Below are 72,089 nucleotides of genomic sequence, written 5' to 3'. Positions count from 1 at the left end.
AGCCGAGAACACCTCTGCACTTCCACGAGAAATCACTGGGATGTTGGAGAAAAGGGTAAGGTTTGCAGCAGGTTTCGTTTTGGTAAACGATGCGCTGAGTTCCAGTACCGGGTTCATGATAACAAATATCGCGCGTACGAGTTCATTATATCTTCTACGGAGATCATAACGCGATCCGAACTCATTCCGGTTGATGATGTAACACCGCAAATAAAGCGCACGCGAGGATACCGGACCTATGACTAAATCAAGACAGACTCAAAGATTCGAAAATCTGTTTATGAACTCATTATGCAACTACCGAAGCGTATCTCTCATTGATTTATCTCAGATGACTACACAATGTTACGAAAGCTACGAGAGTTGAGTCTACGTTAACGCCTCGCCACTCCTATCTCTGCTTCGTGAAGTGACCCTCTTTATACCAAAAATTATAACACGGTTATAACCAATCTGTAGAAAATACGACCTCATGAAAGGTATCGACGCGAAGTCTCTAGATATTCGGTGACCCGGACATCTGGCTTTGAGCAGGTCGACTAACGACGCTTCTTGTAAATTGTTCGTCTGTTCTTGAAAAGCGATTTCCTGATTTGAGACCGATTTAAAGCAGAAATAAACAATATAGTGTTATTAGGGCCACGCACAGGTGTGTGTGGTATTTTCTAGTGAAACGCAAAATGTTATACTACACTATGTGGACGATTTTAACTTACATATTAAAGCGTTGGGTCACTACATTTCGAAAACATATATATGAGCAGAACTCTCCCGAGCCGGAGACGCGTTTACACCGAAGCATTAAGCACGACCGCTCAATCCACGCCTACCGACGGAGACGCTCGGGAGCACGATATTTCACGCCGATTCTCTATTTGCTGCTAATGCGAGTGTTGCCTATCAAATAGAAAAATTGGCAAAGTTTCATGCATCCAAAGCCCCAATAGTTCAAAAAATGCAGATATGCAAATTGACCAAAATATATATCTTAAGTTTGTTGACAAAATGCCAAACTAGTCATAATTGGGACATAGTATACAAAAACCTCTGCTCAAAAGCTAGAAAAATACTCCAAATTCCATAAACCACACCAGTACTCTCTGGGTGAAAACATCACTTTCATTTTACCGTTTCGGATCTGCGTCTATGAAAATTAAGCATATTTAACAAAAGTTTGCTATGGAGTAAAATTAATTATTCAAAAGCTAGTGAAGTCATAAATAGAAAAGGAATGACAATAGATATCAAAACAGAGTCATCAGATATATTTCAGTTTGGAATTTCAAGACATTTTTAACATTGGGAAATATCGCAAAATAGATAAACAGCAATCGTGTGGTACACCTTTTCAAGCGGTGCAAAAATGAAGTTCCAGAACAGTGCGTAAGTGCTACGTCGTAGTAGCTACACATCGAAGATGAATTCGCCATTCAATTGCGCACAAATTCATCGCTAATAAAATCATACTATACTACACACACTACAATACGACATATAAAAATTTAACAATTTGATTATTGTCGTTGAAAGTTACTACCTTCGAGTTATTTATAAATAAACATGTATGTAAATTAGAGATGGTCGGGTACGGGTATTTTTACCCGAAACCCGTACCCGACCCGTACCCGACGGGTTTAGGTCGGGTTTCGGGTAACGCCAAAAAATATTCTACGGGTTCGGGTCGGGTACGGGTAATTAAAAAACCAAGGCTTCGGGTTCGGGTCGGGTACGGGTTTGAAAAATTCTCAATTGGTCGGGTACGGGTCGGGTACGGGTAATTCAATTTTCGTGCATTGTGAGAATTTAATTTTTATCATTTCAAGCCTGGGTGTTTTCTTAATGTCGATAATCGGTAAGATCGGAGAGAAAATCGCCCATCATCACTCAACGAGATATCGTCCAATACCTATTCTGACAGTTGTCGGCAGTCTATGCACCAAGGGAATGACATCATGCTATCGCTTTCTAATATTAGATTGAATAGTTCTTCCTGCAACGGTTTTGATTTAAATAGAATTTTCGTCGGGCTTTTTTCATAACTGTCAGGAAAACCGCGGAGTATTGCACAGTGGGGCGACTTAATACAAATGCTTGCCAAGTAAAAAAAAATGTTGATAAATACGACAAAAATATGGTATATACTTAATTTTGGGGTGCTGAACACGAATTTCCATTCCACTTTTTATTTGGAGACGTTCATTAAGCACGTGACTTAATTTTTCATGATTTTTTAGCACTTCTCCCCTCACTTTTTTATTAAACAGAATTATATGATCTTTAACCACAAGCAACACCACAGGGCGTCCTCTTTACAAAAACAGCTTACGTAGTTTTTGCACAACTCCTCAAATCAACCAAATTTCGCAAAAAAAAATGTTTTTATAAAAATTAAAACAATATTATATATTATAATAGGTAATAAAAACTAACTATAAATCAACTTTTTCTTCGAGGCCAAAAAAAAATCAAGCTATCATTGAAGCTGCAGAGCGTTTCAAAGTAATGATATATTTTTTTTAAATATGTCAAAAAACGACAGTATGCCGAGTTTTGAAAAGTTATAAAAAAATCAAATTTTATGATATTGCACCCAAATTTTGGACTTGAGCACTTAAATGTTTATTGATTTATTTATTTAATATCTGTTTTTTACAGATTTTTAGAATTTATCAATGACACCGAATCTATACTCAAAATTACAGGTTTTTGGCAAATGCAGTGAATTATCAAATTTTTCTCAAGTTATAAACTATATTAATTTTGACCTTTTAAAATTCGTTTGACCCTTTAATGTGTTTATAAAACTCGTCGTTTATTTTAAACTTTACCAGACATGCACTTTTCATAGTGGACCGATTCCTTATAGTGGACCACCCGCCTGAAACTCTGGGTTCATTATCATTCGTTCACACGCACACTCGGTTCTAGCCTGGCTCCGGCCATCATCTCGAGAAACCACTTATGACAATCAGTGCATAAAATGTACGAGGTACACAGGCATGTTGAAATAAAAAATTAAAAAAAAAAAAACCAGGACGGGTCGGGTACGGGTCGGGTACCGGCAATTTCGGCGTTTTTTTCTATCGGGTACGGGTCGGGTACGGGTAGTTAGAATAGATATTTTTCGGGTTCGGGTCGGGTACGGGTATTTTAAACAAACCAGACTTTGGGTTCGGGTCGGGTACGGGTTTGAAAATTTTCGATGAGTCAAGTACGGGTCGGGTACGGGTAACAAATTTCCCATACCCGACCATCTCTAATGTAAATGTATACACTTATTTTAGCCATTGAAGCAGCTTTTAGTGAATCAAACATGCCTCCGCTCGTACACGTTACAATTGTCGCTCGCTCGGTTTCTACCTCTCCAGTGGCGTCTCGTCCTATTGCGCACTACGTGCACTACACCAGGTGTGGTTGGTGGGGGCTTCATACCAATTTCAAGAATAACTAATAAAAATCAAAAGCTAAAAAAATCCTTCAAACAGTATCAATGATCAACTAGTATTGCTCGCTGTGTACCATTTCTAGTGCACAAAATAAAAAAATACATGTGATCCACTCTACCATAAGTTACCTTTGGAAATCAATGAGTGATGCGAACGAGTGGCATAAACAGACCAAAAACCTCTCTGCGCAGTGCACTTATCAATGTAGGGGAGGATTGTACAAAACGCACCAGTTAAGCATTTGCGCGATTTACAGCGCTTCAAATCATTTCAAAGCGACATTGAACGTGTAGGATGATTGTAGGATCTTTTTATTGTATGTTTATAACGAAGTTTATTATGAAATACTCGATTTCAATGTCTTTTTTGGCAAAAATTACCATTGTCGCCAAACAAGCCCGCACGCACCACAACTAAGGTCAGTATCAGAGCTGCGATTAATCCAAGCAACATGCTGACTATGACGAGAGAGAAAATATCATCGCACTCGTTTCTTTCTCTCATGAATAGCCAGCAACCATCACAGTAAGCGTGGAGATCCGACAAGTGATTCAATATCTTGTCTCTTTTGTTGCCATTTTCGGGTTCTCATTGTCGATCGTCGTGAATATACAGAGTTCACTCGGAAATGTCACTGCAATGCAAATCAAGGTGATTTTTGGAATATCAAAAATCGTTTCAGTAGCGTGATTATGTCAGTGCCAGCTTGAAGTTTGTTGGTATCAGGATTTTTTAAATTTGATCTGCTTTGCGGTCCGTGACGATCCCAACTCAAGATATGGCCACCAATGAACTAGGTTTATAATTTCAAACAGGTCCGCATTTTTACATTTTTCAATGAGAGGCATGGTAGGATTTTAAGCACTTCTAAGCACTGCTTTGATCATCGTTACCATGTTACTGAAACATATTCCGGCCATATATCCGAAACCAGTCGATTAACTCCGGCCATCCTCTTCGTTGAAAGAAAATATGAATGAAAACTAGGAGAAAAGCAAAACCGTTCCGAACCGAAATTGAACAGTTTCAAAGTTGAACCGTGCCAAAATTTAACAGGATCTGTATATAAATATACATACCCATACATATTTTAAAGTTTTCTGTTTTGCCACCCGCGATTCATTTTTTGCCGCGAACTAACACTGTCTTTAGTTTAACCTACAACAAGCACAATATTCAAGAATCAAATTAATAAACTCATGCTGTCAAAAAACAAATAAAAATGCAATATTATTTTTCAGATATGAGATCATTTGAAAAATATTAGTAGATTTCTTTCTATAACAATTGGTGTTATGAAAAAGCACCAAACTAAAATACGCTCAGTTACAAAACGAAGTAATAGTTGTTTATTGACAATGCTTTTAGTCGGCGTGCAGTCAAACCGAACCAAGCTTCTAAAAACATTTACCGCCGCAATTGCTGTGTACAAGCTGTTACAGAGAATTTTTGTTATAATATCGTTATCAAATGCTCAAACGATTTCGTTACTTCATAATAGATAGATTATTACTTCTCATATCCACTGGGTGTCAATAACTCAATCTGAGAAAACGGCGCTTAATTCGGTCTGATCGCACGCCGACCATATATCAATATCATACATATCAATTGAAGAAAAATCATTGATTTTATGTTTGCTATCCTCATAACATCATGCTGTCAAAATGAACTTGATATTTCTGCTGGTTCAATCTCAGTACAGCCATACCCGAATGATCGAGAAAGATATCAAGAAAAAAATGAGAGTGAGAGTTGACGCTAAGAGAATCATTATAACATCGCAAACTCTTTTGTAATGAACCATGCATCGTAGTTGGCTGATTCTGGTGTTGCATCATTTTGGCGTAATGTCAGTAGTATGATATTGACTTTTCGCAGCTCTGGTCAGTATGCTCCAAAGCAGTAGGCTAATATACCACTAGCAGAAATCAGCACGCGAAATGAGAAGCGCTTGAAGTCTCGAAAGTAAAATAAAAAATAATGGAACATGCTCTAAGTTGTCAAGTAATCTCCTGCAAACTCTTCATAGTTCATTCTGCCCCAATTGTAATTTTGATTGTTTTTAGATGATTTGATTGTTTTTTTAAATTTACTATGCCATTTTTGACATCGACATTAGATTTTCTACCATTATGCGATTATAATAACAATATTCCCAGTTAATTCTACCATTATTTTGCATAGTACAAATGAACGCCGAAATCACATTCAGTTTACTACACCTGTTTTTTCAGTGTGTCTTCCTTCTTACTCGCTATATTTTATGTTTAGGTGTAGTTGTATCTAAAATTCTAGTGATTGTAAGTGCCTAAGTCTAATTGAAAAATAAAATATCATTAGAATAATGTCTATACCAGTATAAATGATATTAGTATAATGACTTATATTATGAACTCAGGGTGGTTGTAAAAGTACATATATAATGTGCACGACCAGAAACAAGGTTATTCTTATTTTACTGTGGTTATTTGGACCTTAATTTAGTAATTGCTAATTTTAGGCCTTAATAAAATTAAATGATGATGGTAGTAGAAATATTGATACTACTAATTTTGGCCGGTCACGGTGCTCCCACAGACCGTTATTATAAAAAAAAAATGCACCAAAGAATCTGAGTACACCATTCGATTCGTAATGACGTCCAGAATGTCTGGTCAAAATTTCAAAATCATCGTACGGTACATTTTTGAGTAATGCCCTTTTGAAGGTTGTAAAGTACAAAAAAGTGATATAAAAACGACGAAATACTTATTTTAAAGCACGTTTTTCAACCACCATTTTATGAAACAACTTCCAAAATAGTTTCTACTCATTCCAAGGGTTATATTTCAAGACAATAACAATTGGTGGAAAGATTTATTTGAAAATCCCACAGTGCACAGTGGTCTAAACTCGAAAAATCGTGATCGTCCTAGATTTGACTGTGAAAAATTGATTTTATGTACTCAATGTCTTCAGCGAAATTGTCTCATAAAACATGGCCTTACTTTTGGCGTTTTGGGTTTTTCGATCAATCCACCTAACAGTTAGATAAAAAAAGTATTTTTTCAAATTTTCAATATACCAGATTGCTTCCTTCAGCAAAGTTGTGGAAAATTTAAAAAAAAAACAATTGCTGAATACTGCGATGTCCTATCTGTACGTTGGACACGACAAAATAGAGTTTTTTGTGGAACACCCCTCCTTAAAATCAGTTTTTTGTCTATAACTTTTTCTATGATTGTCAAAACAATAAATTTTATAAAGTCTTGAGAGAATATTAGTTGAATGAATAAAATCTTAGAACATTTTGCATTGTTTTGACCATTACAGACAAAATTATAGAAAAAAAAAACTGATTTTAAGGAGGGATGTTCCACAAAAAACTCTATTTTGTCGTGTCCAACGTACAGATAGGACATCACAGTATTCAGCAATTGTTTTTCTTTTAAAATTTTCCACAACTTTGCTGAAGGAAGCAATCTGATATATTGAAAATTTGAAAAAATACTTTTTTTATCTCACTGTTAGGTGGATTGATCGAAAAACTAAAAACGCCAAAAGTTAGGCCTTGTTCTATAAAACAATTTTGTTGAAGACATAGAGTACGTAAAATCAATTTTTCACAGTCAAATATAGGACGATCGCGATTTTTCGAGTTTAGACCACTGTGCACTGTGGGATTTTCAAATAAATCTTTCCACCAATTGTTATTGTTTTGAAATATAACCCTTGGAATGTGTAGAAACTATTTTGGAAGTTGTTTCATAAAATGGTGGTTGAAAAACGTGCTTTACAATAAGTATTTCGTCGTTTTTATATCACTTTTTTGTACTTTACAACCTTCAAAAGGGCATTACTCAAAAATGTACCGTACGATGGTTTTGAAATTTTGACCAGACATTCTGCATCTCATAACGAATCGAACGGTGTACTCAGATTCTTTGGTGCATTTTTTTTCTAATAACGGTTTGTGGGAGCACCGTGCGGTACATGCCTTCGAATCATCTGGATTTCAGATGATATGTGGTTTACCAAGTTTAATTGTTTGATTGTTTACCTTCGTTCTGTCTCGAATACATACCAGCTCTTCCTTATTTACGACAGTGATATCGTCTTTTTGGAGGCTCCCGTGGTCTCTCAATCGTTACGGTTCAGTTCATGTGTATGTAATCATTGTTCTATTTATTCTAAATTGCCTAAAGCTAGTTGGAGTATACAAGCACTTATTAAAATAAGATCGGCGCAAGCATGGATAGTATTATTGTCTACAATTTACCTAAACTCTTGTGTTGAATGTTGGTTACGAATCACGACTAGGTCGCATCGCATCGACTTCCTGTGTCGCTAAAACCCTCGAACTCCGAATCACTTATTGAGCTTTCGTAGCTGTCCCAGTCCGAATCACTTGATGCTTCGTACTCCGATTCAACAATTGTGTTGAACAGCGCTTTGGACTTCACTTCCATTTGGACCTTGTCCATCCCCACTTCCTGCCACGTTTGCATTGGGATGCCACTCCTTACTATGTCCTGCCTAATGCATGTGCGCCAAGTATATGCGGGTCTTCCTTTCTTTTTTCTCCCAGCAACCTTGAATTTCATAGCTTGCTTTAATATACCGGTGTTTTCACGTCTCATTATGTGGCCATAGTAATTTAATCTTGCCACTCTAATTTTGTTATTTATTGTTTTGCCTTCTAGCAGCTTTGGGGCAATGGTGGGGTTAATTCCAAAATCCTCTTCGTGATTGCCTAAAAGTATGTCTTCTGTTTCCGGAGTATTTGGAGAGTGACTCGGACTGAACTGGTCATCTGGGGCCGCTACATCGCTAATTCTATTGTCTACATTTCGATGATTTCTTCGCTCATCGTAAGCTTTCTGCCTACTCAGCTTCCTGAGTGTTAAGAGCACGCGTTCTCCATACGCCTCAGCGAATTTCTATTGCTCTTGAGTATTGTAGCTACTTCCATTGAGTAAGTAGCTACCGGCGTAATAGTGCAGTGATATAACCTTCTGACTGTTGCCCAGTCTAATGGGTGTTCCTTCAGAAAAGCGCAGAGCATAAAAGGCCTTGTAGGCTTTTTTGATCCTCTCGGCTGTTGTGGCTCTTCTGGTCAGACTGCTCGTGACATAGGCGCCTAGGTACCTCATAATAGTCACCAGTGGTAGTGTATACTTTCCCACGCTTATGGTTGTGTCTGGTCCAGTTTTATATGTCATGAAATGATCGCGAATCAGTACCTTCGTCTTTTTCGTATTTAATTCCAGACCAATTGACATCAGTAGTGGTTCCATCACTTCTAACAACTGTTCTATCTCCTTCTCGTTTTCGCATAGCAGTAGCATGTCATCTGCGAATCCTAAGATGCAGGGAATTTGGATCGCACTTACATTTCAATTTTAGTTCCGGAATGAATTGCTGTACTGACTGTAGCACGTGATGTAGCATGAGAACGAATAGCTGTGGGCTCAGAGGGCATCCCTGCTTGATTCCTCTGGTTTTTTGTATAGTGGTCGTTCTTTGGGCAAACCATTGAATCGATGTTTTTTCTTTTAGACAGCCTGTTACGATTCGTCTGGCAAGGGCTTTTGATACTCCCATAACCATCAATATGGCTTCGGATTTAGTGGTGTCTATCTTGTCAAATGCTTGTTTGATGTCCAGTGAAACCATGATTGTCCTCTTCCCTTTCCTCCACCTCTCGTCAATGATACGCCTTAGGATGAAGATCTGGTCTGTAGCACTTCTTTTGTGCTGGAACGCCATTTGATACTCGGGTAGGGGTGGGACTTGGCTTTTGAGCCTGCTTAGCAACAGCCTAGCATAGATCTTGTACGCGGTCGAGCACAGTGTTATGCATCGGTAATCATCGACATTCTTAGGGTAAGGAATTTTCGGAATCGGGACTTGGATTGTTTTTGACCATTCTTTGGGTATTATGTTAGTTCTATACACTTTCCTTATTAGGTCTGTTATTTCACTTATCAGCGTTTCCGATCCATACTTCAATAGTTCGTTTTTTATGTTGTCGAGGCCTGGGGCGCTGTTGTTCCTCGACGAACTGATTATGTCAGTTATTTCTTGCCCTGTTGGCTCGGGACCTGCTTCCAAATAGTCAGGGTTATCCTCGTCTGGTTGCCCAGGCTCTTCCTGCTCAACGTTCGCGAGCGATTGCAGTTTTTGTTGCCATTTTTGTATGGATATATATTTTGATTTTTTCCTCTGTTTGTTTCGTTTATGCTGTTTGGTAAATCTGAAGGTGTGTGTCATTTGCTCCAATTCGTTTCCCTTTCCTATGCTTTCGAGAAACTTCTGCACTTTTTCCTTAAAATGGTTTTCGTATGATGCTCTTTTTTCCAATCTTGCTTCAATGACTCACTTTTTCAAGGTTGAATTGTTTCTATCCGCTAGGTGTTTTTGTTGGGCTATCTTGTACAGGTTTGACGCTTTTTTTCTTCGTGGGGTGGGTGGCGACGATGGACAGCTTATTGTTTTGTTCCCGGCGTCGCACAGTGGAACACTTAGAACATCAAACCTGATCATAATTATTTTAAAAAATTTTTTGCACTGAAAACGTATCATTTTGTGATAATAAAAACAAATAATTGGATTTGGATAATATTTACATGGAGTAACCCACCTTAAAGTGATGGATGAAATTTCTTATAATGAAATTTAAATTCAGTCATAGTCGGGTCAGAATTCATCCAAATACTTGAATTTATCATGAAATGACTTTTTAATACACATTTCAGTTAGGGATACCATCTGGTCAAAGTTAGAAATCAGGACACCTTTTCTCGGCACAAATTTGACTAAGCCATTCTATTCTTCGAAGTATGAGCAACTATAACACATAATATGTGATTTACCCTTTAAAATACAATATAACACTCTTTTATTTACTTAAAATACACTCAGTTTTTATTTACGCGGAGATATATACCTCGTGGAAAAACGCGTAATTCAAAAATCCTTCCATTTGAAAATTTGCGTAAAAAAACCGTTAATTCGAAAATCCGTGTGGAAAAATACCTATTAAAAAATGAGTATATCTCCACTTTTATTAAACCACTTCGAATTGTTACGCATTAGTAGATGCTTTTAAAATTCAACACACGTAAACTGTTTCAACTTAAACTTAACAAATGCCAGATGACTAATGATAACAGTCAACGCGTTAACGGATCTTCTTATTACTATACTGAGTTTTAACCAATGGAAAAAAATCGATTGCAGTGAGTGTTGCGACATAGAATCGAAAACACTTATTGAGCATTTTTCAAAAATTCTGCTCATTAGCTTACAACAAAATTAGATATCTTAAGAAAATCAGGACAAATGCTATAATATAAAAAATAAATCAGGACGCCCAAATAGGACTCCAAAATCAGGACATGTCCTGCTAAATCAGAACGGATGGTATCCCTAATTTCAGTCGTTTGACAAAGTTTCATTTGGGTAACCAAGGCTCCAATTATCCAAGAAGCGAAGAAATGAGAATTTCTTGATTATTTTCACATAGCGATAAAACACGAGACCGGAAGCATCCGGAAGGTTTTTCTTCACCATTATAACCAAAAATATTAGCACTTTCACGTAATATAAGCCGTCCAACCGGATTTTGCCGGAAACATAACTTATTCCATTTCGAGTTAACTTATAAAAACAAATATTTTGGGTTTTATTATATTGATTTTGACAAACACCAGGGTATTTGGAGAGACTGGCATACATGCTAAGTACACATTTCTGTTCGATTAACATTCTTTAACAATCTCCATCGTTGTTTAATTTAAAAATCACTTGTTTATCTTCGGAACGTTATATTTTAGCTCACGGTATCAAAGCGTGACCACGTCACTCTTACTGACTGAGAATAGCTAAATGTCAAATAGTTCTTTAGCCTGAACCCTTGCATGAAACATTTAAGTTGCATCCCATTCGAGTTGCAGACTTCGTGGAGCAGATTTTGTCCAACATATAGCTTGTCTCCATTACCCAGGTCTTGTTTGCCAATCCATGCATTCATGTCCCCTGCCACGATTATCTTATTCGCCATGCGTTTCGGAAGATCGAGCATAAATCTTGCTGTGTCCAAATTCCTCGCTTTCAGACTTAGTGTCACTTCTAATGTATGTGGAAATGATGAGAATTTCTTCTCCAGACAATTGTCCAAGATAAGAGCAAGTATAATCACTTATCCGCTTGAATTTTCCCTCCCTATATAAATGTTTATGCACCAGAATCGCAGTACCACCACCCATTCTGTCTCTGATTTCTGTTGTCGAGTTCGTGTTATACCACACGTAGTGTTTTGATTCTAGCGAGCATGCTGCTAGACCCGTTTCCTGAAGTGCCACTAGTGCATATCCTTGCATCGCGAAATAGTTATCCATTGCGCTTCGTTTGATCTCTTCTGAGCAACCTCTAACGTTCCAGCTAGCGAATGCAAATTTGTTCTCATCACATAGAGGCTTGGCTAAGTTATCTGATTTGTTAGTAAGTGAACTGTCTGTTAGCTGCGATGTATTTGTTGTTATGTTTGCCCTCATTCTTGATATGCGGCTGATTGGCATCTGTACTTGTGAACTATCATTTATGTCTTGGCAAATCGCCTGATGTGCATTGCTCAGTCTTTGTACCACGCAATCGTAGTGGTTCCGTATCATTCCTAAAGCATTTCTTCCAGCTGATCTGTATGCGATTCTTAATACTCCTGCTGCGGCCGCACACCGGTCAAATTGTATAATTGGACCTTGTTCGTAGTAGACATCGATTCTTCTGTTGAATATAGATGCTGCTGCTGCTATCGTTTCTTGTCCACCCCATAGGTTGGTACCTTCTAGTCTTCTCAAAAATGAATCTATTTTCTCTTCCGTGTTGTTTCCTAAGTTATGCATCTCGCTTGTTGTGTCTTCTAATGATATTCTAAACTCCTCCAGATTATCTCTGATGTGTCTGACAACCTGTTTCCTAAGTTGCCAAACTTTGGCGGTGTGCTCTCGCGAACCAAACTCTAACCCATAGTACTGGGCAGTTAGTGCTGCAAACAAACAGTGTCCATCTCCCGGTATTCTTCTAACCAACACCGCTCCATCGTCGTAGCGCATTTGTTCCATTTTACCACACTTAACTCTAATATTTATCGTCCAAACTATGAATTAAAGTTGCTATGGGACAAGAAAAGAAAATGTCATATGTACCCAGCTACGATTTTTCATGGGGGTCCCAGAGATGCACCGTATGTGCTTCGCAGTGTTTTACCCGTCAACGTTGCCGTTTGACGGCTATGGCGGTTTACCTTCGAATTCGCGTTAGTAATAAAGTATGTTTGGGGAGCACCCCTATAAAAATCATTTTCAAATCATAATACATACACACATACATGCACACTTACACACATACACGCACACGTATACACATATGTATACATATATGTGTACATCCATATATACACATATACATGTACATACACACATACATATACATACATATATACATATGAAAACAATATCGCACGCTTAGCCTTGGGGCTAATAGCGGTCTCGATCAACTAGATTATAGTTGAGAGAAATCGTTATCGATATTGTTTTTGGTACATTTTGCATGTGTAGTATAAGAACAACGATACACCGTGCCCCAGTGCTTAGTCGAGAAAATTTCCAGCTCGAAATGTTCCTTGACTCGATCGAGAATCGAACCCGACATCACAACCGTGTGGGAGAGATAGCCGACCCACATCGCTAACCACAGGGCCACTGGGACCACACATACATACATAGGTTTAAATTAGTTTATTTGACACGGCACGATACATTTTCTGTTTTACTGAGCCAAGTACAATTCGTATTAATTATACGTTAGCAGGGAAAAGAGGGAGGCCTTTCCTTTATTCTCGCGGCCGACTACGAGCTAGTGGGGATTTAAGGTGAGAGGAGTGGAGATACAATTTTGACTAAAAACTATTTTGGAACTTTGTTTTTCAACTGGTAGAGCAATTGTATTCTTGTTTGTTGTGGGTTCAAAATATTTGTGTAAGCATAGATGCGGGCTCTTCGTTTCCGTGTCTTCAGCATAGCATATTTGTATCCTTAATCTGACAAATAGACAAAGAAAATTTTAAATTTTAATGTCAGCGTTTTTCAGAAAGCAGTATAGCTGTGTCATGTACTGGAGATCACCGCTTCCCAGAATGTCTCTAACGGGTACGTTCGGTTGTTTTCCTCGGGCCCGAAGGGAATCTATAAGCTCGGACCTAACACCACAGTATTCGGTACACGACCAAACAACATGCTCGATGTCATGGTAGCCATCGCCACAAACGCAGTGATTACTGTCTACAAGCCCTATACGAAAGAGATGCGTGTTTAACGTGTAGTGATTGGACATAAGTCTGGACATCACGCGAATGAAGTCCCGACCGACATCCAACCCCTTGAACCATGCTTTCGTCGATACCTTAGGAAAAATGGAATGTAGCCACCGTCCCAGTTCATCTGAGTTCCATGATGATTGCCAACTGTTGAGTGTTCTCTGACGCAAAATGCTATAAAATTCATCATAAGCAATTGGTCTTTCATAAATATCGCCATCAATAGCACCCACCTTAGCAAAAGAGTCAGCCTTTTCATTACCCGGAATCAAGCAATGAGAAGGGACCCACGCTAAGGTAACCCGGTAATTTTTATCTGTTAAAGCACTTAAAAACCGCCGTATTTTCCCCAGGAAATACGGGGTGTGCTTCACAGGCTTCATCGATCGCAGAGCCTCAATGGCACTGAGACTATCTGTGAAGATGAAGTAGTGGTCTGTGGGTAGGGTTTCGATGATTCCAAGAGAGTACTGAATAGCAGCAAGTTCTGCGACGTACACGGAAGCAGGAGCATCGAGTTTGTAGGAGGCGGTAAAATTTTCGTGGAAAACACCGAAGCCAGTGGACTCATCTAGATTAGATCCGTCAGTGTAGAACCTTTTATCATAACTAACATGTTTAAACTTATTCGAAAAAATCTTAGGGATCTCTTGGGGTCGCAATTGATCCGGGATACCAGAAATGTCTTGTTTCATGGTGATGTCGAAGAATATAGCATTATTAGAAGTATCTAAAAGTGCGACATTGGAGGAATCGTATGAAGAAGGATTAATATTTTGAGCCATATAGTCAAAATATAAAGTCATAAATCTGGATTGAGATTGAAGGTCGACCAACCTCTCGAAATTTTCAATTACTAATGGGTTCATAACTGTGCATCGAATTAGCAACCGGTAAGAGAGATTCCAAAAACGATGTTTCAACGGAAGAATACCCGCTAGCACTTCAAGACTCATCGTATGGGTCGACTGCATGCAACCCAAGGCAATACGCAAACAACGATATTGTATTCTCTCTAATTTTATAATGTGCGTGTTCGCGGCGGAGCGAAAGCAGAAACAGCCGTACTCAAGAACTGACAATATCGTTGTTTGGTAAAGCCTTAGAAGGTCTCCTGGGTGGGCTCCCCACCAGGTTCCGGTAATCGTACGAAGAAAATTAATCCTCTGTTGGCATTTTCGTGTCAGATACCTAATATGACAAGCCCAGGTGCATTTAGAGTCGAACCAGACCCCGAGATATTTAGCGACTAAAACCTGAGAGATCGTTTTACCCGTTAGTAGGAGCTGCAGCTGAGCTGGGTTATGCTTCCTAGAAAAAACGACCAACTCAGTTTTCTCCGGAGAGAATTCGATACCCAGCTTAAGAGCCCATTCAGACAAATTGTCTAAGGTATCTTGCAATGGTCCTTGCAGATCGCTAGCCTCGCTACCAGTAATGGATACAACGCTATCGTCTGCAAGTTGCCTTAGCGTGCATGAATTTGCAAGACATTCATCGATGTCATTGACGTAAAAATTATATAAGAGAGGACTTAAACATGAGCCCTGGGGAAGGCCCATGTAACTAATTCGGGAAGTTGTCGAATCGCCATGTAAGAAATACATATGCTTTTCTGACAACAAATTGAGCAAAAAGTTATTCAGATTTAGTGAAAGTCCCTGCGAATGAAGTTTCGCGCTTAAAACTTCTACAGAGACAGAGTCAAAAGCCCCCTTAATATCCAAGAACGCAGAAGCCATTTGCTCTTTTCGAGCAAATGCGAGTTGAATTTCAGTAGAAAGCAACGCTAGGCAATCGTTCGTCCCTTTGCCCCGGCGAAAGCCAAATTGAGTATCTGAAAGTAAACCGTTTGTTTCGACCCATTTGTCTAACCGTAAGAGGATCATTTTCTCCATTAATTTCCGGAGGCAAGAGAGCATCGCAATCGGCCTATATGAATTGTGATCAGAGGCAGGTTTCCCGGGTTTCCGAATAGCAATGACTTTTACCTCCCTCCAGTCATGCGGAACAATATTTAGCTCAAGAAACTTGTTGAACAAGTCCAACAAGCGTCTTTTTGCAGAGTCGGGTAGATTCTTCAACAGGTTGAATTTTATTCTATCTAACCCTGGAGCCTTATTGTTGCACGACAGGAGAGCCATTGAAAATTCCAACATCGAAAATGGAGGCTCTTCCGTAGTTACTATAAACGCGTCGCGAAAGGTTTTCTGTTCCGGTACAGAATCCGGACAGACCTTTTTGGCAAAATCGAGTATCCAGCGATCTGAATACTCCTCACTCTCATTCGAAACGTCACGGTTCCGCATGCGCCTGGCGGTATCCCAAAGAGTGCTCATCGCTGTTTCCCTCGACAACGCGTTTACGAACCGCCGCCAGTACCCGCGTTTTTTCGCCTTTACTAAGCTCTTCATCTGCCTGCCCAGTGCCTCGTACTTTCGTAGTAGGTTGACAGTGCCGTACTCCCGGTAGTCCTTATACGCCGCGGACCTTCGCGCGTACAGCTCAGAGCACTCTTTGTCCCACCATTTGTTGGGAGGGCGTTGTCTAATCGTTACCCCGGGTATCGGTTTCGTCTGAGCTTGCGTCGCGGCGTCGATTATCAAGCCAGCTAAGAACGCGTATTCTTCCTCCGGAGGAAGTTCCTCGTGAGTCTCGATAGATTCCGCTGTAATAGACTCATAACGCTTCCAATCAATATTACGTGTAAGGTCGTAGGAAATATTGATTGGGTTCGGGGGAGTTGAACCATTAGCAATTGATATAACGATTGGAAGATGATCACTACCGTGGGGATCGTTGATTACTTTCCACTGGCAATCTAACGCAAGTGATGTCGAGCAGAGGGATAGGTCAAGCACGCTTTCACGTGCTGGAGGATTAGGTACACGTGTCGCTTCCCCAGTATTCAAAAGTGTCATATTGAAGTCGTCGATCAAGTTACAAATTAAAGAAGATCGGTTGTCGTCGTACAGCGACCCCCATAGCGAACAGTGAGAGTTAAAATCTCCCAAAATCAAAAAAGGTGCGGGAAGCAATTCTGCTATATCAAGGAGTTGCTTCTGTTCAATCCGCGCGGATGGGGGAATATATAACGAAACAAGGCAAAGGTCTTTTCCATTCATATTCGTTTGAATGGCAACAACTTCAATATTCGAGATCGAGGGGAGGTCGATTCTGAAAAAAGAATAGCACTTTTTGATCCCTAAAAGTACCCCTCCACCGTGTGAGTCTCGATCTCGACGAATGATGTTAAAATCGTGGAAATTAAGTTGGTCATTTGAATTGAGAAAAGTTTCACAAAGCGCGAACGCATCACAATTGTATGTGTTTATCAAATGTGAAAATAAATCAAATTTGGGGATGATACTTCTGCAGTTCCGCTGTAACACAGTGACAAAATTCCTAACCTCTTTCAACGTATTAGTCATCGAAAGATACGATAGCTGAAATGAGGGGCCAAGTTGCTGTGAGTTGCTTCAAAAAGGTTTTCACTGTTGGGAGAAGGGCAAGAAGAATGTTTTGAAGGGGATCTGGTATGTTGAATGTTTTAAATATCCAGTCCACAATATCAGAGAATTTTATGAACCCTGTTTCTTTTATGTCTTCTGATCGAGAAATGGGTGCACGAGGGGTTTTTGGTGCCCCAGGAAGCGGTGGGTACTCCTGGTTTGATTTGAAATTAAAACCGGGGGGTACTTGCTTCGGTTTTTCTTCACCGCTTCCTTTTTGTGTTGTCTTATTGGTCATTCCGCTAGGGGTTATCTTACGACCTTTACGAGAAAGATTAGGAGAGTTGAGCATTCTCCTCTTCCTAGATCCCTCTGGCAAGGCATAGGAACACCCTTCGACGGGATCGTCAGATGTACCCTCATCGGTTGGCGAAAAGGAAAAGATGTTTCCTGTCGAGGGTGGCTCAGCCCTCTTAAGCATTTCTGCAAAAGAGCGCTTTGATCGTTCCTTAAGGGAACGCTTAATTTTTTCCTCGCGCTGTTTGTACGCGGGACATGCCGGAAGGTCATGCCGAGTTCCCTCGCAATAAAGACACTTTTCAGTATCCCCACTGCAAGCGTTCTCAGCATGATTGCCTCCGCACTTGCTACAGCGTGCCTTGTTGCAGCAGTAGGTGGCTGTGTGACCTAACTGCTTACAGTTTTGGCAATGCATGACCCGCGGTACGAACAGTCGTACAGGTAGACGAACCCTGTCCAAGCGGACGTAGTTCGGCAGCGCGGATCCGGTGAATGTTACTCGGAAGGAATCCGAAGGGAGGAATTTCTTCTTCCCTTCTTCGATGGATACTGAATGCAATTGCTTGCAATCCAGTATCTTTACACTTTGCATCAAGGGGTTTTTAAAACAGCCAACTCCATGACGCAAAATGTCATCTACAGTGAGATTCCCCTCGGTAACCACACCGTCGATTTCTACATCCTTGGCAGGGATGTACACGCGATACTCTCTCGTGAAGAGCTCGTAGCCAGCAATTTCGTTTGCTTGCTTCAAGCTACTCACGACAACTCGCAGTTTGTTCGGCCTCACCTTCGTAATCTCGGTTACGGCCGAAAAATGTTTTGCCAGGTCTTTGCCAATTTGAATAATATTCAATGGCTTCTTTATGGGCCGGAAAAAAACAACGTAGGGACCGCCAGCGGCATCTGGGTAAGCTTTTACCCGTACTTCCGGTACTCTTGGTACAGGACTTGGCAAAGGGGAGGGCACAGGGGAAGGTAGGGGTGAGCTGATGGGAGAAATTTCAATTTCTTCCCCGTTTGTTTCCACCTCCAGGAAAAGTTGCACCTGCATGTCGTCCATTTTGCGGGAGCGTTACGCTCTACCGCACACAAACGATAAATATTCGAATATGGGGGGGGGGGTTCAAGTAGTTGATGTTAAATTTTAAAAACAATTTTTCAATCTACAATGGATCAAAAAAAAAAAGACAGTAATACTAATTCTAATAACAATAGTAATAATAATAATAATAATAACTATAGTAATAATATTAATAATAACAATAATAATATCAATAATAATATTAATAATAATATTATAACATAGTAATAATATTGATAATAATAGTAAAAATTCTAAAGGTAATACTTCACCGAACGTCTAAGTCACGACCTCACGGCTGATAGTAGAATTAATCGAGCGTCTCCGCAGAACAAACAATGACGATCCAGCTTCGTGTTGAGACGCAGTGGCCGTGTCCTACACGCGACCTTGTAGATGCCACTTGTAGTTGACTTCCACTCGCTCGATCGTATGATGGTCCGTGCTGCTAGCGGGGTAACAGCGGTGCGGGAGAATTATTCTTGCTGATATATCAGCTGCGTATCGAATCACTGGCGGGGTAGCCTGCCCCTACCAGTGTGCAGATGTTTCTGCCGATATATAACAGGCTATTGTTATCGCGCAGCACAAGAACTAATCGACAAAAAAAACACCCGTACGATAACTCGTGTATTGTTATTTTGCGAACTCAAACGGAGATAAACAATTTGCGTCTAATCGAGACGAAAGCAAAACAACGAATGTGACACATACATACATATACATACACATAAATACATACACACATACATACCTGTTATATCTACCAGAAAGGCTTAGTAAAAGTCAACACCTCGTTCGAACTCCCTCTCAAATAATATTATCATTTTTGTATTACACACTTTCGGAACACGCACACATATTGAAAACATGACTAATAAATAGGACTGAGCAGGACTCAGTCCGAGAAGCTGAATTTCTGATCCTGGAACCTTCGCTTGTTTTTTAATTAGTTTACAACGGTATCACAGTTCCCTGCCCGGCGCGGTACTTAATAACTGGCGACAAGTGATAAAATCGGTTTCGCGGCAAAATTGTAAGTGCGTTAATTTAAAATAGTTATATATAGATTCGCGAGTGTTAAAAGTCCGTAAGTGAGTTTTGCGGTGATAATTTGTTACCGTCGGTACAGTGAAAAATAGTTTCGCGGCAACGGCAACGGTCGGCGCCGAACGTTAGATTGCACTAGTTTTTTTTGGTGAAGTTGAAGAGCGTACGGCAGGTTTAGGTTTTTTTTGTGAAAATTTGATAAAAGGTAATTTGTTTCTTAATTTTCTCTCGAGGGCTAAGGTGCTGGGAGATTAATTAAGTTATAAATTTTGCCTAAGTAGTGATATCAAGCAGGCGACGGTCTGGAAGTGTTGCAAGTGTTACGGGAAAAAAGAGTAAAAAAAATTAGTTAGGCAAAGGTCTAAATTAGCGCAATTTGGGAATAAAAAAGTGTTTGGTGTAAATTAATGTAAAGAAGAAAGTAATTAAAAAGGGTTATGGTGAATAATTAAAAAAAAAAGAATAAAGGAATAGAAAATAGTATTTGTGTTTGGTACAAAGGAAATTTTGAAAAGCTATTGTCTTGAAGGACAAAAAGGTATTGAAAAGCTTTTGTGTGAGAAGAAAAAAAAAAGAAGGCAAAAGGCTATTGTGTAAATTTCAAAAGAAGACAATGTGTATTGTGTGATATTCCAAAGGGGATAAAAGGCTATTGTATTTAATTGAACAAAAATTTTAAAGCTATTGTATTTCTTTTTATCTATTTTTTTTTTAATTTCATTTTAAAAAGGCACTGATTTCTATTTAAAATTTAAAGAAATTAAAAAGTTTTTAAAGTTTTAAACTAATAAAATTGCAAGTGAAACAAAAAATTATCTGGGAACCAAAAGGAGATAAAGTTGCAGTTGGGGCGTTACGCTATAAAGCTCTGTGCGTACGGCGCAAGAGATTTGAAGCTTTGCGCAAAAAGCTTACTCATCAGCTGTTGGATCTCAGGTCTCTGGACAGTCTCTCCTGGCTGAGAGTTTGTTACAGCTCTCGCGTGAGGTAATATTCATCGGGTTTGGTGAGTGACTTTTTTTTTTCTCATTTTACTTTCAGCTGTTCTCATTCCATGCAGCGTTTTATTTGCACTGAATATACTGATGGCTTCAAATATAGTAGGTTCAATTGAACCGTACGTTCCTGGCGCGTCTTTCGCTAACTATGTTGAGCGTTTGGGATTTGTATTTCAATACAATAATGTCCCAGAAAATAATCAGAAAGCTTTGTTTATTACTCTTAGCGGGCCGGCGGTCTTCGAGGAATTGAAGCTGCTTTACCCCGCTAGGGATTTATCTTCTTTGCAATATGCAGAGTTGATAAAAAAATTAAAAGAAAGATTCGATAAGAAGGAATCTGATTTGATTCAACGTTTCAAATTTTACAACAGAATACAGGCTATAGATGAATCGGCGGAAAATTTCGTCTTAGCAGTAAAGCTGCAGGCGGAATATTGTGAATTCGGCGAATTCAAGGAGACTGCCATTAGAGATAAACTTCTGATGGGAGTCTATGATAAGGATTTGCAGCAGAAGATGCTAGGTGAGGAAAATCTCACTCTGGCATCAGCTGAGCGAATGATTATCAATTGGGAACTAGCCGGTTCAAGAGCTAAAATGATTAGTAACAGATCGGATCAGATTTCTTCAATTAAAACAAGGTTGGGTAGACGGGACAAGTTCATTCGCGGCGGTTTCAATAATGAACGAAGCAGAAGTAGAAGCAGGAGCAAATCGTTTGGCGGACATATTAGGAATACTGGCGGCTACCGGGGCAGATCGAGAAGCGGTTCGAGGCCAAGGAAAGCAGATTATGCTAAGCGTAGCATAATATGCTACTACTGCGGCAAATCTGGACATGTTATCAAAAAATGTTTTAAATATATAAATAACCAGAGGAAACCTACAGTTCGTTTTGCCGATGAGCTTCAACCGGGTACGAGTACGCAATTGGAGCAACTTTTCAATCGACTGCAACCTGCGCTGGATGATTCGTCTGACGATTCAGGTGAATTTAAATGCATGATGGTTTCTAACAAATCAAACATTAATGAACCATGTTTGATTGATGTTTTGATTCAGGGTCGCTTGGTTAAAATGTAGGTTGATTGTGGTTCATCAATAACGCTTATGGGGAAGCGATTATTTGACAAACTTCTTGTTGTACCTATTCAAAAATGTGTAAAGAAACTGGTGGTCGTTAATGGGGCTGAGCTTTCTATCGCGGGAAAAGCTTTAGTAGATGTTGTGGTGAATGGGAATTATCAACGTTTGGAACTTATTATTTTAGATAGCAAAAACGACTTTCTTCCATTATTGGGAAGAAATGGGTTGGATACTTTTTCTCCTCATTGGAGGAAAGTTTTTATCAATTTGAATTCTGTTACTGTTAACAACATTGGGGTTGTTGATGAAAAGGAAAAAGTAATAGTAGATATTAAAAAGCGGTTTTCAAACGTTTTTGATAAAGATTTTTCTTCGCCAATAATAGGTTATGAAGCTGATCTTGTGCTTAAAGATCATTCGCCCATTTTTAAACGTGTTTATGACGTTGCGTATAGATTGAAAGATAAAGTTATAAATCATTTGGAAATGCTAGAAAGGGAAAAAATAATAACACCAATCAAGACAAGTGAATGGGCATTTCCGGTTATTGCGGTTGTTAAAAAGAATCAGGAAATACGGCTGGTTATAGATTGCAAGGTTTCTATTAACTAAATGATCATCCCAAACACATATCCCCTTCCAGTTTCACAAGATTTGTTCGCGCGATTATCAGGTTGTAAATTTTTTTGTTCTTTAGAACTTATACTCAGCTAGCTTTATCAGAAAAATCGAAGAAGTTTATGGTTATCAACACCATCAAAGGGCTTTTCACTTATAATCGTTTTCCTCAGGGGGCGTCCTCCAGCGCAGCAATTTTTCAACAAGTGATGAACAAGTTTTGGCCGGACTTGAGAATGTGTCAGTTTATTTAGATGATGTTTTGATTGCAGGAAAAAATTTGATTGATTGTCGTGAGAAACTTTATGCAGTTTTAGAATGACTCAAAAATGCAAACATCAAGGTGAACTTGAATAAATGTAAATTTTTTGTTTCAAGTTTACCATATCTGGGGCACATCATAACTGAAAACGGTTTACTTCCAAATCCAGACAAAATTAAAACGATTAGTGAAGCTATTGCCCCGAAAAATGTGACTGAATTAAAAGCATTTTTAGGTCTCGTAAATTATTACGGAAAATTTGTTCCTCAAACTTTTTTGCCTTTACCAATTGTTGAAAAAAGATGTAAAATTTATTTGGGACAATAATTGTGAAACAGCTTTTGCAGCTAGCAAACACGCTTTATTAAAGGCAAATATGCTACAGTTTTATGACCCAAGAAAACAAATTGTTGTTGTTTCATATGCATCAGGCTATGGACTCGGTGGAGTCATAGCACATATTGTTGATGGCATAGAAAAACCAATCTGTTTTACATCTTTTTCACTCAACAAAGCTCAACGTTCTTATCCCATTTTACATTTGGAAGCTTTAGCCTTAGTAAACACAATAAAAAAGTTCCATAAATTCCTTTATGGCCAAAGTTTCACCGTTTATACTGACCATAAGCCACTGGTAGGCATTTTTGGGAAATCGGGTAAAAATGCAATTTATGTGACAAGGTTACAACAGTATATTCTGGAGTTGTCTATATCTGATTTCGACATTCGTTATAGACCGTCAGCCCAAATGGGCAACGCTGATTTCTACTCACGTTTTCCGCTTAATCAACAAGTACCTGTTGATTTTGACAAAGAATTCGTTAAGAGTGTCAATTTGACACAGGAAGTTCCTGTAGACATTTCCAGAGTTGCTAAAGAAACTTCTCAGGATTCATTTTTACAAAGATTATTGTCATATCACCAGAATGGTTGGCCTGAAAGATTTGACAAAGATTTGATAAATATCTATTCTAATCGGCACGACTTGGAAGTTATGGACGGGTGCTTAATTTTTCAGGATAGAGTTGTCATTCCAAGGTCGATGCAAAGAGATATTCTAAAACTATTACATTTGAACCATTCTGGAATCGTAAAAATGAAACAGTTGGCTCGTAGATCAGTATGTTGGTTCGGTATAAACGCAGCAATAGAGTCTTTTGTCCACTCATGTGATATTTGTAATAGAATGGCAATAGTACCAAAAAAAATAAAAATAAAACACATTGGATTCCGTCAATTCGTCCTTTCAGCAGAATACATGCGGATTTTTTTTATCATGGTCAAAAAGTGTTTCTGCTAATAGTTGATAGTTTCTCCAATGGATCGAGCTAGAATGGATGAAGTTTGGTACTAATGCTAATAAGGTAATCAAAAAATTTATGTCCCTTTTTGCTAGATTTGGTCTGCCGGACGTGGTGGTTATAGATGGTGGCCCACCCTTTAATTCTTCTGAATTTTCATCATTTTTGAAAAGGCAAGGTATCATTGTGATGAAAAGTCCTTTTTACAATCCTTCAAGTAATGGACAAGCTGAGAGATCAGTCAGAATTGTTAAGGATGTATTGAAGAAATTTCTTTTTGATGAAGGGGTTAGGAAACTGGACACGGAGGACCAAATCAACTTGTTTCTTATCAACTACAGAAATTCTTGTTTACCAAAAGATGGTAGTTTTCCATCAGAAAAAAATTTAACTTACGCCCCAAAAATTTTATTAGATTTGATTAACCCTAAGAAAAAATTCATACCAAAGAAAATTGACGATTCTTTTGATGATTTAATAGATAATAAGGACCGTAGTATTACAGGTAATACTGAAAAGGTCTTCAAAGATCCAATCACTAATCTGAAGTTGGGAGATACCATCTGGTATAAAAATCATTATCCGAAAGATATTTCAAGATGGATACCAGCAAAATTTTTAAAACGTTGTTCTCTTGCAACTTTTCAGATCAGTGTTGGAAACGTGGTGGTGCGAGCACACCGAGAGCAATTAAGGCTACCCAAGACGACTGAAGTTCGCCAAAACATGACGATGCCAAGCAGGATGTTTACTAAACGAGGTCGAGCGGACAGTTCCGAGGATGATTTCCTTGGGTACGATGACGAGTTGGTGGAGTCAGCCACGAAAAGGAAACGCTCGGACGACCTACCGGATGACAAAGAACAATCCTCGCTGACATTACGGCGATCTGAGAGGCTAAAAGGAAACAGAAAAAGCTACAAACAGTACAAGTAAAAACATGAAGAAGTAGTGAGCAAAATACGACGTCAATTGGACGTTTTCAGTTTGATATTTTATCATTGGCTAGAGCATCTATGGATGCATTCTTGTTTTGTAAATAATTTAAATGAGCATTGAGCGTCAAAGAACGCATTCGGTCTCATTTATATTTTGAGCGTCAAAGAACGCATTTGGGTTAATTATAAATGTAGTCTTTAAGACGTCAACGGACGATTTCTAACTATAAAAATAATACAAGTGTTTAAACACATTCAAATATTTTGTAAACTATGAATATTATATTTGAAACTTTAAAGGAGGAAGAATTGTTATATCTACCAGAAAGGCTTAGTAAAAGTCAACACCTCGTTCGAACTCCCTCTCGAATAATATTATCATTTTTGTATTACACACTTTCGGAACACGCACACATATTGAAAACATGACTAATAAATAGGACTGAACAGGACTCAGTCCGAGAAGTTGAATTTCTGATCCTGGAACCTTTGCTTGTTTTTTAATTAGTTTACAACGGTATCACAGTTCCCTGCCCGGCGCGGTACTTTATAATACCCATACACACACACACACACACACACACACATGAATACATATATATTTAGATTTTCCCACGTATACACATATTTTTTCCTTGTGCGCTCCGGAGCTTTACTCCATTCGTATTACTCAGATCGGATCCATTGTCTGCTAAACTGTTGCCGCTTTGTTATTACTCTCTCGGTGAAGAGACTGTGCTGTGTTGGATTTGATTTTCTGATAATTTACTACATTTATCACACTACCATGCTAAGTAGTCAAAAACATGCATAGATATATAGATAGAATTTAAAAGGAATGAGAAGAAATAAGACAAAAGTGCATAGATGGTTGAAAAAGTTAATGACATTTCAATAGCTGAGAGCAGGATGTTATTGTAAAGAGGTATAGATGGATTTATACGTTCTGCTTATATGTTATTAGGCCCAGCTTATTTGTATTTTTTTAGTGGTCTGGTCCGTATGTGAGAGGCGCTCTCAGGGTGGTCACTCAAAACGCGAAATGAAATTCCCGGTTTTTTCCCGGTTCATTCAAATATTTGGCCCGATTAATTGTACTTCTAAATTCTGCAGTTTTCCACAAGTTAAGGATTGAAAAAAAAACCTGACTTTCGATTTACATCATAATATGCTCAAAGTCACTACTTAAACGTGTTCAGCCTTATTGGATTCAAAAATCAAACAGCAAAAATTCGAGGAATGTGACGGACTCTTTTTCGAGAGAAGATCTTGTCTACGAGTATTTTTTAAACAACGCATATAATACTCATTACCGGGGACTCCAAGGCCAAATTAAGTATTAAGTATATAAAAGAATTATGTTCCACATTTCTTGCAAAACAAACTTCAATTTAATCAGGCCAATCAGATTTTCAAAACACTTCAAACACATTATTTGTATATTTGTATATTTGTCCTTAATCTTCGATAATATCGTACAGACTGGTTTTCTTACGCTACATTTTTAATTCTATTTTTAAAACTATATTTGGTCATGTTAAAATCAAAAAAATCACAAACGTCGTTGAATCCTCGTAGGCAGGAACTGAGCGGATTGTTATAGCCATAGCATGTCCTGTGTATGGAAATCATTGTGTTGCCTTGTATGGAAATCATTGTTCTGTATCGCAACTGGCGCTGGGGAACGTTTATTTGAATTTGCAGGAGAAGCTCTGAGCAGTCAATGTTATTTGTTAAGATGTCGAATACGACCAATCTTTGAAGTTTTAGACGCCTTGTTGAGAGTAATTCCAGATCAATTAAGCGACATCGTTGCGGGTAGTCTGGCAGATGTACAGGATCATTCCACGGTAGACGACGAAGAGCAAAGCGTAAAAAGCATTTTTGAATTCGCTCAATCCGAATAACCTGAGAGGTATGGTACGGGGCCCATACTGGAGCAGCGTATTCTAGAACACTGCGTACTAAAGCACAGTACAGTGCCTTGAGCGCGTACACATCAGTGAATTGTGAAGCATTGCGGCGAATGAATCCGAGGATCGAGAAAGCTTTGGCGCTAAGGGCGGAGATGTGTTGGTTGAAACGGAGCTTAGAGTCGATAATGACACCCAAGTCGCGAATAGACTGCACACGGTCCAGTGGAGTACAGATATTGTACAGATGATTGATCGAATTATGACAGCGACTGAAACTGATCACTTTGCATTTGTTGATGTTCACGTGCATCCCGTTCTGCTTGCACCACCGTGAAAGAATATCGATATCCATTTGTAAACATATGCAATCCAACATGGACTTAATAACTCGGAAGATTTTGAGGTCGTCGGCGAACAGCAGCTTACCAGAAGAAATTTGTTGGCACAAATCGTTGATGAAGAGGACAAAAATCAGTGGTCCCAATACGCTTCCCTGTGGAACTCCAGACGGGATGTCGAATTTTCTGGAGCGTGCAGAGTTCACTTGGACGAATGCACTTCTTCCGGTCAAGTACGACATTAACCAGTCGGATATCCAATTGAGGAAGCCCATATGCCTCAGTTTCTCATTTGCCGTTTTCCATAAGGTCGGAAAAGTTCTTTCATTCAGTGATCGATTAAACAACAACGTTACCGAACCAACCAGCGACTCGGCGCACTTTTTTAGTACAATAGGAGCTAATCCATCTGTTCCAGCACTTTTCGATTCGTCAAGTTTAGTAAGCGCTATGAACACATCCTCATTAGAAAAGTTGAAAAACGGTAGACTGATGTCATGAGAAAGTACGTGCTGAAAACAACCAGGGTGGGGTTGGGGCGGCACTGTGTTGAACACGCTTTCAAAGAAGCACGAAAAAAGGTTAGCGGAATCTTCGGGTGTGCTGGCAGAAGCTGCTCCGTAAATCACATCGTTTGGCACGGGATTACTAGCCCTTTGCTCTTTAACAAATTTCCAAAAAGCAGTAGGATTACGCTTCAGGCTCGACTGCAGTTTATTTAGGTGATCTGTGTAGCATATCGTTACTAGATCCTTATAGGCAGTTTCTGCAAGGCGGAGAGATTCACGGTGCTCATTGGATTTATTAAGAAAGAAACGTTTTCGCGCCTTGCGTAGTTTATTGCGCAATTTCCTGAGCTCGGCATTCCACCATGGTTTTCTACTGATTACACATACAGCGCGGCGACGGCGTGGCACTTTCGAATGAAGTACTTCGAACAGCTTGTCGTAAAATGCAAGAATAGCGTCGTCGACAGTTTGACCTTGAATCTGCTGTTCCCAGTTAACAGTTGAAAATTCAGCATTAAGAGAGCTAAAGTCACAGCTTTTGAAGTCAAGATCAAGCGAATCTGATTGAACGGTTTCTGTTTGAGCGTGCATAAAACTACGCACATCGACTTGCAACTCAAACGGTGGATGGTGAAGATCGGTTGGTAGGAGCGGAAGCACGGGAGGCGAAATTTCAAAATCGTCCGGGGAACTCGTGAATGCCAGATCAAGTATTCTACCATTCGCATTCGTAAAGGAGTTCAATTGCACTAGCCCACATGTGGATATGGATTCAGAAACAGCGAGTTCTTGCTCGCTAGAGGCGTTAACCGTTATATATCCGTTGATATCATCATCAAAGTTCCATTGAAGTTGGGGAAGATTGTAATCACCAAGAATTAAAACGATATCGCTTGCTGACGATCCATCGCATACAGACTGAATGGCAGTTGTGTGGGCAGAATATAGTGCCGTGTCAGAATGCGGTCGCAAGTAGATGCCGAAGATGTGCAAAGAACGGTCTGGTAACTTTATGCACACAGCCACTTGCTCGAGCTGGCTACAGTCGGTTAGCAAAATCTCGGTGCAGTGTAATGTAGATTTAACTGCAATAAGCACACCACCGCCTCTCGTAAGGGTGCTTGTGGATTCATTGCGATCACATCGGAAGAGCGAGTAATTTGACGTTAGTTCCGAGTCGCTTATATCGGACCGAAGCCATGTCTCGGTGAGTATTACCACATCGTATTCACAGTTTGACAATCCTAGCTTCAACTCAGACGTTTTTGTGCGCAGGCCCCTAACGTTCTGGTAGTAGATGGATAAAAAGCGACGCCTGGACGATGCGACATGGTCATTTGCACAATTGCTGGAAGAGTGCGCGGTACGCTGAATGTCGGATCCAGCAGTAGTTATGCTATTTGATGTTTCGATAGAAATCGCAGCGGCATGATCCACATTGCAGTTAGTAAACGTAGCACTGTAAGGCGAACATACATCAGGCAGAGTATTTGCTGTTATAAGAGAGTACTTGCCTGATAATTGCGGTTGGAAGACCCCCTCCCCTGCCCTATCAGGACCGGGACGACTCGGAAGAATGGGCTCAGCAAAAGGCACGACTGATTCGGGTGGCTTGGGGGCTTCCATAATGCGGTTGGAATTGCGTCCCGGGAACGTCGTGTTAAAGATGGAATGGCTCACATTGATGTGGTGGGTGTCACAGTTGGGTTTGATGTTGACTGTGTGGTGATCGACGGAATAACTGTTCCTGGAGTGATACCCGTTGGTAACGGTCTGCGAAATTTTTGGCTGCCATATTCTAAAAACTCGCGAAACATAATACCTTCCGGCCATGTTGAACGGTTGATTGCTACAGCTTTGAATGCGGGATCCAATCCAATTTTGAAAGAAACAAATGTTAAGCCTGATTCGTCTCTTCCTTTCGGCACTAGTTTGTAAATGTCTGGGTCTTCAGTGAGATTAAGGTTCGCCTTTACCATTTCCAGCACAGACTCTTTTGTCACATCGGGTCGGATTCTGGATATGTAAAGCCAGAATTTGATTGGTTCTACGTAGATTGGAACCGATACGACAGCTTGATCTGGTTCTTTACATCCATAAAAACATTGCCCGACATCGGGAGGCGCGGCCGCTTGTACTCGTCGTCTTTTAGGCGGGCGCACAGATTCAAGCGAGGGTCATATTTTTGGTACCGGTGGCGTTGCAAGATTGATGGTGTTGGATGCTAACTGCTTGATTTCAGCTCGCAGTTCGCAGATAGCTTTGGTGACCGTATCAAGTGGAACAGTATCGTTGGGTTTTGTTGCATTTGAACGAAAGTGCGAGTTTTCGAACAATTCAACGCATTATCGCATAACCAATACAGGTTGTTTCGATGAGAGGTGAAGTATCCCAATAGCGCGCGAGACACTCCAGTGCAGTCCATATGGAAAACACCGCCACAGAATTCACGACAGACTACATGTTCAATGCCGTTGATTACGGTGTCACATTTCGAGCAATTATTCTCCATTTTTATAATAAGCACGGCACGCAAATCGACCAAGATATCACTTCGGCAAACTTAAACAAATAGACGGCAAAAATGTGTGCGATGGACGCGGCGAGATCAGAGATGTAAACAAACACAATGGTCCGATAGCGGGAAAAAAACACAACACGAATTCACGTACTTTGGTCTATTGTTTGTGGCAAACTTCACTAAATCCACGATCTTGTGGTAGAGATGAAGGCGTGACATAATAACACGATGAACAAAACATCAATTATCACGAGAAAATCGAAAGAATAAAATTGAGTCAAAACAACTTGTTCGCAAACGGTAGCAGTGCTGCCAGCGCGTATTGATTACTTCAGCAGCGCACGCATCTCCTCATCCATCAGTGCTGCCTTTTTATGGATGTCCGCGAGAAATTTTGCCTTTTTGGCTTCTATCACTTTAATGGCACTGGCATTTTTTTTCGGGCTTCTTCATCTTGATTTGACTGCTCCTTCTTCTTTGTCTTCATCAATTTAACATCAACGACTTGGTGATATCAATTTCGTACACTTCACCGGCATCCTGTACTGCATCGTACACCAAGCGCTGTTCTACAAGGCATTCCTAATCCTTGTGGCATTGCCATGGGATATAATCAAGTCCTCTTAATAGATATGGTCAAGTCAGTAAGGTTCATGCCTGAACCGGCCATCAGATCTCTCCAAAAACTATTAAAGCGCTTCTCGCTACGGTGGTAGGAAATTAGTAATGTCTTCATCGATTGCATAGCGCCTGCACTCGAAACAAATGCACCATTTTGCACGCCGTAAGGAGTCCCAGGCGACCGAGCGGCGGGCTGGAAGTGGAATAAAATCGAAGACAGCTGACCCTGTGAAGGTCCGAAACATGTTGAATTATTTCAAGTGTGTTCCGAACCTTTCGATTCGCGGCGTGGCTCTGAAGGCAAAGTGTTCCGCCTAGTTCGTTTAGCAAACAATGAAACAAGCTGGGCTTCGTATATTAAGGTTCGGAAGGCACCGAACCGGCGTGATCAACAAAACAGAGTGGTTAACGATAACGAAACCAACATCGAGACAGACGCAAAGCAGATACTGGGGCTGGAGTTCTACGTTGCCAAATCACAGTCAGCGATGGAAACGAAACGATTATGATCCGATTGTCGTTTTGTCTCAAAGTGTACAGATTGCGATGTGTTCAAGTAATGAATAAACTTTAATCCTCTCAGTACGTAACAAAATGTTGATGCATTGCTCACTCGGAAATAATAAATACATAACTAGACTATATACAGCTCTTAGAAGAGAATGATCCGCGCAACTCGTTGTGTTTTTTTCTCCGTACGTGGCTCGTCGCACGAGGAAAAACGATAGCAAAAGAGAATAATAAACTTGACTTGTCCCCTTCGCATCACAGTGACGCAGTAGCAATGATGTGGTATGGTGACGGCGGGAGGGAGAGTTATTTTAGGCTATCGGACTACTTGGGCAATGATTGTTTTCAGCAGGTTTGCTACACCAATTAATGAAAAACTGCTGGAGTAGTGTGAAACATATTATATAATATTTTTTTGTTTTATTCATTTAAAAAAAAGGCTGCTTAAGCAGGTAATACAGAAATTAATAGGTACCAAACTTTGCTATTATTCAATTAACCGAATTATCCTACGTTAAGCTTGCGGTTATGCCGAAGAATTTTTTTTTTCTTCACAAATAACCGAAAAATTTATCTACCTCTTGTTTTGGTTATGATTTGGTGAATGGAACATTTTCCTCATATTAATTTCAGAGGTAGTGCTAAGAGGAGAGAGAGAGGAGGTGGCTACCTGATATAAATAAATTTGAAAAAACGCAAGCTTGGCATAATTTGCGTGATTGATAGTAGACATTCAAATGCTTGAACCTATCTCCTAAAACTAAATTCTTTTTAGTCGTATTGAACTAAGATTTTTAGTAAACATAACAATAGTTCTTTTCAAGCAACAATAAGTTTCAGGGTACCTACGTGTAATATTTTATTTTTTTATCGTTTCCTTTCGGATTGACTTTTTACAAAGAATCACTGCGTTACTTATTGTTACGTAGGAGGGAGGGAGGGGGGGGGGTAGTAGAGACAGTTACGTAACTATCATGTTTGCTCGAAATTGAAAATTTCGGAGGGGGGTCAGACTGATTAGTGGTAAGTAATTTTAGGGGGGGAGAGTCATGTCGAACGCTACCTATCGTTACATAGGAAGGAGGGGGGTCTGAAATCTAGATTTTCAACGTTACGTAATTTGTAATATAACACGTCGATGTTGCACCATCATGTTTCATATCAGAGCAATTCCATCACAAAACCGGGCAATCAATTTAGTCGATCATTGCAAATACAGTGATCACCCGATTATATCACCCCCTTGATGATTTTTTTTTCTCGCTTGTTTTCCGTCGGTCTAGTTCCGCCACTGTTGTGGCCAATCACCGACGCCCAGGGAGGCGACTCCACACCCAGGACCCTAACTCACGACCCGTTTATTAACGGACCGGCGCCAACGGCTTTAATTCCTCATGCGATGGAAGGCGTGATCCCAGAGATTTTTCGCCTCAGAAAATCTCCCGGTGTCGGCTAGGATTGAATCTAGACCAGTTGGGTTGGATGTGAGTGGATCACGCCACCTCACAACCATCGACACCTATGTCGGCGGTGGGATTCGAACCCAGGCGTCGAGCGTGGTTGGCGGAGACGTTACCAACCACACTAGGCCCCCGCCTGACCCCCTTGATGATGTTTGGAGTGATAAAATAGGGAAAGTGATAAAATCGGGTTTTTTTTATTATTATTTTGTTATAAAAGATGGTGAACCAATAATTTAACCCGTAAAATCAGCGATTTTAATTACTACAAGAAATCGAATCATATGAAAAAGCAGTTCTATCCGTCTGTCTGCTTCTCTGATCCTTATAGACGTGGGAACTGCTGTACTAATCGGCGTGAAAATTTTTATGTAGGGGTTTTTGAGGCCGGAAAAGATTATTAGAGTAGCTCGAGACCCCTTCCTTTTCTTGAAGGGAGGGCTTCCATACAAATATAACACAAACTTCTACGTAACTTGAAAACTAATCAAGCAAATGGAACCAAATTTGACATGGTAAGGTTATTAGGAGTAAGATATATGTCAATGGTCACTTGACACCCCTCCCTCCTCTGGAAGAGGGAGGGCTCTCATATAAGTAAAACATAAATTTCACTACTAGTTCGTAGGTTAGGTACTAGTGTTTGCATAAAGCTGTGAAGTTGTTCTGTTAGTGTCATACATATCTCAAGCAGCTCAAAAAATTAGTTTCAGCTATTTTCTAAGGTTACGGAAGAGGGATCAGAAATGACCCAAAATGTGTTTACGTGGTTTACTGATAGCCCTTTTACAAAATATCCCTTCAATACATTTCAAAACACATGAAAATTGAGACTTTTTGTACTTTTTCTTCATTCACCCAGAAGCAGAAACAAATCGATGACGTACGTAATGTATCTAACAGTCACAATCCCTGGCTTTTTGGACCGATAGGCCTGAGCAAAACTAGAGAGGGAAAAAAATCGATGAAGTAGTTGAAACAACACCAATGATTTAAAAATAAAAAATTAATCGAGGATACTGTCTACAGACATTAAAAGACGAAAGTTTGTATCTTGATAGACAGTGGAACTGGCACTTGTAATAGTTGCGAGATTCGGAGATGGTGGACATACAATATTATATGATGATAAAATTGGGTGAAAAAGGTGATAAAATCGGGGGCAGATAAAATCGGGTACTGATATAATCGGGTGATTACTGTATTTTTATAGCAAAAAAAAATCGGTTTTCGATGGTTTTTGATGCCAAATGACTTAGAAATGCATGAAACGTCGAGAATTGGTGTCATCTGAAAAAAAAAAAATTTACAAAAATCGACTCTCTGGGACTTAATCGTTTTTTCAATTGTGGAAGGCGGAGTTTAAAACATTTAGAATTTATTTAATGAAATTGATTGCTAGTCTCTCGAAATAGCCTGTTTAATGATATACACTATAAGTAGCATCGAATACATCATAATTCATAATATAGTGAAAAATGAGTATAAAATAAAAAAGCACTTCGGTTCGTTTGATTGGTGTGACGTCTTCGACAAAGTTGTAGATAATAATTTTTTTTTCCAAAAAATACATTTAAAAAAAATCATTTATTGAAAAATAAAGTAAGAAGAAAAATTAAAAAATAATTATTCAAATGAGCTAATTTTTTAAAAATCTGATTTTTTAATAAAACCTACAAAAGATTGCCAAAACAATGAAACCAGTCCGACCATTTAGAAGTGAAGAAAAAAAAGTTATCGTTTCTGGAAAAAAAAATTTTTTTTTGAAAAAACAAATTGTTCGAATTGTTTTTTCAAAAGGAATATTTTTCTTTTGAAAGGACAAAATATTATCTACAACTTTGCCGAAGACACTATGTCAATCAAACAAACCGTTTCGACTGTAGACATATTTTTAATTTCCAATAGAGCACTGCATGAGGAATTATGAATATTTTTACAGTCAAAAAGGTTTATTTGATTGTCATAGTGTACCTGGCAAAGTTAAGAATAATAACTTTGTACTTCCAAAAAAGATGTACCCCGTGAAAAATAATAGCTTTTTTTCTGATTCCTCCATGACCGGTTTCGTTGTTCAGGTAATCTTTCGAAGTTTTTATAAAAATAAATCGATTTTTTTTCAAATGGGCTGTTTTGTATAATTAATTTTTAATTTTCTTTTATTTTTGTTTTCAAAAAATCAATAATATGTTTTTACAGTCTATATTTTTTTGGAAGACAAAACTATAAGTTACAACTTTGCCGAAGACGTCACACCGCTCAAACGAACCGTGTTGGCTCTAAAAGTATTTGTAATCATCAATACCATCATAATAGCATTTTTCAATAGCTTTTCAATATGAGTTGTGTTTCAAAAAATTGAACCTATAGCACAAAAGGGCAATTTTTGCCTATAAAACGACTATGCAAAGTTTCAGCCAATGGGCACCTTCACGTTCTGATGATGTAAACTTGACAGAAAATGTATGGTTGAACTGTCAAAACGACGCAAACTCAGAAACAACGAGTCAATTGTGTTGCCTATTGATTGAGATCCCTATACTCTCATTATCACTGAATAACATCGATACAGTCTTTTGTCCGATTATATAAGCCAGAGCACTGTGTGTTCGATCAAGTGTTGGCAAAGGACATTATTGTGGTAAGGGGCTGTCCACATACCACGTGGGCAGCTTGAGGGGGGGCGGGGGGTTGTGTGATGTCCACGGTCCTTACAAAAATTTTATAATTCATATGGGCATTTGTCCACGGGGGGAGGGGGAGGGGGTCAAAATCGTTAAAAATCTGTCCACGTGGTATGTGGACGGCCCCTAAATAAAATGAATAAATTGTCTGGAACAGCATTCGCATAAACAAGTACAAGTGTCCTAGAGAGTAGATTTTTCAAACAAAATCAAAAAAACATATTCCATCAGTATCCACCGTTTCATGTACTTTCAAGACACTTGGAATAGAAAACATTATTCAAATTCCATGCACTTCCCGTGTGTGAAATGACATGAAAGCATTCAACATTTTCCGCGAGACACAATCTTAATTTCGGTTGAGTTATTTTTTTTTTGCACAGAGTAGTTTTTTGAAACATTTTGTAAATTTGTTTTGAAATATCTTGCCATTTTACATGGTATTTTTTCCAATTCAACATTGCCACCCTAACGACAATGATGTAGCAAATATTATATTTTCAGGAATTTTTCTATTGGTATTGAGTGAAAACTGATTTTTTTCTTTTTATACTCATTTTTACACAATATTATAAAACACTCTATGTCAAATAAATGAACCACCCTAATGAAAAATAATGTATTCGATGCTAGTTATAGTGTATATCATTATACAGGCTATTTCGAAAGACTAGCGATCAATTTCATTAAATAAATTCTTAATATTTTGAACTCCGCCTTCCGCATCTGAAACCGCCGTTCTCTACTGCGAAAACTTGCCGAACTTTTTGCGGATACGTTAACCTTTTCTACCTTTTTGTCCATCCTGATACACGTTTTATACAAGCAAGATCTCTAAACCAACTGGGAACTTGAACCTGCCACCAAAACAATCTCATTATGGGAGTAGGAGACAACACACTTTTTTTTCACTCTCTTTTTGACAAAAATCTCAATCATTGGCTGAATGATCATGAATGATCTTTGTTCATCATATGTACATGTTGCGACTAACCCCATATACTCAGCTGTGCACATTTAGATACAGATGTTGTTGTTAGCAGTCACGACAAGAGGCGAATGGTGCGAAGGAAGAGAAAGAGAGTACGCCAGCAGGGATACTATATACATGGTGCTCCTTTGCAATCCTCGTAACTCGTCTTACACATAGATCTGCTTGCAAATGTGAGAAGAGTAAATGTATATCGCACACTGACAGCGATGTTAATGCATCACAAAGGAGATTTATATGTATTCAAAAATCGCTAGAAACGATTTTCTTCCATCGCTGATCACAGTTTGTTGTTCCAGAAGACCTAAGGAAAAAGAAAGTGGACAAATTCGTCAAAAAATACATGCTCTGGTGGTAAACTGAGTAAACCGTACATCACAACGGGTACCATCAACAGCGAAATGTATCGCACCGAGTGCCTCCAGAAGCGTCTATTACCCTATCTGCGGTCCCACGGAGGCGAGGCATTATTTTGGCCGGTCCTCCTGGCATCACGCAATTACGCGCGATCAATGTTGGTTCGCTATAGAGACAATAACGTATTTTTTGTACCAAAAACCACCCCCCAATTTCATAATAAAAGCCAGAGTTCAAAAATCCTCCAAGCTATTAAAGACCGAGTTTGAGTTAAGATAATTACAAATATTTTAGGACAGGAAGGGATTGTTTGATTGGCATAATGTTTTTGGCAAAATTGTAGATTACAATTTTGTCCATCCAAGAAAAAATATGCCTCTCGGAAAAAATATGTTCTTTTAAAAAATCATAACTTTTTTTTCTTGATTTCTACATGATCGGACCGTTTCATTGTTCAAGTAATCTTTTAGAGTTTTTATAAAAACAATATTAGATTTAAAAAAAGCTTTTTTAGATAGGGTATTAGCTGTAATATCGTTAGGTTTTACCTATAAATCGTCAGGGGGTGAATAATGTCCAGATCGGTAATTTCTTGCATGATGGTTCTTCATAATGCAGAATACCTCTCTGCAAAATATTAGTTCTCTATTACTTCATTAACCCCCCGGACAATAATGGGTAAAAACCTGACGATAATAGAGCCCTGATTAATTTTTAATTTACCTTTTTTTTTTTCAAAATAAGTAATTTTTTAGTGTATATTTTTTTCGGAAAGACAAAATTGTTATCTAGGTACAACTTTCCTGAAGACATCATACCGATCGAACAAACTATAAAATGTTGACAAAAACGGAAACCTACTATATATAAAAAAAAACTTAAGTATATTTCTAAGCACTTTGGCAATAACCAGAATTCACAAACGGGAGGTTCCGTTGCAATTTATCCAACTGACAAGCTTCGTTGGTCACTTGAAAAAAAATCAAGAAATCAATAGAAACCCTACATGAACTTATTGCAAACGAACATAGCTTTCTCTATTTGGCCCACAAAAGAAGAACTTCTATTGATTTATTCGTATGTTTGCATTATTCTATTTTGAAAACTTATTAGTAAGAAATAAAGCAACTGCTTACGAAACACGAATCGTAAAATACATCAGCAATTCCACTTTATGGTTACTAGCCAAGTGAAGGGAAATCATGTTCGTCGTCTACCTTAGGAGCTGTATTCTTATTAAACCGAGTACTTTGTTTTGTCATTTTATAATTTCCAAAATTTGTATCGGTTGAAGTTGTGAGACGACTACGTCGTTCGCGTTTTTCTGTGTCTCCTTCACGTATATCGATAACATCCTTTTTATCATTTTCACGTTTACCAGCATTTCTTGTTCCTCTACCACCTCGTCCTCTGGGCCGTCCCATAAGTCCACCTCGCCGCCCATCATTAAAATGGAACTCGATATCCAGAACTTGTTTAGATCTCCCAACTTTTTGGATTTCGTTCTCCTCGTCAGCCTCGACATCTGCCTTTTTTTTATCTAATGCGACCATTTTATCCCATTGTTTAGCATCTTCGCCTTCACCAGCTTTACGAAGATTATATTGCGGCTTTGATCTGTTTGCAGCTATTTGAGCCTTCCACTCATCCAAAGTCATTTCTTTAAGTTCTTCTTCAATAGGGAGTTTCACCTCTTGACCATCATTGATGTTTTCATCTTTTCCTTGCTCAAACATGGTTCCTTTATCTTCCTCAATTTCTTGTGAAAAAACGTCTTGAAAATTATTAAACTCTTTAGCATCGGCTTTTGCACTACCCCAGTTATGCGACCCAGTGCCTTCACGCTTTTCTATAGATTTAACTCCTGTTTTGTTGGAACCCGATTGACGATCAAATTCACGTTTTCCTCGAAGCTCGTAACGTTTTCCAGTTTGAAACTTACGTTGATTATTTTCATCGGAATCACGATTTTTTTTATTTTTTTCATCGCGGCTCTCGGATCCAGGCAAGTTGGGCTTATTGATTTGTCTCCTCTCAAGACTTTTACCAGTGTGATATTTGTTACCATCATCGCGTGCTAAACGAATATTGTCTTTTTGCGTTTCTTTAATAGCATGTTTTTCACCACGCGGATTAATTGTGGAATTATTTCCACCTGCAACTTGTTTCTCCGGGTGCTTATTTTCATTGTTAATTTTGATTTGTGCGGTTTTATTTTCTTTTTCCGCAATTCTAGACACAGTTTTCAAAAGTTGATCACCACCACTCAGGTGCTTTTTCGGAGTTTTTTTTATTTGGGTGACTGTTGTAAATGGATCATCTCCTTCGTCGTCAATGGAGAATAGATCATATCGATTAGCCACATTTATACCGTAGGAAGTGTTCTCCATTTTATAATACTTTTTATAACGCTACTAGAAAAAACAAACATACAAAATCAAAGAAAGACATCTGAATTTCAAAAAAGTTACTTCGCAGTGGTATTATTTAACAATTGCTCTTTTATTAAATGACAATCATGATTAAATACACTCCAGTTAACACAATTTTAAAAAGAAAATGATAGATTTCCGTACTATTTGACAGCACTGCTTTTTATTCGACCTTTCGATACATGGTAGAAACAATCCTTCCAATAAACATTGGGTGTGGCACAAATTAATGCAATAAACTGCGTTAAAGACAGTGAAAACTAGAGATCAGGGTATTGGTGTGGCTGTCAAACTGCTTACATTTTCCATCAGATCAATGCATGATGACGTCATAAAAACCTGATATAATCCACCTAGCGGTCAGACTAAGCCTTTCTCATTCAAACTTATTATTTGTAAAAAAAAATTTACATGACTGCTTAAATCCAATAAAGGTATATTCACTCTTTGGGTTCCAAAATATTGATGTTGTAATTGAAGTATAGAATATGAAATTTGACATATTGTTAGTGCTTAAGAAATAGCGAAATATAAGAAATGACTCTTAATTTCGAACAATTTAATCACGAGCGATACCGGGAACATTCAAATAGTACGATACCACATTTAAGTCATGTCGAGGCCATATATATTGATCAAAGCAGGTATTGTTTTGAGTAGTCTTTGAATTCCTTTTCTTTCCAAAACTTTTGAACCACATATAAAATTGTTATGAAGTTTGTTATTTGTAAGTTTGAGAGATGTCTCGTTTGTATGACACTAGTTATGTTCAAATAAGTCGTGTAATACTTGAGATAATAGACTTTTATTGTTTTGACAATTTAATACATAACGGTTGCTTAAGTTCGATTATAATCAAATGAAAAGGGAACGTATAGGGCAGCCAAACTTTGAAACCACGTGTTCAATCATAATTCATCAGTTAACCCTAAACTAGCTTGTTCATCTGATATCAATATTGTTCAAATCGGTTGTGTAGTTTCTAAGATAATGAAGTATCGTGATTTTCACATTTCGCTACATTACAGACGAAGTTACAGTCCGATTACAGTAAAATTCAATAAAGTGTTATGAGGCAGCTGGACCTTTCATTAGACACTAATTTTGTGGAAATCGGTTCAACCATCTCTGAGAAAAGTGAGTGAGTTTATGTAGTCTTCGAAATATCCCAAGGAACAATTTGGAAGCTGTTATGAGAGCATATGTCGAACAAAAGCAGTGTAGAAGCAACCGGTGCTGAATAAACAACACGTTGAATTATTTCAAAGATAACTAGAACAAGATACCTAACCTCCATATTTTTCATACATTTTGAACACGACCGATTTCCGACGGTTAGTGTGACTTAAATTCTCATAAAATTGTCACTATGCGCAAAACCAATTTATCGTGCATAGTCCGTCGTTGAGCTGATCAAGATTGTATATGAAAAAGGTGTAGCAGTTTGGTCAGCTCGACGCTTAAGATAACATCAAAAACATCATATCAAGAAGACTGGCATCTCTGGATCGATCCCATATAAATGACAAGTGTCAAATCAAACAGCGGACTCCATCTATTAAAGGTGGAAGTTTGCATCGCTGCGAAGACAGAGTGGGCGTATGTGGTGGTCCAACCTGTGCGATCGGCTTGCATTCGCATCGCCAGCACACACACTAGCATGCCTCAGTTCCACTTTTACTTGTAAGACTGCGCTGCCAAAACTGTCGCTCAGTCTCAGGCAGAGTTCCCAGTCTTCTTGATATGATGTTTTTGATAACATGCAGATTAATGATATTGTCATTTTTTGCACTTAATGCTATTTATTGCCATATTTTTTGCACTTCAAAGTACGAAAGAAAAGTGTGAAGACTGTCAGAGTGGGAGTTTATATTGAGGGGTTATATTTATTTTCAGGTCCCATTCTACCAAAACTTAAAGTTTGATATGTTACGAGCCAGGTTTCAAAACCATAGATCATTGCACACGAAAAATAACCTCACTTTTCTGACACTTCCCACGGGTTTGTTTACAATGCGTTCCATTCACTTTTTATGCGATAGGAGTGAAAATGGATGATACGAGTACGAAAAAGATGAGAAAACTCTCCGCCTATGCGAATTCGTTATTGTGATCTTTTGGTTTATTCTTGGAAACGCAATTTTTAAAAAGACAATTCCGCATTTTTATTCGAGCCGAAGATTTTACTATGTAAACAAACCCGCGACAACTGACAAATCCCTTTCTTCTTCTTGTTTTGTGAAGTCATCGTGCAATGATCTATTGTGCATAAGGTCAGGTTCACCGGGGCCAATGGAATATAAAAAGGTACGGAGATGGTTTGAGTTTCGGGTTTAAAGGGTTTTGCCTTTCTCCTAGAAAGGTATAGCAATCACTGAAAATACAAAGGTATAAAAGTGCTCCAAAGGGTCGAATCTCGTATATCAATCGACTTAGTTCGACGAGCTGAGCATTTTCTGTATGTGTGTGTATGTATGTAACGGTCTCCCAATCTCATTCGATTTTCTCAGAGATGGCTGAACCGGTTTTCATGAAACTAATTGCAAATGAAAGGTCTAGTTGCCCCATAAGACCCTATTGAATTTTATTGTAATCGGATTTTTAGTTTCGAGGTTATGTATCAAAATGTGAAAATCACAAAACTTCATTATCTCAGAAACTACAGAACCGATTTGAACAAAATTTATATCAAAAGAACGGGCTTGTTTTTTGAACTATTTGTGAAATAATTTTATAATGATTGGATATGTAGTTCAAAAGTTATGCAAAGAAACGTGTTTCAAACACTATTTAAACTCACTCACTTTTCTCAGAGATGGCTGAACCGATTTTCACAAAATTAGTGTCATATGGAAGGTCTTGTTGCCCCATAAGACCCTATTGAATTTTTTTGTTATTGGACTTTAACTTTGTCCGTTATGTATAATAATGTGAAATCAGGCTATGACAAGAAACATGTTTCTAAGACTGTTTGAACTCACCCACTTTACTCAGAGATGGATGGACCGATTATCACAAAATAAGTTGCAATAGAAAGGTCTAGTTGCCTGATAAGACCCTATTGAATTTTTTTTGTAATCGGACTGTAACTTTGTCTGTTATGTATCAAAATGTAAAATTAATGAAACTCCTTTATCTCAGAAACTACACAACTGATTTGAACAAAATAGGTACCAAATGAACGGGCTGTCTTTAAAACCCCTAAATAACGAATTTTATGATGATTGAACATGTAGTTCGAAGGTTATGAAAAGAAACGTTTTCAGAAAACTTTTTTAAATTCACTCTTTGACAAAATCGAAAAGAATGCTGCTCTTAGGCTCATAATAGTTGCCCTAGAAGGAAAAAAATTCACAGGAAAAGCTATAATTTTTCATTTTTTCTTAGTTTGACCTTCGGGGCAACACTTGTGTTGATCAGTGTAATCGGACTTCTATTTTATCCATTATGTGTTAAATTGTAAAAATATTGAAAATCTCTTCTTTCAAAGATTACACGACTTATTTAAAGAAAACAGGTGTCACAAATTCGGATTTCAAAATGAAGTATGAAGTTGATTGCTGGGCTCTGAGCATCATCCCGGGTACTGAAAAACTCACATTGGGTAATGTTTGTCCCTTTTAGACTGGTAGAAACCGGAAGCTACTGTCTAGAAATTTAAAATGGCACCTGAAGATGATTTCTGATCTCATGGTATCATGCCGCTTCCCCAAATCGTATTGGATGATATTTGTCACTTTAGGCTGTTGATCGGAAACTGTCGCCATCTTCGCCATAGAAATACCCAGATTAGGCAGTTCGGCAATTTTATGATGGATTTTATGATTATCAGGCAACCAGAAGTGGTCATCTGGATTGAAAATGCTATTTTATTCACGACACGTCAAAACGGTACAACAAACTGTAATGGCCGGACAACATTCTACATTTATGCGCATTTACAGCATCGCACATGACAGCTATGCTGCCGTGGCGAGCCCTGCGACTTTGCGCTGCGTCGGTTGAACGAGAAAATATGCGCAGCGCAACAGGGTTGTCCACAACATCTCCCCTCTTAATAGAGGTGGTACGGGTCGAACCTTAGCGGCGATCTTCGAAACCTTGAAGAGCACCTAGGGAGATCTGCCACCGGCTCCACTTCGATAGCAGACTCAAACTCACTTGATGTTGTTGATGACGATGAGCCAGATGGGACAACGGCCGAGAACTCGTGGCGTGGCGTAGACGTAGCACGAATCGGACCAGAACTTCGCACGGTTCCTTCTGAACTATACAATGGTACTGATGTAGGCGAAGGCGATCGGTGCGACGGCATGGGGTTAACCGGCGTCAGGGTCGGCGTACCTGGCGATAGTCTTGGAAGATCCCAAGCATCCAACAGTATGTCGAGCGGTAGTGAATGCTGATTCGAGGCAGCTTGCTCAGCGGATTGCTTTGATGTGGTGGTAGCAGCAGAGCGACTCCGAAGTTGGTTGACATGAGAGCGTAGCATTCGTCGATCTTAGACCCACACGTTGTACATCACGTTTCCTATCTTCTCGATGACGACACCGGGGGCCCATTTCCAACCATTCTGACCATAGAGTTTAGCGTATAAGGGGTCCTTTTTGCCGAAGGTCCTTGGTTCCTTGCGGTCGTCGTTCGTACCGGCGGGGGACGCAGAAGCTCGAGGCACGTCCGGATGAGAAGGCGCGCGAGAAGGCGCGTGCGATTCTCGACGTCGTTCTCCGATTTCAAACCACAGACGTAGACCAAGCTCTTGAATTGCTCTTCGGAGAGCTTGCCAAGCTCAAACTCCACGAAAGCTTTATTTACTCGGCAAGCGAAAGCCACATGGTCTTCTACAGGATTCTTCGCAATCTGCAGGCATCGGTAACGACGGCTAATTACCGATTCTTCAGCTCCGAACAGGCTCTTGAGCTTAGCCACCGTTTCGGCAAACGTGAAATTTTTCGGCAACTTTGGTAAAATGTAACTCACATACCTCTCATGTTCAGATGCACCCAATTTCCGCAGTAAAAGGCGGACTTTTGCTTCGTCGTCCAGCTTAGCAGCATCCTTCTCGAAGAGATCATCGTATCTCGAGTACCACGCAGCAAACGTCACGTTGGAGTCGGCTTCGAAACGGAATTCCTTGATATTGCTGGCCAGAGAGTCAAGGATGAGTTCCGTGTTGGGTGGTACTTGCACTTTGATGGACGAAGCGAAGGATTGAAAAAGACGTTCTTGCCTTTCATCGTTCCTCTGCTGTTGCTGAGTAAATTGCTGCTGCTGCCGGGCAAATTGGACCAACATGTCATAATGCTGCTGCTGCATCATGGTCAACATTTGCACGAACATGTCGTTATTGAGCTGGGCTTGCGGTTGGTGGGGCGGGATGGACGCAAATTGCTGCTGCTGGGCCGTAGAAACTGGAACGAATGGCGGCTGCTGCTGCTGGTGCACGTGATTTGCCGAGGCGCCGGCACCATTTTGTCCATTGTTACTCGCCATCGCGCTTTCACTCCACTTTCTTTTCTTCCGCGCGGGAGGAGAAATATTGGCTGTTTTCTAACGACGAAAAACAACCCTCACTCGCGATTACTCGTCGCCACTTTTGAACCGTGGTACCCCGGGAATGATACTCGAAAGGCTCCTTACATCTGAGTAAATAAACGGTTCCGATTACAACTAATTAAAAGCTATTTTATTCACGACACGTTAAAACGGTACAACAAACTGTAATGGCCGGACAACATTCTACATTTATGCGCATTTACAGCATCGCACATGACAGCTATGCTGCCGTGGCGAGCCCTGCGACTTTGCGCTGCGTCGGTTGAACGAGAAAATATGCGCAGCGCAACAGGGTTGTTCACAACATCCAGGTTTCAAGAACCCATATTGATTGGTATTAGGCCATTCATTGGATGCCTCTCAGAAACGATCAGTAATATCAACTGCGTTAAAGAATTCCAATTTCACTGATAAGATCATTCAAATTAATGTATAGAAACAACATTTAATTATACATTATTTAAAATCTACTGACTAACGTTGACTTAAAGAATCTGAATATTTATAGGCAGTATATGAGTACAAATCGATTATACCACAGTCAAAAACAAATTTGCATCATATAGTTGAAAGAATTTAATGTTATTTGCATGTATATGTGTTAATTCATATTCATATCGTCGGTTTCGTGCAACACTGGCACAACTCAAAAAACATAGTTTCGAGAAAAACGTGTTTGAAAATTTGCGTCAAAAATTTATTTTTGGGTTTTCAAGAAAACTTTGAAGTGTAAGATTACCAATCCTTATTTAACACCTTTGGGTCTATTATGCACATATTACGTGCTCACGTTTTCCAAGTCAAAACCTTATTTTCACTAACTTTATGGAGAAATTTCGATTTGTGCAGCAAGCACTTTTACTCATAACTCTGGAATTTTTGTGATTTTCGAAATGGGATTTCGTGTGATGAAACTTTACAGTATTTGGCATCGTTTGCCATCAAAAACTCAAAAATGCAAAATTTTGAGTTGTGCCAGTGTTGCACGAAGACGACGATATGTTACATTTCAAATGTTCGGTATAGATGTGCTGTTGGCTACCAAAATTTTTGACGTAGAATACGTCTTACGGCAACAATTAGGGATCATTCAAATAATGCATAACGCGCTCAGTGGTGGGGGGTATTCAGCGAAGCGTTATATTGCATGTGGCAAACATGTAAAATTGCGTTACATGGGGGTGGGTGGGTATTGAAAATTGCCGAATTCCGCGTTATGTAATATTTGAATGGTTCCTTACAGGGAGCCAATTTCAATACAGGGATCCAATTTCAAAACCGGAAACATCGAGAGCGTTACAAAAATTGTCCAATTTCAAACGTTTTAAACCCAGTCAGTTTCCAACCGATTTCTGTCATTTTTGCAGCAATCGATTGGAAAATCATTGAGGCACTCGTCCAAATGCAGAATATTGTAATCTGATTGTTCAAACTATTGTAATATTGAAAATTGTTGAACATTGTCGAAACGCAAATGTCGACTTTTGATTGGTCGCTTGCTGCCTTTCCTTAAAAAGGACGACAGAATGGAGTACCTAGTTAGCCGGGAATGCACTCTTCGGGCTATATAAGAGACTGTTTCTCATCAAGCAAATCAGTTTACTAGCAGCAGGCAGCAGCAGCGGACATGAACACCGATGGCAGTAGGCGAAGTGGATCAGCAGCGGGCAACAGCGGCGGTGGTAGTGGTTAGCTGCAGTTCTTACCTCTTTCAGTTCGGCTTCCCTTCGATCTGAGTTGGACCCCACCAGCGGTAATCCGATTCAGATATCGTTGGGTGAATTCAACCCGAAACTGAAAGAGACTCGCACCGCCAGGTGATTTGAGAAGCCACCATCATCCAGCGTATGTAGGGTGTATGCACATAACGTGTGTGAATATTTGTAGCGTATATCCCTAACATATAAAGTATGTGGCTTGCTATATAGCGTGTGTGTATGTTTATGGCGTGTATGCATGTCTGTAGCGCGTGTGTGCATGTTTATAGCGCGTGTGGCACCACCACGGCCATTTTCATATATACATAATTGGTAATAAATCACCTCATGTAGAATTTAATTATCACTGTAAATCTTCCAAAACTAAATAAAAATTTGCCATGTTGAAAAAATATTCACTTGTCATGGCATTGACAAACACAATTAACCTCAAAGTTTATCTGAAGAATTTCTGAGCTAGTGAGCCTGAACTACATAATTTTTCGCGCGAGTCTTACTAATTGCAGCAATCAGTTGTAAAATTATCTACGCTATCGTAAAATGCAGAAAATTGTTATTTGAACTGTTATATTATAGATGGAGAATGCACTACTTGCCCTTGTCTATAGCCTCTTCGTAGCCACTGCCTAAATTAAGATATCTTAGTGCAACTTAATACAAAAGACAGCCATAAATATGCTGACCAGACGTACCGTTTTAAACGGGACAGTACCGTTTTTTCGACTATTTTTGACCGTCCCGTCTTTTTGCCATTTTGTACCGTTTTCGGATACTCCTTGAAAAAATCTTAAATAGAGCTTTGAATTGAAATTTTCCTAAATGGAAAATAAGTTTCCAAGCAGCCAGGATTTTTCTAATATTACTGAGTTTAGTGCATTCCTGACAGTAACGCACCACTGGAAGGACATCCGGAGCTCTTCTATCGTGAACTGATGAAAAAGTCACGCTTGAAAGCTGAGACCATGATAATTGTTAGTCAAAATCTCGATCATCGTGGTGTAGTGGTTATCACATCCGCCTAACACGCGGAAGGCCCCCGGTTCGATCCCGGGCGGAAACATAAAAAAAATCTCGATCATCATGTGACAAGTTTCAGGAACTCATTGCTTAAAATCACACTCTTCAGGATCGGGCAAGTTCATCAAAGCAATGAATATAGGTTTGTATGCTTTGGTAGGTAAAAAATTCCAAAAATTATTTAAACATGTGTCCCGTTTTTTGAACCCATTTGTCCCGTTTTTATCCCGAGAAAATCTGGTCAGCCTAGCCATAAAATAATTCAATTTCATTCTTGTTTTGGATACGGCAGCAAGTGAAACCGCGGTGCCGGCTACAGAGGTAAACGTCATCTGGAGCAAAGAGACTATTAAATTATTTACCCCCAATTGAGTGTATTCCCAAACCTATTCCAAGAAATACATTGACATAAGACAGGCTGTCGTATTATACGTTATCTCTGCCGTCGTGTCTTATCAACAACCTCTTCAACTTTTTGTTTAGAATGAATAACAAATCCAGTAGAAATAATCAAAGTGTATTTTTTATATGTTGGAGTAAATCTATTTTAACAAATTATAAGTTCGAAGGAGAAAGGCTGGGTCTCACCGCTAGGTGGATTAATTTAGGTTTTTCTCTTAATAGTGATAACGTAGAAGTCAAAAAACAATGTCCAAAAATCAATGTTCGGTATATTTTTTGCCTTTCTCCTAGAAAGGTATAGCAATCACTGGAACAACCAAAAGTATAAAAGTGCTCCAAAGTGTCGAATCTCGTATATCAATCGACTTAGTTTGACGAGCTGAGCATTTTCTGTATGTGTGTGTGTATGTGTGTGTGTAACGCTCTCCCAATCTCACTCGATTTTCACAGAGATGGCTGGACCGATCTTCATGAAATTAATTGCAAATGAGAGGTCTAGTTGCCCCATAAGACTCTATTGAATTTCATTGCAATCGGATTTTTAGTTTAGAGGTTATGTTCAAAAATGTGAAAATCACGAAACATCATTATCTCATAAACTACTCAACCGATTTTAACAATATTGGTATCAAATGAACGAGCTACTTATTAAAAATACCTTAACTTTTGAGTTTCATGGAGATTGAACATGCGGTTCAGAAGTTATTTAAAGAAACGTGTTTTGGAGTGTGTTTAATCTCACTCATGTTTCTCAGAGATGGCTGAACCGATTTTCATAAAATCAGTGTCAAATGGAAGGTCTAGTTGCCCCATAAGACCCTATTGATTTGTTTTGCAATCGGATTATTACTTTGCCTGTTATGTTTAAAAATGTGAAATCCAGCTACGAAAAGGATCATATTCCGAAGACTACTCAAACTCACTCACTTTTCTCAGAGATGGCTGAACCGATTTCCACGAAATTAGTGTCAAATGAAAGGTCTAGCTGCCTCATAACACCTTATTGAATTTCAATGTAATCGGACTGTAACTTCGTCTGTAAAGTACCAGAATGTGAAAATCACGAAACTTCATTATCTCAGAAAGTACACAACCGATTTGAACAATATTGGTATCAAATGAACGGGCTAGTTGAAGGTTAATTGATGAATTTTATAGTGATTAAACACGTGGTTCAAAAATTGTGAAAAGAAACATGTTCCGGTGACTTTTCAAATTCACTCGTTTTCCCGAAAATGGCTGGACTAAATTCAACAATCTGAGTGTCAAATGAAAAGTTTGGCTTTCCTATAGGTTCCCATTTTATTTTACTATAATCGTATTTTCATTCCAACCGTTATGTATTAAATTATAAAAACAACGGAAGTCTATTATCTCAAAGATCACACGACTTATTTGAACATATCTAGTGTCATTTGAACAGGTTGTCTCTCAAACTCACAAGTAAGAAATTTCATAGCAATTAGATATGTGGTTCAAAAGTTATGAAAATAAACTAAATTCAAAGACTATTTAAAACTGTAACTGCTTTGATCAAAACATATGGCCTCAACACAATTTAAATTTGGTATTGTGCTATTCGTACGTTCCCGGTACTGCTCGTGATTGAAGTGTTTTCTGTGTGTGTGTGTGTGTGTGTGTGTGTGTGTGTGTGTGTGTGTGTGTGTGCAGATTTTTATTTTCACTCACTTTTCTCAGAGATGGCTGGACCGATTTTAATGAAATTATATGCAAATGAAAGTTCTAGTTGCCCCATAAGACACTACTAAATTTCATTGTAATTGGATTTTTATTTTAGAGGTTATGTTTAAAAATGTAAAAATCACGAAATATCAATATCTCAGAAACCAAACAACCGATTTCAATAAAATTGGTATCAAATGAACGGGCTATTTTAAAAACCCCTAACTTTTGAATTTTATATAGACTGAACATGTGGTTCAAAAGTTATAAAAAGAAACGTCTTCTGAAGACTGTTTAATCTCACTAATGTTTCTCAGAGATGGCTGGACCGATTTCCACAAAAACAGTGTCATATGGAAGGTCTAGTTACTCCATAGGACCTTATTGATTTTTTTGCAATCGGATTGTTACTTTGCCTGTTATGTTTAAAACTGTGAAATCTAGCTATGAAAAGAAACATATTCCGAAGAATACATAAACTCACTCACTTTTCTCAGAGATGGCTGAACCGATTTTCACGAAATAAGTGTCAAATGAACGGTCTAGCTGACTCATAACACCCCATTGAATTTTACTGTAATCGAACTGTAACTCCGTCTGTAATGAACCGAATTGTGAAAATCACGAAACTTCATTATCTCAGCAGGTACACAACCGATTTGGTCAATTGTATTATCAGATGAACAGGCTAGTTAAGGGTTAACTGATGAATTATGATTTAACACGTGGTTTCAAAGTTTGGTTGCCCTATACGTTTCATTTGATTATAATCGAACTAAGCAACCGTTATGTATTGAATTGTTAATAAAACAACGAAATTCTAACATCTCAAAGATTACACGACTTAATTGAACATTACTAGTGTCATACGAACGAGTCATATCTCAAACTTACAAATAACAAACTTCATAACAATTTGATATGTGGTTCAAAAGTTATGGAACGAAAAGAAATTCAAAGGCTATTTAAAACTATACCTGCTTTGATCAATATATGTGGCCACAATATAATTTAAATGTGCTATCGTACTATTTGAATATTCCCGGTATCGCTCGTGATTGACTTGTTCGAAATTAAGAATCATTACTTTCATTTCGCTATTTATTGAGCATTTACTTTACGTCAAATTTCATATTTTATACTTATATTACAACATCATTATTTTAGAACCCAAAAAGTGAATACACATTTATTGGATTGAAGCGTTCATGTAAATCTATTTTTACAAATAATAAGTTTGAATGAGAAAGGCTTAGACTGACCGCTAGGTGGATTAGTTTAGGTTTTTCAAGAAATTTTCACAAGTTATGACAGTTTACGACTGAAAATGCCTACCTGCATCGTTAAACAATGCAAAATACCGTTAAAATGGCGTTTGCTCGTTGACCGAGATCTACGTCAAAACCCCAACACGTGCTTCTGTTTGCCTTTTTTTCGTTACTAATACAGAAAAATGTCTTCTTCCATTCCGAGTTGTGCTCTCGTCGTGTTCGGTCGCAATTTTATTTCGATCTCGATAGTGCCGACCAGTAATTCGCCTTCAAGGTCACCGTGCATTGTATTGCGTGTGCACTGCTGCTCGTTGCCGTCGTCTATTGAAGACAAAAGAACGCATCATCGCCTTTTGCCACCGTACGCCACAGACTGTGCGTTGTGTCGCTACTGCGAGAGATCCAGTACCCGGCGCACTGCTGTTTGGCTGTATTGGTGCTGCTGTGTGGCTGGAACAGCTGCAGCTTTTGCTACCGGACTCTTGTGTGAAGGACTGGAGATTGGCATCGCCCGTGCGCTGATTGTGGTGGAGAGCGGCTGCAGAAGCTAAGTGGTTTTTTTTCTACAATATTATTTGCTGATTGGCATTTTGCGTGTGTGGCTCACGCGTCCAACATGGACGACGAACGCGGGGATGAAAACCCGCTCGTTCCACCGCCTAGCCCTCCCGGATACAAAGTTCCAAGGGTTAAAAATGGGGCCCCGCAGGAAGCTACCCATCGGCTTAAGCAGTATCCGGAGGGCAAAGCTGGTATTGGGGCTGTATTTTTCCGGCCGAAAGTAAAAGCATTGAACACAATGCAAATCTGTAGAGATCTGGCACGGTTTACAGCCGTGACTGAAATTACCAAAGTACGCCCGAATAAGCTGCGTGTTTTGGTGTCCGACCTCAAGCAAGCAAACGAGATTGCTGCTTGTGAGCTCTTCACGCGGGAGTACCACGTGTACATTCCAGCTCGCGTAGTTGAGATTGACGGTGTGGTCAGCGGATCGAGTCTGACCGTCGAGGACCTGTTGAAGGCTGGAGAAGGCATCTTCAAGGATTCCAGCCTTAAACCAGTCAAGATACTCGAATGTAAGCAATTACATTCAGTATCGCTCGACAAGGGTGTAAGAACTTACACCCCATCAGACTCTTTTCGCGTGACTTTCGCCGGGTCTGCTCTGCCGAGCTATGTGCTCGTGGACATGGTGCGTCTACCCGTGCGCTTGTTTGTACCGCGGGTAATGAATTGCCTAAAGTGCAAACAGTTGGGCCATACGGCTTCCCACTGTGGCAATAAAGCACGTTGTGGAAAGTGCGGAGAGCAACATGCGGATGACGCCTGTAATAAGGGTGCTGAAAAGTGCTTTTATTGTGGGCAGACTCCGCATGAGCTGTCTGCATGTCCCGCGTACAAACAGCGCCAAGAGAAGATAAAGCGGTCTCTGAAAGAGCGCTCTAAGCGCACTTTCGCAGAAATGCTCAAATAGGCCCCTGCCACCAAACTGGTTTCCCCGAATCTTTTTGAGGTCTTGTCATCCGATGAGTCTGATTCTGACGAGAAGAAAAAACTAGAAAGAGAAAAAACCTCTCTTCCCCTAGACTTCCCAGGAAGGGACAGAGAAGGTCTTCATCTGAAGTGACTGATACTAAGAAACAAAAAAGTGCTGTACAAAATCCGAAGCAAACTCCTCCGGGATTGGCAAAACTGAATTCAAGTAAGGAGGTTCCAGCACTTCCAGGAACATCAAAAAACCCAACTGTTCCTTCTTTTTCGTCCAAGATTCAGCCAGAATCTGGACTGCTGAAGTTTTCAGATATTGTGGACTGGATTTTTGAAAATTTCAACATAACTGATCCTCTTAAAAGTCTTCTGCTGGCATTTCTACCAACACTTAAAACGTTTTTGAAGCAGTTGACTGCTAAATGGCCCCTCCTTGCAGCGATCGTATCCTTCGATGGCTAAATCATCGGCTGAGATGAAGGATTCTATCTCTGTCTTACAGTGGAATTGTAGAAGTATCATCCCCAAAATTGATTCACTTAAAGTTTTGATTAATAAGCATAAATGCGATGCATTTTCCCTCTGTGAAACTTGGCTCACTTCAAATGTAGATCTTAACTTCCATGATTTTAATATAATTCGCCTTGACCGAGACACCCCTTACGGAGGAGTACTTCTAGGGATTAAGAAGTGCTATTCTTTCGATCGTATTAACCTCCCCTCGGTTCCAGGCGTCGTAGCTGTCGCATATCAAATGACAATACAAGGTAAAGAGCTTTGTATTGCCTCAATATATATTCCTCCCAGAGCACAGGTTGGGCAACGACTGCTTTTTGATTTAATAGAACTTCTTCCCTCGCCACGTTTGATTTTGGGAGACTTCAACTCTCATGATGTGGCTTGGGGTTCCCCTTCTAATGATAACCGTTCCTCTTTGATATATAACCTCTGCGACGACTTCGACATGACAATATTAAACAACGGGGACATGACACGCGTTCCGAAATATCCAGCGCGCCCCAGTGCTTTGGATTTATCTTTATGTTCAACATCGCTACGGTTGGATTGCATATGGAAGGAAGTCCTTGATCCCCACGGTAGCGATCATTTGCCTATCCAAATTTCAATTGATAATGGTTCAACTCGCACGCGATCAGTTGATATTCCGTATGACCTCACACGGAATATCGATTGGAAGTTATACGAGAAAATGATTTCAGAAGCTGTCGAGTCGATTCAACATCACCCACCACTTGAAGATTATAACCTCCTCGCGGGCTTGATTCTCGACGTCACGTTGCAAGCCCAAACGAAGAAATATCCCGGCGTGACTATCAAAGAACGGCCTCCCACTCCGTGGTGGGACAAAGAGTGCTCCGATGTCTACACGGAAAAATCCGACGCGTTTAAGGCCTTCTTTTGGGAGACAGGTAAACCCGACGACTTTAAGCGGTATTTGGAGCTTGATACCAAGTTTAAAAGCTTGATCCGAGCAAAGAAACGCGGATATTGGCGTCGGTTCGTAAACGAAACGTCGAAGGAGACATCGATGAGCACTCTTTGGAACACAACCCGAAGAATGCGAAATCGTATAACGGTCAACGAAAGCGAGGAGTCTTCAAGTCGGTGGATATTTGATTTTGCCAGGAAAGTATGTCCGGACTCTGTTCCTGCGCAAAACTTTGTTCGCGATACGTCTCCGTGCCACGACGCGATAGAATCACCTTTTACGATGGCAGAATTTTCAGTTGCCCTCCTGTCCTGTAACAATAACGCACCTGGGCTAGATAGAATCAAATTCAACATGTTGAATAACTGCCAACTGCCAAGAGGCGCTTGTTGAACTTGTTCAATAAGTTCCTGGAGCAAAATATTCTACCGCAGGATTGGTGGCAAGTGAAGGTGATCGCCATCCAAAAACCGGGAAAACCAGCTTCTGATCACAACTCTTATAGGCCGATTGCAAAGCTATCCTGTATCCGGAAATTGATGGAAAAAATGATAATCCGTCGTTTAGACCATTGGGTCGAATCAAATGGTCCACTATCAGATACTCAATTTGGCTTCCGCCGTGCCAAAGATACGAATGATTGTCTTGCGTTGCTTTCTACAGAAATTCAGCTAGCATATGCTCGCAAAGAACAAATGGCTTATGTGTTCTTGGACATTAAGGGGGTTTTTGATTCCGTTTCTATTGACATTCTTTCGGGCAAACATCACCGACAAGGATTTTCACCGATTTTAAACAACTTTTTGCATAATTTGTTGTCCGAAAAGCATATGCATTTTACGCATGGTGATTTGGCAACTTTTCGCATTAGCTACATGGGTCTTCCCCAGGGCTCATGCTTAAGCTCCCTCCTCTATAATTTTTATGTGAATGACATTGACGCATGTCTGGCAAATTTATGCACGATAAGACAACTTGCGGACGATAACGTGGTTTCTGTTACAGGAGCCAAAGCTGCCGATTTGCAAGGACCATTGCAAGATACCTTGGACAATTTGTCTGCTTGGGCTTTACAGCTTGGTATCGAATTCTCTACGGAGAAGACTGAGATTGTTATTTTTTTCTAGGAAGCGCGAGCCTGCTCAGCTCCACTTACAGTTAATGGGTGAAACGATTTCTCAGGTTTTGGTATCTAAATATCTTGGTGTCTGGTTCGATTCGAAAAGCACCTGGGGATGACACGTTCGATATTTGATGAAAAAATGTCAACAAAGAGTGTATTTTCTCCGGACAATTACTGGATCATGGTGAGGCGCCCATCCAGGAGACCTTATAAGGCTTTACCAAACAACGGTATTGTCGGTGCTTGAGTATGGGTGTTTCTGCTTCCGCTCCGCAGCAAACACCCATTTAATCAAGCTGGAACGATTGCAGTATCGTTGTTTGCGTATTGCCTTGGGTTGCATGCATTCGACCCACACGATGAGTTTGGAAGTTTTGGCGGACGTTCCTTCATTAAAAGGCCGCTTTTGAGTTCTGACTACTCGTATTCTCATCAAATGTGAGGTTTTGAACCCCTTGGTAATTGAAAATTTCGATAGGCTAGTTGAACTTAATTCTCAAACCCGTTTCATGACTGGATATTTCAATCACATGTCTCAAAGTATAAATCCTTCCTCATACACCTCCAATCGTGTCAACTTGTTAGATACTTCTGTTTCTACTGTGTTTTTCGATACATCCATGATAGAAGAAACTCGTGGAATCCCGGATCATTTACGCGTGCAGCAGATCCCTAAAATATTTTATAACAAATTTAAAAACATCAACTGCGACAATGCGTTTTATACTGATGGATCACTTCTCAACGGGTCCACTGGCTTCGGTATCTTCAACAATAATTTTACCGCCTCCTACAAGCTCGATAATCCTGCTTCTGTTTACGTCGCAGAATAGGCTGCAATTCAGTATACCTTAGGGATTATTGAAAAAATGCCCACGGACCATTACTTAATCTTTACGGACAGTCTCGGTTCTATTGAGGCTCTCCGATCGATGAAGGATGTAAGGTACTCTCCGTATTTCCTGGGGAAAATACGGGAACATCTGAGTGCTTTATCCGAAAAATCTTCTCAGATTACCTTAGTGTGGGTCCCTTCTCAATGTTCCATTCCGGGCAATGAGAAAGCGGACACTTTGGCTAAGGTGGGCCCAACAAACGGTGATATTTACAACAGACCAATTGCCTACAATGAATTTTTCAAATTTTCTCGTCAGAATACGCTTGTCAACTGGCAGGCCTCGTGGGATAAGGGAGAACTGGGGAGGTGGCAACACAGCATCATCCCCAAGGTTTCCACCAAACCTTGGTTTCGGGGGTTTGATGTAGGACGAGATTTCATTCGCATGATGTCTCGGATTATGTCCAACCACTACGGGTTAGATGCACATCTCCTGCGCATTGGGCTGGCGAGCAGTAATCATTGCGTTTGTGGATCGGGGTATCAAGACATTGAACACGTGGTTTGCCTTTAGCTTATGAGATATTTTAGACCATAAGGCATTAGACTTAATTGGCTCCGTAAAACATTAATTTGTATTGTGCCGTGTCAAATAAATGTGAGAACAAAAAAAATTTCTTCTTCTTCCTCACCTTTGTATACCTCATTGCACCGGGGCACCCGATTTTTGCTTTATTAACCTCGGCAAGAGTGGAAAACTTAGCTGTAGAGTGTGCTCATAGCGGTTATCAGGAAGTTCTGATGGAGGGCTTTATTTTAAATGATGCGCTGATAATTCTTGATTCTCCCGGAAAGTTTCATGTTTGAGAACTAAACATTCGTACACATTATTATCATTTTTTGGATGGCGGTACCGTACAGTCACCCACATGGATACTGAAAAAATTGTTTCACCTTTCAGCAGTCATGTCTTGGTGTTGTCGTCAGTTGATTTTGACGTTAAGTATACATCATATCAACAGTGTATAAATTAGTTCGACTTTTGCTCACGCGCAGCGACAATAATGTCCGATGAATTCTGCAAGAGTCAGGTATCTTGTTCTAGTCATCTTTGATTATTTGTTATACAAACGTTGTATTATACTTTGTTTATGTACTTATCCAACAATGAACTCTAGCTTAACAGAAGTTGTTTAAGCGTTTGCAAAAGATTACCAGCAACACTAACATATATGTGCTGCGTAACGGCGCTTTAAAGGGCTCCATTCATCAGTGGCGTTATCGCTTAATAAAAACTATTTGAACGTATCAAACGGCAACCCGGCAACTGTTATTCTGCAAGTGTTGTTCAAGTGCTGCATACATGCGTTTGAAATCTTTTTAGATGCAATTCTTCAGTTCTTCTAGATGCGAACGTTAGATCACTAGTTTTGTGAAACATCCTTCTAAACGCGTCGTATGGTTGGTTTATTACAGTGTCTAAAGTTTTTTTTAAATTGCTTGAAAAGAGTTCTGTAATTTTATAGCTTATTAAGCTATTAATAGACGGATTTCGGTAAAACAAAAGATTAATAAGCTGGTACTCAACTCAAGTGACTGTTGGGTAATGATCTTGTTTATTAGTAAACCAAAGGTTGCTCTATTGGTAATAATAATTTAAGCGAACATTTAGATAGCTTAATGTAATCTTATATTAAAAAAAAAAACAATGTGCAATGAAAAAAGTCCCGAAAGAGTCGTTTATTAAAACATAAACATTTCATTTCTTACATTCAACAGGTATACATGGTTTTGAACCTTTTTTGTCCAGGTTCTAGTCTTTAATTACATCTAGACAAAGATGACTAGAACAAGATACCTGACTCTTGCAGAATTCATCGGACATTATTGTCGCTGCGCGTGAGCAAAAGTCGAAATAATTTATACACTGTTAATATGATGCATACTTAACGCCAAAATCAACTGACGACAACGCCAAGACATGACTCCTGAAAGGTGAAATTTTTTTTTCAGTATCCATGTGGGCGACTGTACGGTACCGCCATCCGAAAAATGATAATAATGTGTACGAATGTTTAGTTCTCAAACATGAAACTTTCCGGAAGAATCAAGAATTATCAGCGCATCATTTGAAATAAAGCCCACCATCAGAACTTCCTGATAACCGCTATGAGCACTCTACAGCTAAGTTTTCCACTCTTGCCGAGGTTAATAAAGCAAAAATCGGGTGCCCCGGTGCAATGAGGTATACAAAGGTGAGGAAGAAGAAGACATTCGTCTGTATTAGTAACGAAAAAAAGGCAAACAGAAGCACGTGTTGGGGTTTTGGCGTATATCTCGGTCAACGAGCAAACGCCATTTTAACGGTATTTTGCATTGTTTAACGATGCAGGTAGGCATTTTCAGTCGTAAACTGTCATAACTTGTGAAAATTTCTTGAAAAAAATATACCGAACATTGATTTTTGGACATTGTTTTTTGACTTCTACGCCATCACTATTAACAGAAAAACCTAAATTAATCCACCTAGCGGTAAGACCCAGCCTTTCTCCTTCGAACTTATAACTTGTTAAAATAGATTTACTCCAACACTTAAAAAATACACCTTGATTATTTCTGCTGGATTTGTTATTCATTCTAAACAAAAAATTTTTGGTAGCCAACAGCACAACTATACCGAACATTTAAAATTTAACATATCATCGGCTTCGTGCAACACTGGCACAACTCAAATTTTTGCATTTTTGATGGCAAACGATGCCAAATACTGTTAAGTTTCATCACACGAAATCCCATTTCGAAAATCACAAAAATTCCAGAGTTATGAATAAAAGTGCTTGCTGCACAAATCGGAATTTCTACATAAAGTTAGTGAAAATAAGGTTTTAACTTGGACAACGTGAGCACGTAATATGTGCATAATAGACCCAAAGGTGTTAAATAAGGATTGGTGTAAGATGCGCCAATTCGACTGGCGAGCCCACAGTCCACGTTTAACAGGTACAGCACTCTCTATATGTCGATTTTGCTTTCACGCCTCTTACCTATCGAAAGGATCGCCATACGCAGAGTGCCAGCGAATGGACTTACATGCCAGACCGACGGTTCTTCGATCACGCCCATTGCTCATCTAGAGGATCGTCATAAGTAGAGGATATAACGGACATCAAACGAGCGCACTTCGCTATCATTTGGCAAACGATTCACATTGCGTTCAAAATTTTCCTAATAAGTTTCAACTTGGCATAGTTTTCCACTTGTTATGAGTTCAATTACAGTATTAGAAAATAATATTCAACAAGAGCAGGTATTTGTGCAAACATTTAATATTATTAAACGTGACACTTATTTGTATTTCGTTACTGGAACAGAGATAGGGCAAAGTCCAAAATTGTTAAAGCAACTCATTTGCGATTACCATAACCTACTAAAGGTACCACATTCTATTAAAATTAAGTATAAATTTATTCTTACCAATTTGCTTCGTTGGCAGGAATTTTATAATAAACTTCACTATTTCCTATCGGAGGAAGTATTTATAAAATCCGAATTCACTTGTGCTGTGGTAACATCTTATAAAATTCCTTTACTGCAAGGACAGGAGAATGCCAAAAATCGGGAAGAAGAATGGATCTTCTGATCTCCAGTCAGGGAGCGATACTGGTAACAATGGATCCGATGTTAAATCGCACGACGCTACTGATCCGAGCGGTGCTGCTAATGCCGATACAAGCGTACAGAATCAATGTATTCAGCGTCACTCGTCGGAGCATCAGCAACAACCGCCACAGAAATCATTTCACGCAGCCGTTTCAGTTAGTTCAGCTAGCGTAGCAAGCAGTAGCGCTCAGAGCAGCATGCGAAGAAAAATGGAATTACAGCTACGGAAATTAGAAGAAGCTAAAGCGATTGAGCAACGGTTTTTAGACATGAAATTTGCTATCCTTGATAAGTTCGAAAACGACACTAGCAGCGTGATCGATGATATTCCGTCGATTGCTGATAAGGTTTCGCAAATCGAAAACTGGATCGATGATACAAATAAGGTTGGTAACGAAGACCCCGGTTTGCAACTCGAAGTAATAAACACAACGACCCCAAAACAAACCCTACCAGTGAATTCTGTACATTTTCCCCGTGGTAATCAAACTCGTGACCATTTTATTCCCGGGTATGGTTCAACACCTAATCGACAACCAATAATTCAACCACCCATCGTTTCGCGAGTGAATCGTTCGACTAATGCGAATAATATAGAGGATGAAACAGTTTGTATTCTCAATCGTAGCCAATTGGCTGCACGCCATGCAGTGTCGAAGGATCTCCCGGAGTTCAGTGGTAAGCTGGAGGATTGGCCACTTTTCTTCGCAATGTTCAATACTTCCACGCAAATGTGCGGTTTTTCGGCCGAAGAAAATATGCTACGGCTCCGCAAATGCTTGAAAGGAGCGGCGTTAAATGCAGTCAGTTGCGAATTACTTCACCCATCCAACGTTGCAAGCGTTATATCAACACTAAAAATGTTGTACGGCAGGCCAGAAAGGATTATTCAGGCTTTAATTTTGAAAATCGAGGAGCTTCCATCGTTGGACACTGATGACTTCGATACTGTTATTCAGTTTGCGCTTGGAGTCAAAAACCTTTGTGCCACAATACAGGCCTGTGAAATACCAGACTTTGTTTATAATGTCGCTCTTAGGAGCAAATTAGTAGAACGTTTACCACCCTGGTTGAAATATAAATGGGCAGAAGCTACAGAGGGAAGCGTTATGCCAAGCCTGCAAGATTTCAATGCATGGTTGTATGCTGTGGCTGAAAGGTTGAACTCAGTTAAACCCATACGGAGCAGCGAACAAAAAGGGACCGATCGTAAACTGGGATTTCGGGCGAAAAAGGAAAATTTTCTTAATGTCCATGTTCAAACAGACAAGCATACAGAGATAGGTAAACCTCAACCTAGCAAACATCAAGAATTTCCGAAAGCTTGTGGCGTGTGTAAGGGCACCTGTTCTTCGCTAGAAAAATGCAAACGCTTCTCGGAATTCGGTTATGACTCAAGATGGGCAACCATAAAAGAACTCAAACTTTGCCGAAAATGCCTTAACCGCCATTACACTTCCTGTAATCGAAAGAAACCGTGTGGAATTGACGGCTGTACTTTCCTGCATCATCCTCTTTTACATTGCAATAAGAAAGTGGTAATTCCACCTAGCTCAGTCGCAGACAAATCTATTGAAGAAAGTGAACGTAGCTGCAACGTACACCAACAACGAACCAGCGATGTTCTGTTCAGATTTGTGCCTGTGATTCTGCACGGCCCGTCTAAAGCGATTCAGACATATGCGTTTATCGATGATGGCTCAGAACTAACTCTCCTAGAGAAAGGACTAGCTGATGAGCTGGGTGTCAGCGGAAAATCTTCACCCCTGTGCCTAAAATGGACCGGAGACACTCGGCGACTAGAAAGGACTTCTCAGAAAGTGGATTTGGAAATTGCCGGTACATCGAAGTACGCGAAGAGATTCAAACTCACCAACGTAAGAACCGTAGAAAAGCTTCAACTTCGTCCACAAACTATGCTGATCGACGAGTTGCAGAACCGTTTTCCGCACTTGAAGGGATTACCAATAGAATCCTATCGAAATACCTCCCCGCGTATTCTTATAGGAGTTGATCATGCCAAACTGGGACATGTAACTAACAGTCGCGAAGGTAAACCATCGGAGCCAATAGGCATAAAAACGTGCTTGGGGTGGTGCGTATATGGGTCTTTAATATCCAATGGCTCAGATAGCTGCTCCTTTAATAACCATCAGCTCGATGGTTGCCAGTGTAATCACGACTGCGACAACGTGCTTCATAACGAGATGAAGAATTATTTTTCTCTTGATAGTATGGGAGTCGTAAAATCAGGAAATTTTATACTTTCGACTGAGGATGAACGAGCACAAAAATTGCTGAAAATGCTAACGTGCTGGAAAGGAGGAAAATACGAGTCGGGCCTACTCTGGAAATACGACAACCCGCGTCTTCCCGCTAGTAGAGAAATGGCCCTCAAGCGATGGCGGTGTCTGGAGCGACGAATGGAGAACGACCCTAAACTTAGTGATGTGTTAAACGCGAAAATCGCGGATTATGTCTCTCAGGGCTACATACGAAGGCTCACTAACGAGGAACTGAATACACAGCATTCCCGTATCTGGTACCTTCCAGTATTCCCGGTCGTAAACCCAAACAAACCACTTAAAACAAGATTGGTTTGGGACGCAGCTGCCAAAGCGTTTGGTGTTTCACTAAATTCAGTACTGCTCAAAGGACCAGATCTCTTAACGTCATTGCTCGGAGTCCTCATTCAATTTCGGGAATATCGTGTAGCAGTATGTGGCGATTTGCGAGAAATGTACCACCAGATACAAATGCGAGAAGAAGACCAGCAATGTCAACGTTTTTTCTGGGGTCGTGAGGAACATTCCGCAGAACCATACGTATATGTTATGCAGGTTTTGACCTTTGGCGCCTGCTGTTCGCCTAGCACAGCTCAATACGTAAAAAACGAACATGCAAAACGCTATGAGCAGAAAAGCCCTGCTGCTTTTCGTGCAATAACCGAGCAACATTATGTTGACGATATGCTAGTGAGCGTGGAGACAGAAAAAGAAGCGACAGAGCTTGTCGGCGAAGTAAAACGAATTCATGCAGAGGGTGGATTTGAAATGCGAAACTGGCTTTCTAATTCCGAAGAGGTGCTAGCAAATTTGACCGACAAACCAACCGCCGAGAAAAACTTGGACGTATGCGATGGAGCCCCCACTGAAAAAATCCTCGGAATGTGGTGGAATACTAAAAAAGATTGTTTCACATTTAAACTCTCCAACAAGTGTCAAGATGAGTTTCTATCCGGATTTCGTCGACCCACCAAGCGTGAGGTTCTTCGTACACTGATGCTGATGTTCGATCCGCTTGGCCTTATCGCCCACTTTATGATGTTTTTAAAAGTCCTGTTACAGGAGATCTGGAGATCTGGAATCAATTGGGATGACTGCGTCTGTGACGCGGAGTTTCAAAAATGGTTAATGTGGATTGACGAGCTTCCCAAACTGAAACTAGTGGAAATTCCGCGCTGTTATCGCAACATTACATCAATAAGCGCTGAAATTCAACTTCACGCCTTCGTCGACGCCAGTGAAAACGGATTTGCCGCCGTCGTATACTTACGATACACAGAAGGAAGTACTATCGAATGTGCCCTAATAGGTGCCAAAACACGGGTAGCGCCATTGCGGTATTTATCAATTCCTCGCTCAGAACTGCAGGCGGCTGTGATAGGAACACGTCTAACTAACAACGTGCTCAAAGCACTTAATGTTAAAGTTAGTCGACGATATTTTTATACTGACTCTCGAGACGTTTGCTGTTGGTTAAATTCGGATCACCGAAGGTATAATTCTTACGTAGCTTGCAAGGTAAGCGAGATTCTTGAAAGTACCGAGCCTGCAGAATGGCATTGGATTTCGACCAAGTATAACGTCGCCGATGAAGGGACGAAATGGAAGGGAAAACCGGATCTTAGCGCAACGAGCCGATGGTTTCACGGCCCCGCATTCTTATGGAAACCGGAAACAGAGTGGCCGATAACCTCGCGCCAATATGGGCCAACGGATGAAGAACTCCGGCCCCATCTTATGGTGCACACCTTAGCATTACAACCAGCAATAAATGCGTATAAATTTTCGAGTTGGACTACGTTACTGCGTAAAGTTTCTTCACTGTACCGGTGTGCTCTCAATTGGAAACGGCGAGTAAAAAAGATACAGCTAATCAGCGGATCGCTTACCCGAGGTGAGTACACCTTAGCCGAATGTTATTTATACCGTACCGCTCAAGAAGATGTATTTGCGGATGAAATAGCCATTTTTATGAATAATTCTGGGGCTCAAACAACTAAGCCACTTCCCAAATGCAGCTCGTTATACCGACTCTGCGCATATTTAGATGAAAGCAATGTTTTGCGTATTCGCGGTCGCACTGCAGCATGCAAATATATTGATGCCGGTGCAGTTGACCCAGTTATACTTCCTCGTCGGCACCATATCACTCACTTGATAATAGCGGACTTCCATCAACGTTTTCATCATCAGAATCACGAAACGGTTCTAAACGAATTACGACAGATTTATTACATACCAAGACTGAAGAGCATCTTTAAAAAGGTACGCAGTGAATGTCAGCAGTGCAAAAACGAACGGGCTAAGCCTCGCCCGCCTTTAATGGCAGATCTTCCAGTCGGTCGATTAGCTGCATACTGTCGTCCGTTCACACATACAGGAGTGGATTACTTCGGTCCCATAACTATCTCGCTCGGTCGTCGGGTGGAAAAACGGTGGGTGGTGCTTGCTACTTGCCTGACGACACGAGCAATTCATTTACAAATTGCCTTTACATTGTCAACCGATTCATGCATAATGGCTTTACGAAACATATTCGGAAGACGGGGAACCCCGGCCGTCATATATAGTGACTGCGGTACCAATTTTCAAGGCGCTTCGAAAGAATTTAAAACCGCAATGGAGAACGTAGACCACGATCGACTGGTGAAGGAATTCACGTCGGCTCATACCGAATGGAAGTTCAATCCTCCAGCTTCACCCCACATGGGGGGAGCCTGGGAACGACTCATCAGAACCGTAAAGATAAACCTAAACAATGTTTTGGCATCGAGAGTAACATCAGCGGAAGTTCTCGAGAATGCTCTGACGGAGGTGGAAAATATCGTGAATTCCAGGCCGCTGACAGACATTCCGCTTGAGAATGATTTTTCTCCAGTATTAACACCTAACCATTTTTTGATTCAATCTTCAAACGGTTTGAAACCCTTGGTTCCACTCGACAACAGCCCAGTTGCTCTCTATAATAATTACAAAACCTCTCAAGTTTTAGCTAACATGTTTTGGAAGCAATGGCTACGGGACTATCTGCCAACGATTACTAGACGTACCAAGTGGTTTGCTGCTGTGGAACCAATCAAAGTCAATGACCTTGTTGTCGTGGTTGATCCAAAATTACCCCGAAATTGCTGGCCTAAGGGAAGAGTGATCGCAGCCCAAACCGGTTTGGATGGTCAGGTACGACGAGCAACCGTGCGGACTGGATATGGCGGAATATATGAAAGACCGGCAGTGAAGCTCGCTGTACTCGACGTTGGCGTAGGAAATAATGCGCCTAGTGCAGAACCTGCGCATTCCGGGGGGAGTGTAAGATGCGCCAATTCGACTGGCGAGCCCACAGTCCACGTTTAACAGGTACAGCACTCTCTATATGTCGATTTTGCTTTCACGCCTCTTACCTATCGAAAGGATCGCCATACGCAGAGTGCCAGCGAATGGACTTACATGCCAGACCGACGGTTCTTCGATCACGCCCATTGCTCATCTAGAGGATCGTCATAAGTAGAGGATATAACGGACATCAAACGAGCGCACTTCGCTATCATTTGGCAAACGATTCACATTGCGTTCAAAATTTTCCTAATAAGTTTCAACTTGGCATAGTTTTCCACTTGTTATGAGTTCAATTACAGTATTAGAAAATAATATTCAACAAGAGCAGGTATTTGTGCAAACATTTAATATTATTAAACGTGACACTTATTTGTATTTCGTTACTGGAACAGAGATAGGGCAAAGTCCAAAATTGTTAAAGCAACTTATTTGCGATTACCATAACCTACTAAAGGTACCACATTCTATTAAAATTAAGTATAAATTTATTCTTACCAATTTGCTTCGTTGGCAGGAATTTTATAATAAACTTCACTATTTCCTATCGGAGGAAGTATTTATAAAATCCGAATTCACTTGTGCTGTGGTAACAATTGGTAATCTTACACTTCAAAGTTTTCTTGAAAACCCAAAAATAAATTTTTGACGCAAATTTTCAAACGCGTTTTTCTCGAAACTATGTTTTTTGAGTTGTGCCAGTGTTGCACGAAACCGACGATATAAATATAGATTAACACATATACATGCAAATAACATTAAATTCTTTCAACTATATGATGCGAATTAGTTTTTGATTGTGGTATAATCGATTTGTACTCATATACTGCCTATAAGTATTCAGATTTTTCAAGTCAACGTTAGTCAGTAGATTTCAAATAATGTATAATTCAATGTTGTTCCTTATACATTAATTTAAATGATCTTATCAGTGAAATTGGAATTCTTTAACGCAGTTGATATTACTGATCGTTTCTGAGAGGCATCCAATGAATGGCCTAATACCAATCAATATGGGTTCTTGAAACCTGGATTATACCCAGTGGCCAGAATCCGACCTTAAACTCAATTTTCAATCCAGATGACCACTTCTGGTTGCCTGATAATCGTAAAATCCATCATAAAACTGCCGAACTGCCTAATCTGGGTATTTTTATGGCGAAGATGGCGACAGTTTCCGATCAACAGCCTAAAGTGACAAATATTATCCAATACGATTTGGGGAAGCGGTATGATACCCTAAGGCCAGAAATCATCTTCAGACGCCATTTTAAATTTCTAGACAGTAGCTTCCGGTTTCTATCAGTCTAAAAGGGACAAACATTACCCAATGTGAGTTTTTCAGTACCCGGGATGATGCTCAGAGCCCAGCAATCAACTTCATACTTCATTTTGAAATCCGGACTTGTGACACCTGTTTTCTTTAAATAAGTCGTGTAATCTTTAAAAGAAGAAATTTTCAATATTTTTACAATTTAACACATAATGGATAAAATAAAAGTCCGATTACACTGGTCAACACAAGTGTTGCCCCGAAGGTCAAACTAAGAAAAAATGAAAAATTATAGCTTTTCCTGTGAATTTCTTTCTTTCTAGGGCAACTATTATGAGCCTAAGAGCAGCATTTTTTTCGATTTTGTCAACGATTGAATTTAAAAAAGTTTTCTGAACACGTTTCTTTTCATAACCTTCGAACTACATGTTCAATCATCATAAAATTCGTTATTTAGGGTTTTTTTTTATTTGGTACCGATTTTGTTCAAATTGGTTGTGTAGTTTCTGAGATAAAGGAGTTTCATTAATTTTACATTTTGATACATAACAGACAAAGTTACAGTCCGATTATAATAAAATTCAATAGGATCTTATCAGGCAACTAGACCTTCCTATTGCAACTTATTTTGTGATAATCGGTCCATCCATCTCTGAGAAAAGTGGGTGAGTTCAAACAGTCTTAGAAACATGTTTCTTGTCATAGCCTGATTTCACATTATTATACATAACGGACAAAGTTAAAGTCCAATAACAAATAAAATTCAATAGGGTATTATGGGGCAATAAGACCTTCCATATGACACTAATTTGTGAAAATCGGTTCAGCCATCTCTGAGAAAAGTGAGTGAGTTTAAATAGTGTTTGAAACACGTTTCTTTGCATAACTTTTGAACTACATATCCAATCATTATAAAATTATTTCACAAATAAAAAAACAAGCCCGTTCTTTTGATACCAATTTGATTCAAATCGGTTTTGTAGTTTCTGAGATAATGAAGTTTTGTGATTTTCACATTTTGATACATAACCTCGAAACTAAAAATCCGATTACAATAAAATTCAATAGGGTCTTATGGGGCAACTAGACCTTTCATTTCAGTTTCATGAAAATCGGTCCAGCCATCTCTGAGAAAATCGAGTGAGATTGGGAGACCATTACATACATACACACACACACACATACACACACACATACAAAAAATGCTCAGCTCGTCGAACTAAGTCGATTGATATATGAGATTCGACCCTTTGGAGCACTTTTATACCTTTGGTTTTTTCAGTGATTGCTATACCTTTCTAGAAAAAAGGCAAACCGAAACTCAAACCATCTCCGTACCTTTTTATATTCCATTGGCCCCGGTGAACCTGACCTTATGCACAATAGATCATTGCACGATGACTTCACAAAACAAAAGAAGAAAGGGATTTGTTTACGTAGTAAAATTTTCGGCTCGAATAAAAATGCGGAACTGTCTTTTTAAAAATTGCGTTTCCAAGAATAAACCAAAAGATCACAGTAGAGAGTTTTCTCATCTTTTTCGTGCTCGTATCATTCATTTTCACTCCTATCGCATAAAAGTGAATGGAACGCATTGTAAACAAACCCGTGGGAATTGTCAGAAAAGTGAGGTTATTTTTCGTGTGCAATGATCTATGGTTTTGAAACCTGGCTCGTAACATATCAAACTTTAAGCTTTGGTAGAATGGGACCTGAAAATAAATATAACCCCTCAATATAAACCCCCACTCTGACAGTCTTCACACTTTTCTTTCGTACTTTGAAGTGCAAAAAATATGGCAATAAATAGCATTAAGTGCAAAAAATGACAATATCATTAATCTGCATGTTATTTTAAGCGTCGAGCTGAACAAACTGCTACACCTTTTCCATATGCAATCTTGATCAGCTCAACGATCGATGACGGACTATGCACGATAAATTGGTTTTGCGCATAGTGACAATTTTATGAGAATTTAAGTCACCAGATGGCAGCACTAACCGTCGGAAATCGGTCGTGTTCAAAATGTATGAAAAATATGGAAGTTAGGTATCTTGTTCTAGTTGTCTTTGATCTAGATTAACGAATTACAGATAGCTTGGTATCGAATAAAAAAATTAACTGAAGATAACTTAGAACTACGATACTCAATATTCAACACGATCGCTCTCCTCTTCTGTGTCGCTGTTTTCTTGTGCTGTTTCGTTCTCTCTTCCCGCATCATCAGTGGTCATACATTCAGCAACTAAAAACAGATAAACAGGTAAAAAAGGTATAAAATACATGAATACAAGAAAACTGATTACTTGCAACAGAAGTGATGTTTTCTTTGATCTCCGGTGAACTGTCGAGCAGCGCAGCGGCTTCACAACGTTCCATGGGATTCCTCGTGACTGACTTTTAGAAAAGGATCCATCAAATTGACTTTGAAGCTCCAATTGATACTCTTGACAATTTCGTAGCATGTATTTGACCGTAATTGCCACATTATTTATCTTTTCCATCATGAAATTTTTCTAAAAAGTCAAAAGATATGTTGAGAAAGTTATACACATGTTTTAAGTTAAACAGCATGATACACTGGTCGACAAAAGCGAAAAAATGTTGCTTTAAAGCTCTAAATAGACGCTCTAGAAAAATTAAAGCTTTTTAACCATTCCTGTCAATGTTGGTGCTCCTAGCCAATACCAAAACGGGTTTATTTACGTAAGTGTGTAATAACTCACCGGGTCCGTCGCTTCAATGTTATGTTTATTAGAAAACTCATGTAAATCTCTGAAAAAATGTTGGTAGCTGGGGGCACCAAAATTCACAGCAATGGCTAAAAATTCATAATCTTTCTTTTTTTTCTAGTTTGAACTTTAAGACCACATCTGTGTTGACCAGTGTAATTATTATATAAAATCATCAGCTATCTCGCTCTCTCTTTCTTTCTCTCTCTCTTTCTCTCTCTCTATCTTTCTTACTCTCTCTTTCTTTCTTACTCTCTCTCTTTTTCTTACTCTCTCTCTTTCTTACTCTCTCTCTCTTTCTTACACTTTCTCTCTTTCTTACTCTTTCTCTCTTTCTTACTCTTTCTCTCTTTCTTACTCTTTCTCTCTTTCTTACTCTCTCTCTCTTTCTTACTCGCTCTCTTTTTCTTACTCTCTCTCTCTCTCTCTCTCTCTCTCTCTCTCTCTCTTACTTACTCTCTTACTCTTTCATACTCTCTCTCTCTCTCTCTCTCTAAAGTTGGATTAGATTTAGGAGTTAGATCAGAAATTTATTATAAATACGTTTGGAGTTCACTATTTGCTATCAACCCTCGCAAAACATTTAACACATAACACATTATTTTTGATAAACATACATTATTGCCTAAAATAAAAACCACATTTTAGATTTATAAAGAAAAATAGTTGTGAGCTATTTATTTTAAAGTATACTGATTTTCATGATCAAATTAATAGGTTTATTGGGTCCTAAAGCAATACCAGTTTTTAAAGAGCAAAACGTGATTTTCGAAAAACGTTTATCGTTTTCCTTCGATTTTTAAATGAAGAATAAAAAAACTGCTCGAATGGTCTTAGATGACGTTTCGCCCATGAACGGTATATGAGAGAACTGTCATTTAAGGAATTTCGCATTTAAAAATCAAAGGAAAATGATAAACATTTTTTAAAAATCACGTTTTGCTCAGAAAGTTGCACTCTTCCAGCTGATATATAAAAATCAGAAAACCGTTTAAAGCTTTAGGACCCCATTGCGTATTTCTACAAAAAAATCATAATGAAATGAGAAAAAAAGGTCCGAATGTTCTTAAATAAAGAAAAAAAATCAGAGCTGCAATGGTTGCCGCAAAAAATGTAGACAGCAATTTCGTCTTTCCAAAAAAAATATAGACTGTGAGACAAAAAAAAATGTATAGAAAGAAAACTACGTAAATCTTAGGGGCCATCCACATACCATGTGGACAGATTTAAAACGATTTTCACAACCCCCCCCCCCCCCCCGGGGCGAAGTGCTCATATAAATTCTAGAAATTTTATATGGACCGTGGACTTTACACTTAGACCCCCCCCCCCAAGCTGTCCACGTGGTATGTAGATGGCCCCTTATTATAAATTGAATATCTCGAAAATCTCACTCCTAAAAAGAATTGCCGTGCCGGTTCCTTAAAAGCAATTCGCAATTCATAATAAACGTTAAATTTATCTGTGAGTTTGAAAATGCACTGTGAGAGGAAGGTATCTAAAGTTTAGTCACTGTATATTTTACTAGTTTGGCGGAGTGGATTCGGGAACCAATTTATAATGTTATAAAAGAATCAGTCGTATGGAATCTCCATTACCTGGATCCCGTTATAACAGCTTCAATTGATTCTCGAATCCCCTCCGCCAGATTAGTGAAACATACAGTGATTATAATATAAAGTGGAACGTTCTATATGCATCGGTCTTCATATCGTCGGTTTAGTGCAACACTGGCACAACTCAAGATTTTGCATTTTTAGTTTAGGATGGCAAACGATGCCAAATACTGTAAATTTGCCTCCTACAACACCCTGTTTCGAACTTCACAAAATCTCCAGAGCTATGTATAGAAATGCTTTCGCTGCACAAATCAAAATTTCTCTATAAAGTTAGTAAAAAAGGTTTTAACGTGCTCATAATATGTGATTAATAGACCTAAAATTGTTTGATAAGGATTGGAAATCATAAACTATAAAGTTTTCTTAAAAATTGAAAATAAAGTTTTCGACGTTAATTTTCAAACGCGTTTTTCTCGAAACTATTTTTGGGTTGTACCAGTGTTGCACGGAACCGACGATATAGTTACTCACCTGCCCATCGCGGCCAAATAGTGGGTCATATTGCAACCCTCGAGGATGCAATTAACTCAAATTTGTGTGATAAACGCCGAGCGTGTAAAGATATGTTGCTTGTCAGTGTGTAGGAGTTTTGTTTTGATTTTTGTTGTTGTGGCAAGCAACTTACTCGCCACTGCATGTTAATTTTAAATCGTAGTTTGCTCGTTAGATTTTATTTAGAAGTTTGTGAAAGGTGTTCTAGTATTTAGGTTTTTAATTTTCGGTGTTAATTGTATCGCGAGTGAAATAAAATTAGGTCCCGTCTCGCCTCCCGCGGCGAAAAAGAGAGGTGTATTAACGGCGTAGAATCCAAGCGCGGTTGTGTTGGTTCGAAGTGATGGAAAAAAACGTCATACTGGGTGTTTTCTATACGGCACCAAAGGAGATCGCAGTGAACCGCCAAAAGAGGAATACGTGTTTTTTGTCCGCCAAAAAAGTTTTGTTGCGAGTGAAGCGTTAAGTGTCGGGCCGCGTATATGTGTGAAATTCCTGAATCAAAAAGTGATAGACACCGATACCACCGACCGCATCAAATCAAGCCGACAGCGGCTTTTATTGCGGTTAGGCTTGAGACGCCTTACAGTGGCAGAAATTGATTCCTCGGACAGAACGGTCACAACGCACCCACAAGGCCAGCAGCCTAATTATTTCACTGCCAGCGGATCACTAACACACCCGCCATTGCTGCGAGGAGGACGGGAGGTTAGCAGGTCAGGTTTTTATTTAGTTTCTTTTATTTATTTCTTTGTTTTTTGTTGTACTTTATTTATTTTATTTAAATTCCACCCAATCTAACCCCTTTTTTTGGGAAAGTACCCCAGTGCCACGCCGCCCGCCTGGTAAATCGGCCCCGTGAAAGCTGGGGTGGTAAGCGAAAACTTACAATTGGCGCCCAACTGAAATAGAAT

The 72,089-nt window shown here is 39.5% G+C and overlaps 4 protein-coding genes and 1 non-coding gene across 6 annotated transcripts; 3 read left to right on the top strand and 2 right to left on the bottom strand.

The window, feature by feature from the left end:
* The first annotated feature begins 20,923 nt into the window (after window positions 1-20,923).
* LOC129732470 (uncharacterized) lies at window positions 20,924-25,333 on the top strand. Its single transcript, XM_055693376.1, has 2 exons — window positions 20,924-21,681; window positions 24,609-25,333. The coding sequence occupies exons 1-2, from the start codon at window positions 21,595-21,597 to the stop codon at window positions 24,894-24,896; spliced, it is 375 nt and encodes a 124-aa protein (XP_055549351.1). The 5' UTR covers window positions 20,924-21,594; the 3' UTR covers window positions 24,897-25,333.
* A 12,542-nt stretch (window positions 25,334-37,875) lies between these two features.
* On the bottom strand, window positions 37,876-39,432 carry LOC129732469 (plasminogen activator inhibitor 1 RNA-binding protein-like). 2 transcript variants are annotated; one of them, XM_055693374.1, is made up of 2 exons: window positions 39,277-39,432; window positions 37,876-39,219 (listed from the first exon to the last, which is right to left on the bottom strand). In XM_055693374.1, the coding sequence occupies exon 2, from the start codon at window positions 39,193-39,195 to the stop codon at window positions 37,987-37,989; it is 1,209 nt and encodes a 402-aa protein (XP_055549349.1). In that variant the 5' UTR covers window positions 39,196-39,219; window positions 39,277-39,432; the 3' UTR covers window positions 37,876-37,986. The 2 variants fall into 2 exon arrangements, with proteins under 2 accessions (XP_055549349.1, XP_055549350.1); XM_055693375.1 differs by having other exon boundaries at window positions 37,876-39,216; window positions 39,277-39,431.
* A 4,335-nt stretch (window positions 39,433-43,767) lies between these two features.
* LOC129728681 (uncharacterized) lies at window positions 43,768-44,730 on the bottom strand. Its single transcript, XM_055687131.1, has one exon. The coding sequence runs from the start codon at window positions 44,728-44,730 to the stop codon at window positions 43,768-43,770; it is 963 nt and encodes a 320-aa protein (XP_055543106.1).
* Window positions 44,731-47,497: 2,767 nt separating this feature from the next.
* On the top strand, window positions 47,498-47,571 carry Trnav-aac (transfer RNA valine (anticodon AAC)). Its single transcript has one exon. It is a non-coding gene; the product is annotated as a tRNA-Val (tRNA).
* An 11,817-nt stretch (window positions 47,572-59,388) lies between these two features.
* On the top strand, window positions 59,389-65,229 carry LOC129728679 (uncharacterized). The gene is made up of 2 exons (XM_055687130.1): window positions 59,389-65,034; window positions 65,083-65,229. Exons 1-2 carry the CDS (start codon window positions 59,389-59,391, stop codon window positions 65,227-65,229), a joined length of 5,793 nt encoding a protein of 1,930 aa, XP_055543105.1.
* Window positions 65,230-72,089: the final 6,860 nt, after the last annotated feature.

The sequence above is a fragment of the Wyeomyia smithii genome, chromosome 3 (genome assembly GCF_029784165.1).
Source record: "Wyeomyia smithii strain HCP4-BCI-WySm-NY-G18 chromosome 3, ASM2978416v1, whole genome shotgun sequence".
NCBI lineage: Eukaryota > Metazoa > Arthropoda > Insecta > Diptera > Culicidae > Wyeomyia > Wyeomyia smithii.
The sequence above is the reverse complement of the archived record's forward strand: the minus strand, read 5'-3'. Positions and strand labels throughout refer to the sequence as shown.

Coding starts and splice junctions, on each gene's coding strand:
- LOC129732470 (XM_055693376.1), top strand. CDS start 21,595: ATGAGCTTCAACCGGGTACGAGTACGCAATTGGAGCAACTTTTCAATC. Junction 21,682..24,608: donor TGATTCGTCTGACGATTCAG/GTGAATTTAAAT, acceptor GCAACTTTTCAG/ATCAGTGTTGGAAACGTGGT.
- LOC129732469 (XM_055693374.1), bottom strand. CDS start 39,195: ATGGAGAACACTTCCTACGGTATAAATGTGGCTAATCGATATGATCTA.
- LOC129728681 (XM_055687131.1), bottom strand. CDS start 44,730: ATGGCGAGTAACAATGGACAAAATGGTGCCGGCGCCTCGGCAAATCAC.
- LOC129728679 (XM_055687130.1), top strand. CDS start 59,389: ATGCCAAAAATCGGGAAGAAGAATGGATCTTCTGATCTCCAGTCAGGG. Junction 65,035..65,082: donor CTGCGCATTCCGGGGGGAGT/GTAAGATGCGCC, acceptor CACGTTTAACAG/GTACAGCACTCTCTATATGT.